The 64612-nt window shown below is 45.3% G+C and overlaps 3 protein-coding genes across 3 annotated transcripts in view; all 3 read left to right on the top strand.

Annotated features, from left to right (window-relative positions):
• Window positions 1-6299, top strand: part of NEMP1 (nuclear envelope integral membrane protein 1) — a 21657-nt gene extending 15358 nt beyond the window's left edge. Inside the window, exons 4-9 of the mRNA XM_042782208.1 lie at window positions 353-425; window positions 2234-2327; window positions 2793-2907; window positions 3604-3829; window positions 5255-5428; window positions 6119-6299. Of these exons, the coding sequence (XP_042638142.1) occupies window positions 353-425; window positions 2234-2327; window positions 2793-2907; window positions 3604-3829; window positions 5255-5428; window positions 6119-6299 (863 nt within the window). The remainder of the gene's footprint in view (window positions 1-352; window positions 426-2233; window positions 2328-2792; window positions 2908-3603; window positions 3830-5254; window positions 5429-6118) is intronic.
• Window positions 6300-20848: 14549 nt separating this feature from the next.
• On the top strand, window positions 20849-41783 carry MYO1A (myosin IA). The gene is made up of 27 exons (XM_007950006.1): window positions 20849-20962; window positions 21100-21215; window positions 21672-21766; window positions 21983-22087; window positions 22289-22335; window positions 22470-22533; window positions 22740-22838; window positions 24862-24965; window positions 25085-25232; window positions 25717-25835; window positions 25917-26003; window positions 28909-28974; window positions 29330-29434; window positions 31701-31763; window positions 31946-32146; window positions 32316-32542; window positions 32902-33102; window positions 33376-33469; window positions 33919-34068; window positions 34205-34273; window positions 34619-34693; window positions 39261-39395; window positions 39813-39919; window positions 40607-40739; window positions 40924-41076; window positions 41246-41373; window positions 41660-41783. The coding sequence occupies exons 1-27, from the start codon at window positions 20849-20851 to the stop codon at window positions 41781-41783; spliced, it is 3129 nt and encodes a 1042-aa protein (XP_007948197.1).
• A 7958-nt stretch (window positions 41784-49741) lies between these two features.
• TAC3 (tachykinin precursor 3) lies at window positions 49742-53982 on the top strand. The gene is made up of 5 exons (XM_007950069.1): window positions 49742-49855; window positions 52686-52791; window positions 52986-53015; window positions 53464-53517; window positions 53909-53982. Exons 1-5 carry the CDS (start codon window positions 49742-49744, stop codon window positions 53980-53982), a joined length of 378 nt encoding a protein of 125 aa, XP_007948260.1.
• Window positions 53983-64612: the final 10630 nt, after the last annotated feature.

Genomic DNA, 64612 nt, shown 5'->3' with positions numbered 1-64612 from the left:
GACTGAAGGCTTGAAAGCCTGAGTGGTAGAGACCCCTTGTGGGTGACTGCATGAAGTGCTGATGGCACCATGCCTGACTCCCTCAAAGTGAGGCTTCATTTCTTTTAGCCTTAGCATAGGCAGCCAAAACCAAAATAAGATCTTCAGGAAAGTACAGGTTAGACACAGCCCTAATTGACACTTTCTCTCTGGAGGGCTGCCCAGGCTTTGAGTGGCATTTCCATTGCTCTTTAGGTATGCTGTTTGCATTTATCTTACTGTAGCTGACCAATAACACCAACATTGCCTTTTATTCTAATAGGGCCTTAACCTGGTTTTCCTATTAAACAGAAGTCTTTATTTTTTATTTTAGGATTTGACCCCAAACTTTTCTTTATTTTCCTCCTGGGACTTACGCTATTTTTTTGTGGAGACTTGCTGAGCAGGTAGGTTCTGAAGCTAGTGTGCAGTACGATGAGACCCTGTTAGGCTTTGATCGTATAAACGCTAAATGCTGACATTTCTTAGTCCAGTACCTTTATGACTAGGTCATTATCTGCTTTGAGATTTTTTTTTTTTTTTTAAATTTTAATTGTGATTTGGGTGAAAGTTTACAGAGCAAATTCATTTTCTGTATAGCAGTTCACATACACTTTGTCTCATGACGTTGACTGCAGTTTCCCACAATGCAACAGCTCTCTTCCCACTTCCTCCCCATAGTTACCTCTTCCCTGGGTCCTTCTCTCCCATGCACTCCTGCCCCCCAAACTGTCTCTCTGTGCATACACAGCCGTACTATTCTCCCATGATTGATCTCCCCAAGGAGTATATCTATCTAATGTAAATGTTCAGCTCCTATAAGTGCCTTTTGTTTGGCTGGAAGCTGCAGGAGTGAGTTCAATTCCAGACCTGAAGGACAGCAAGGGGCTGTAGTCTCAGGGGTTCCACCAGACTGTATCAGACCAGCAAACCTTGTCTTTTTTTTTTTTATGATTTTGAGTTTTGTTCCACATTGTTTTTGCTTGGAGATTTTTTTATTACTTTAATTAATGTGTTAGGATTTTTTATTTTCTCGTTATTAATAAGATGGGCTATCATGAAGTTTCCCCCATTAGATGAACCTATCATGTTATGGAATGTAGCCAATACTACAAAGTGGAGCATCATCACCCTTTCTACCACTGGAAATAAGTGTTAGCCCTAATTTACATAATAGGACCATATGTTGATGAGTTTCATGCTGTTCAGGGGTAAAGAGACTTTTAAGTAAGTGTTATGAGTTTTGCTGTTGCTTTTGATATCTTCCACTTATTCATTTCCTGCTTTTAGGGACCTATTAACTAGCGGTGAAACTGACATGTACAAATAGAAAGAAAACATACAGATAACTAAACAAACAGTGAGCAAAGGTAGAAGCAACATTAACACTGTACACAAATAAAAAGTATATTTGTAAAGTAATAAATGAGAGATTAGCAATTGGAGTTTGAAGTTTGGCTGGAGTGGGTTGTTGGAAGTTGTTCCTTATTTTGGGGATCCTAAGAGAAGCTCACAGTGAGGGGGTACTATCTGGTAGAAAGCCTGGAACGGTGGTTGAAGCCCTCTGTTGTAAGCCATGTGTTTGGTTTACCCTTCGGGGCAAGCAGTTCTTTTCTACTTTCCACTGTTCACTAGGGCAGTGTCCTTGCCCTTCCTTATGTCCACAGAAGTTGTGCTGTTCCTCAGAAGAAGATTCTTATGAAAAATTGGGTTGGAAGAACTGCTGGGTGGGGAAGTTGGGAAACTAAGCAGAGTTTTATTACTAGGGTATATTTATTTGAGAGGAATTTGTTGATACTAGAAAGCTCTAGTGGCATAGTGGTTAAAGGATTCAGCTGCTAACTAAAAGTTTGGTGGTTTGATCCCACCAGCTGCTCCATGGGAGAAAGATAAGGCAGTCTGCTTACATAAAGATTTACAGCCTTGGGAACCCTATGGGGCCGTGCTACTCTGCCCTGTAGGATCACTATGAGTCTGAATTGACTTGGTGGCAATGGGTTTGGCTTTTTGGTTTTGTTGATGCTAATCCTTGTAATCTGGCCTCAGCTCCATTGCCCCAGTCTCTATATTTCTATGACCTCAAGATTTTGGTAGATATCTGCTCTAATTTTAATTTTTTTTCCCCACTCTTTGGCTGGGATAGTTGATCTTGTTTTGAACAATGTCATGCATGAAGTACACACATATAGTCATGAACTAAATGTTATCTTTGCAGAAGTCAACTTTTCTACTATTCCACGGGAATGAGTGTGGGAATTGTGGCCTCTCTACTAATCATCATTTTTATACTGTCCAAGTTTATGCCCAAGGTAAGTGGCAGAATTGTTATATACAAGAGGGTGAGCTTGGATAGCTAAAGGACAGTTTGCCTGGATGTTGTTAGAAAAATGAAAATCTGCATGGTGGCTGACAAGCCAACGTGCCAGTCTTTCTTTGATTCAGAAAGATACTTTCCACCATGTAACTTGGAGCCTGATTACATGCAAACTCTTCTTTTATTATATCTATAAAGTGCTATGCTCAGTGTGGATTAAAGTCTCCTTCCTGTTTGCTAATTACATAGCCAGGCTTTTAAGTTATTTAGCATCTCATCTTCCCAGTGTTCTTTGCAGATAGTACCATTTTAAATATAAAGGGCATCTTTTTAAGAGATGTGTTTCTGTGCACTTTCAGTGGGCTGAATTTTTTTTTTTAAATCATTGTTCCATTTTGTTTCTCTAATGTGTGAAAAGCCTGTTATAACTTTTTGCTTTCACTTCTACCCTCTGTCCTAGAAAAGCCCTATTTACGTCATCCTGGTGGGAGGCTGGTCCTTTTCTCTGTACCTCATTCAACTAGTTTTTAGAAATTTACAAGAGATCTGGAGGTGTTATTGGCAGTATCTTTTAAGTAAGTGTTATCAGTTTTGCTGTTACTTTTCATCTGTTTATGGGCTATTTGAGTTCATTTGGTCGTGAAAAGACTGTTGTCTGCTTACAGGAATTAACTATCGTGTTATTTTATTAACTTTTAAAAATGAAAATTCTTCATGTATTTCTAACCTGTCTACAGTTGTTGCTTCTTAAATTAAAATGATGTGGCTAGGGGGATGACTTTAATTTGTTGATATTTATAAGTGTACCTCTCTTTACAACAGTAGACTTCTTTCTGAAAAGCTGTAAATTGATTTTACAAATGTAGTCATATTTTAAATACACTTGGGGACCTTAAGAAGTAAAGAACTCAGTGAATCTTATCTATAAAATGAGACTCCTTTGGTCATACAGATAGTAATCCTTGATTATATCCTTTGAGAGGTGATTAATCTCAATTTTCACTTATTGGTATTTTAAATAGACTATCCCAGAGTTGTTCAAGATATCTTTGTGTTACATTTGAACCAAATAAATTTGGGATGATAGAAAGGACAGAGACATAGAGATAGAAATATATCCCGATGACGAAAAAGGTGTGAATCATTAAGTAAAAATCTCGCCTGATTTCCTGGTTCCATAGATGCTACAGAGTGACTTTCCTGCTGCTCCCCTACACGAATCGCTTTTACCAGGTGGAGAGAAAAAGGAGTGTCTATGACTCTTTTTGCAGGTTATGTCTTCATAGTTGGATTCCTGAGTTTTGCAGTGTGTTATAAGTATGGGCCCTTGGAGAATGAACGAAGCATCAACCTCCTGACCTGGACCTTGCAGCTAATGGGCCTGTGTCTCATGTATTCTGGCATCCAGATACCACACATTGCCTTTGGCATTATCATCATTGCCCTGTGCACCAAGAACCTGGAGTATCCTGTTCAGTGGCTGTACATCACCTACAGGTGACTGAAAGGCAGTGTAGCTTTGTAATGGCATGTGTAACATGGGATGCGGTTGCAGCAAAAGGATACAGAGGTGTAAACCTGGGAGCCTCTTTGTTAATGAAAAGTTTTTGTATTGTCCTTCTGCTTTTGTTTTACCACTCTTCTCTAGACGTGTTTAGCCATTTTATATGAAATAAAAGCATTCAGTAAAATGTTATGTGTTCCTGTTACCACAAGGTGGTGCAAATTATAATACTTGATGCCATATGCCCCAGGTGACTTGGTTTCAGATTACTTCACATTGATGATCTGGTTGTCTGGGAGTCTTGTTTTAAGATGTAACTCAGGGCATGTTATCATGCATTGTGAAAATGGAATGGTTATAGGTTACAGGTTACCATTCTACTGGAGACAGTCAAGATGATGCCTTCAGGTTGAGGAATGGGGTTTACAGTCTTTTGTTTTTTAATATTGTAATTTGGGTGAACGTTTCAGAGCAAATTGATTGTCCATTCAACAACCTATACACATTCTGTTTGTGACTGCAGTTCCCACACTGTAACAGCATTCTTTCCACTTCCTCCCTGCATTCACAACTTCCCTTGTCCTTTCTTCCTACCCCCTCCCGCCTTCCTAGCTCTCTCCTTGGGCAAATGATCTTGTATGCTCATGCTCTGTTGTTCTTAATGAGTGTATCAACCAAACCTCACCGCTGTCGAGTGGGATCCGATTCATGGCGACCCCTCCTTGGGTTTCCGAGGCGATATCACTACAGGAGTAGATTGCCCCACCTTCCTTCTGAGGAGTGGCCAATGGGTTTGAACCTCCAGCCTTCTGATTAGCAGTCAAATGCCTTAGGCACTACAGCACCCAGAACTCCTAATGAGTGTTCACGTCATAGGTCTGTCTATCGTTTGGCTGCCAATTGAGTCACAGAGGTTAAGTTCATTTCCTAGCTTGAAGGGTGTCTAAGGGCCACATCCCACCAGTCTTCATCAGACCAGTGAGCCTGGTCTTTTTTATAATTTTGAGTTTTGTTCCACATTTTTCCCCATTCTACCTAGGACCTCTTACTGTGGTCCCTTTCAGAGCAGTCAGCAGTGGTAGCCAGGCACTGTCTAGTTCTTGTCTTAGTGGACCACAATCTTACACTATCATTTTCTGTTTTTTCCATTTATTGAAAACTAAATAAGTATTGTATAATTTGTTGGAAAATAAGTACATTTATTCACATTAATGAATAATACTGACTGTTGTGACTTGTTGTTCATGCTAACTTATCAAGAGTCTCTTGTAACTAAAGATGTTTTGGCAGAACGGTGAGGGTCTGATGACTGTGAAATGTTCAGCTGTCTGCTGTATGGTTGGCTCATTGAAGGGAGCTAGAGATAACCGGGTTAGGTTACTGATCGGTGATTCATGATGTTATTTTGATGAACACAGAAAGATGTATAAGGCAACAGAAAAGCCTGTCCCTCCTCGTCTTCTGACAGAAGAAGAGTATCGGCTACAAGGAGAGGTGGAGACACGAAAGGCTTTGCAGGAACTTCGAGAACACTGCAAAAGCCCAGATTGCTCTGCTTGGAAGACTATTACTCGAATTCAGTCTCCAAAAAGGTAAACTCTCGGCCAAGTATGCCAAGCATTTATCAGAGTAATTGACCTAGAGTTCTAACAGAGATTATACTTCTAGATAATAATTTTCTGTTTGGAGCTTTTGCTTTCCTGTTAACCTGGGAGTGGTCAAGAGAAAGGTAAATATATCATCATATGTTAGTAGTAGCTTGTTTCCTCCCATCTTGAGAGACCATCGACTCCAGCTTCGATTGTAGCGTTGAATGGGAAGACTCCAATACCAGATTAAGTTTCTCCTCTGATAATTTTCCTTGTTCTCTGAGTGGTGCCCCCCCCCCCGAATTGGGAGCGACTGTACAGTGAGTATGTGAAACTTCAATTTAGAATCCTGATGGCATAAACTTTATAGGGCTATAAACACTAATAAATGTGTAATGTCCCTTAATCTTCTCTTATCAGGATTACAGATGACTAATGGAACCATAGCACTTCCATGACTGAAAAGGATAGCCTAGTGCCTATTAAACAGAATGGAGTTATAGGGGATGTTGGCCTCTGACCACAGCTTCACTTTTGTCAATATTTCTTACTTTAGTCCTTGAGCAAGGACAGTAGTGTTAGCTGGACACAATATAATTTGAGCTATGAGCATATCAGAGGTATCAATTTGTTCTTATTTTGAAAGAAAGAAGAGAGAGCAGATTCCTAGTAAGTATTCTTTTTCTCTTCCAGATTTGCTGACTTTGTGGAAGGCTCCTACCACCTCACACCAAATGAGGTTTCTGTTCATGAACAAGAGTATGGATTAGGAAGCATATTTCAGCAGAATCAACTCTTTGAGGATACATCCTCTGAGGAGGAGAACTCAGATGCTGGGTACCCCACTATCACACAGAACAATGTCATGGCTTAGGTGGTGCTCAGTTATTTTCATGTGAACTGGCTTGATACCTGGGATGATGGTCCATGTTGTGTGTGTTATGCAATTGCCTCTCAACCCTTTGAAATAGAATGAGATAGTACAGGAATTTTCCCACTGAAATTAGAGGCTTGAGTAGGCCTCCCTTTGCAGCTGGGCTAGATGGTCTCTATGGGATTCCTGGGGACAGAAGGTGAGTAAAGTAATGAATGCTGCTGGCAGTTTGCTTCCCATTGGTTGAGCTCTCAGCCCACCTTTATGTTCCCAAAGAAATTGACGGCTAGAATGCCATGCACAGCTAGCATGGCATGCCAGTGCCTCTTTGAAAGGCAGTTCAGTTATGGCATTTCTGCCTGTATTTCCCCAACAGAGTAAGTTAAATATTTGTGGCAGCTTTTGACTGTGGCTGACCATTAGGAGTGAGAACACTGGTCAGTGTAGTAATGTTTTCGGGCTACGGACTGCACCTTCCATAGAGGATCCACAAATCTGAGCCTCTTTTACTTCTCTTATTTCAGTGACTGTAGAATAATCTTTAAGACTTTTTAGAGGAAGATGAATTTTTGTCTGTTTTGTTTTTTAAATAAATATATATTTTAAAATGTCACAACTCATTCCAGAACTAGCAAGTGCTCCAGAGAAGTGAAGCTCACAGTACCCCCAGGTCCCTACATACTTACTAACATGGGTTGTTCCTTAAAGCCCAGGTGCGGTTGTGGTTTGTTGAGTTTAGAATCAACTCTCAAACTTACCGTCTTCTGAGTTCTGCTTGCCTTTAGGGGGAACATGTCTCTGTAGGCTCTTCTTGAGGCTGGCTTGTTGGTCTTTTTGTCACATTCAGCTGTTAATTCCATCTTCAAACCCCATTTGCCCTTTTCCCAGACCATTCCTCCTTAGTTGCCTCCCCTTGCTGCTTCCCTTCGCCCTTTCTGTGGTGACTCTTAACTCATCTGTGAGGGGTGGACACTTAAGTGTTTCATTTCTTATACCCTCTTTCTCTTGGTTTATAGCCTTATTCATGCCAGCGAGGAGAAGTGATCTTATTTTAAGGGTTTAAGTGCTTTTTACAGCTTCTCTATTTTTCCTGCCAGTGGGTCACATACCTTTTGGTTGCTGTGCAATAAAGAAACTGTCTCCTTTTGCTTTCCCTTTCTTCGTCTACTCATTCTCCCCATTCCTTTCAGCCTTTGCTCACCACCTGTACCACCCCCCAAAAAAAAAATCTGGCTAATTTGTAAGCCCTGAAACTATCTGGAAAGTTTTTATTTTATTTTATTTTTAATAAGGTTTCCAAGGCTGTAAATCTTTATGGAAGCAGACTCTCAATCTTTCTCTTCTGGAGCAGCTGGTGGGTTCAAACTGCTGACCTTTTGGTTGGCAGCTGAATGCTTTAACCTCTGTGCCACCAGAGAGCCTCTGGAAAGTTTCTTTGATACACAAGTTGTAGCTTTGCAGCTGCCACAGTTTGCATTGCCAGGAATTGACCTCCAGATTGTCTTCATGCCTCTGGATGTTCATGCAGCCCTCAGGATCCAGGATTGGACACATTCTCCCATGATTTTATTATACTTATTTGCAGTTTTATTTCTGACCAGAGCTTCGTGCTGCCTTTCATTACAGTAACATTAGTTTCACATTCCTTTGCTATTGGAACCCTTACAAGCCCGGCAATGTCATTTATGAGGGGGCAGATTCATACATATCAGTCCTTTGCTTGGTCCTCTCTTCACGATCCTTACCTTCATACCTTGAGAAAGCTGTAATTACTTTAGCCAGTAAGAGAGGACGCTCATGACAAGCACAGCTTCAGCCTCACTGGCTTACCATGACCACTGGGAGGCAGGTGATTTTTTAAAAAAGTTGTTCACAACTCCTCCAGGCCAGCCATTCAGCAGGTCATTTTCAAAGTCCCTGGGTTCCATTGCTGGTTTCCAAAATGTCACTAGTGGCTAGTTGATTTTGCCCACCATTGTTTCTCACAGCTTTAAACGATCCTAAAGTGACAACTACCTCAGTTGGCAGAAAATAGACACACAGTGGAAGGTGAAACATGAGCCATATTTGGGCAGATACGATGGGGTAAAGTTGTAGGGTAAAAGGATCTTTATACTGAGTAATTGGTGCCTTTTTTGAATTGTGTTTATGGTAAAATTTTATCCCTCTATGAAATACTGTTGGACCTCTGAGATGTACAATTTTTGCCTTATTTATAGAAATTGAGACCTAGCATATTTGAGCACACATTGTTTTGAAAGAATCAACTGTATGAGTGGTCTCAGGACTCCCTGGGGATTTTGGTGCCTTCCTCAAAGTCGCTGCTTAGGGAGAGTGGTAGCTTGCCTCTAGGGTGACTTTTCCTGCCTTATCTTTATTTCAGTGATACAAGATTGTGAAGGAGTGAAGAGTCTCCTCTTCCTTTACTAAACTCCTTGTGAAATATAGTTTCCACCTTAAGACCAGTTTTTTTCACTGTGTTTGAATTTGTGGTGAGTGAAAGAAACTCAGTTCATTATGCTGGTATTTGGAGATCTTGAGATGAGGGCAGTAGCGATGGCACTTGGTTCTGCAGCATTAGAGTGCTCTCAGCATTGAAGGACGGTGCTGCTCTGGTGTACCATGTGTCCTTGCCCAGCCTGCCTGTGTAGCTCTTCCCCGGATGCTTCAGAGCTGCCCTGTGCCCGGAGATTGCGTGACTCTACCAGCTCTCTTTAGAAGCTGCTCTCCTCTGTTGGCCACTTAGTCTGCTGGCTCAGTCACTACTTGAAGCCCCCATTTAATTTTCTCTGGCAGTTATAGCTCTTGCAATTTCAGCATAGTTTCGTCTCCTCCCAGACCAATCTCATCAAGAAGGAATGAAGGGATAACGATGGGATGAGCTGGCCGTTGGAGCCAGGTCCATTGCTATGTCAGTGTCTTGCTCATCAAGTATCAAGCTGTGTATCACCCTGGCCCTAGGGCTCAGGGTCTCATCATCATGGGAAATCTCTCGTCTCTAATAGGTCTGACCAAGTTGTGTAGAGCATGACTCTCATTAATGGGAATATAATAGACAAATGGCCCAAAACATTTCCCCTTCACTTTCCCACTCAGATTGCTTTCATGAGACCAAAGGAACACAGTGACCAAAAAACAAGGAAAATTTAGCAACTTTGATACATTCTAATACGAAATTCCTGTTAGCTGTTGTATCCCACTAATGATTTTATTTCTCCTCCTAAATTCTTGAGGAGCTCTGGTAGCATAGTGCCTAAGGCACTTGACTGCTAACCAGAAGGCTGGTGGTTCAAACCCACCAGCCACTCCTCAGAAGGAAGGTTGGGCAATCTACTTCCATAGTGATACTGCCTCGGAAACCCAAGGAGGGGTCACTATGAGTTGGGGCCGACTTGACGGCATACAACAACAACCTAAATTCTTGATTTTTGTCTAGTAAGAAGGGGATTTTTGCTGATGATAGCTCTTTGTTCCAATGTTCTATTTTGTGCTAATATATCCCATTCTAGAGCCCAACCTCTCTTCAGTGATTGTGTCCCTGTTACCTCAGTCCCCAGGTGGCATATAGGATAGAGGTTTGATGAATGTAAGAACTCAAATAGGCCAGATAGTCCTCCTAGTCCCTGATATTCTTAAAAGCCTTGGTAATGGATTACGCAATTGCCCTCAATCTTTTTGTTGTTCCAGAAAAAAGTGGTCTCAGAGGAATGCCCACGTAAAAATGGTTCCTAGCTGTGTGCTCATAACTTTTCTCTGAATTGAGTATTGAAAGTTGAAGTAGGAGGAAAGGAAATTAAATGCCCTTGTAGTACTCCTTTGGACTCAGGTCTGACATATGAGATAATAGCCAGTATTGAAACGCCAAGAATTTTATCTGAACCAAGAAGATGAGAGTCTGACAGATTTATTGTGCCTCCAAGTATATAAGCGCTGAACCCAAGTAATAAATGTGATATAACCGTTGCACAAAGCAAGTGTACACACACCTCTTGCTTCTCTTTCAGTGTGGCAGAAATTGATTATCCTTGTGTGTGTGTGTATGTGTGTGGGGGGAACCTGTGCAATTGAGGTGACCCAATGCTGTCTTTGCTTATAGATCCAGGTTACTATGGAGCTGATTTTTTACATGGTTACTACCTTGCTAAAGGATATTTGGTGCCTTAGGTGATGGGAGCCAGAGCTGCTGGATATAAACAACTTGTTGGTGATAACACTAACATCAACGCATGACTTTAGCAGGATGGGAATTGTTGCACAACCTTTTAATATGTGGGACTTTGGGCTCCCCCATTCTCCACCTCCCCAGCTCGTGTGTCTCGTCTTCCTCTTCACATGCTGGATAAGTTGAAAATGGTGAAATCACCTTTTCTGAACGTTCCTATTACCACGTTAACACAGAAGCTCATAATGTGAGTATTAGAATTGTTAACAGCCTGCAGTTGCCTCAGTCTCCCATGCTTCTGGAATTCATGGTGAAATAGCAGGGATAAAGAATTACTGGGTAGGTTTTAGCCTTACCTACACTAAGATGGTATCTTAGTGTTACTTTAAAAAAAAAAGAAAGGGTCATTGTCATTTATATTGAAAATAAATATTCATGAATGTTTGAGAGGAACACAATGATCAGGGACAGCTCTTTGCCGTGGGTCTCATTTTCACTTACTTTTCTGTAAGAAAAAAAAGATAATGATGTCTTATATATTTTTTCATTTTTATTGTGTAATTTGTAAGTACTCCCAATTTTAATAAAGTTTTATAGACCACATAGTGGTCTCTCTTGATGTCTGTGTACTTTTCTTGTTTGCATCTCTTGTTTTTGGGTAATTAGTAATAGCTCCTCACTTTCTGATGAGATGGTTTCACATGCTACCCATTTTTCTTCAAACCCTTCTGCCCCCCATCCCAGGTCTGTATTGGTTGATTTCTCTCTCTGGTCTGAGTGATTTCCCAGGTTATCTCTAAGGGGTATTCTCCCAGGGATAGCAGGTTATGCCACTGTGCCATCTCTTAGAAAAAAAGTACAAAGGATAGGTTCTTCCAGGAGCTACTTTGATTGTGCTTTAGTTTTGTTTTTTTAGGCATCAAGAGTCCCTGTTGTTGTTAGTTGTCACCGAGTTGACTCTGACTCACAGTGACCCTGTGTACAACAAAAGGAAACCCTGCCTGGTCCTGCGCCATCCTCAGGATCCTTGCTAGACTTGAGCCCATCATTGTAGCCACTGTGTCAATCCATCTCATTGAGAGCCTTCCCCTTTTTCACTGACCCTCCACTTTACCAAGCATGATATCCTTCTCCAGGGAATGGTCTCTTCAGACAACACGATTGAAGTAGGTGAGATGAATTTTGGCTATTCTCTCAGGAGCATTCTGGCTGCACTTCTTCCAGGACGTATTTGTTTGTTCTTCTGGCAGTCCGTGGTAATTTCAGTATTCTTTGCCAATACTACAACTCAAAAGCGTCAACTCTTGTTCAGGCTTCCTTATTCATTGTCCAGGTTTCACAGACATATGAGGCCATTGAACATACCATGGCTTGGGTTAAACCAAAAAAAAAAAACCAACTTACAGCCGTCGAGTTGGATCCTGCTCATAGCGACCCATCCTTGGGTTTCTGAGGCAGGATCACTATGGAAGTAGATTGCCCAACTTTGGGTTAGGTGCACTTTAGTCTTCAGAGAGACATATTTGCTCTTCAGCAGTTTAAAGAGGTCTTTTGCAGCAGACTTGCCCAGTGCAATATATCCTCTGATTTCTTGACTGCTGCTTCCATTGGTGTTGATTGTGGAACCAAGTAATATGAAATATTCGATCTTTTCTCCATTTATAATGAGATTGCTTAGTGGTGCAGTTGTGAGGAGTTTTGTTTTCTTTGTGTTGAGGTGTAATTCATACTGCAGACTGTAGTCTTTAATCTTCATCAGTAAGTGCTTCAAGTTATCTTCATTTTTAGCAAGGAAAGTTGAGTTGTCTGCATATGGCAGGTTGTTAATGAGTCTTCCTCCAATCCTGATGCCATGTTTTTCTGCATATAGTCCAATTTCTCTGATTATTTGCTCAGCATACAGATTGAATAAGTATGGTGAAAGGATACAACCTTGATGCACTCTCTTCCTGATTTTAAACCGTGAAGTATCCCCTTGTTTCATTTGAATGACAGCCTCCTGGTCTATATACAGGTTCCTCGTAAGCACTATTAAGTGTTCTGGAATTCCCATTCTTCTCTATGTTGTCCATAAATTGTTATGATCCACACAGTCAAAAACCTTTGCATAGTCAATAAAACACAAGTAAACATCTTTTTGGTCTTTGTTTTCAACCAAGATGCATCTGACATCAGCAATGATATCCCTCGTTCCATGTCCTCTTCTGAATCCAGCTTGCATTCCTGGAAGTTCCCTGTCAATATACTCCTGCAACCATTTCTGAATCATCTTTAGCAAAATTGTACTTGCATGTGATATTAATGATATGATTCTATAATTTCCACATGCTGTGGGATCACCTTTCTTTGGAATGTGTACCAATATGGAGCTCTTCCAGTCAGTTGGCCAGGTAGCTGTCTTCCAAATTTCTTGGCATAGACGAGTAAGTGCCTCCAGCATGGCATCTGTTTAAAATATCTCAAGGGGAATTCCCTCAATTCCTGGATCCATGTTTTTTTTTGCCAATTCCTTCAGTGCAGCTTTGACTTCTTCCTTCCATGCCATTGATTCTTGATCATGTACCACCTCCTAAAAATATGTGAACATTGACCAGTTCTTTTTGGTACAGTGACTCTGTATTCCTTCCATCTTCTTTTGATGCTTCCTGCATCATTCAATATTTTGCCCTTACAGTCTTTCAATATTGCAACTCAAGGCTTGAATTTTTCTTTAGTTCTTTCAGCTTGAGAAATGCTGAGTGTGTTCTTGCTTTTTGGTTTTCTAACTCCAGCTCTTTGTACATTTCCTTATAATAATTGACTTTGTCTTCTTGTGCTGCTCTTTGAAATCTTCAGTTCAGCTCTTTTATCTTGTCATTTCTTCCATTTGCTTTTGCTACTCTGCACTCAAGAGCAAGTTTCAGAATCTCTTCTAACATCCATTATAGTATTTTCTTCCTTTCCTTTTTTTTTTTTTAATTACTTTTGCTTTCTTCATGGATGATGTTCTTGATATCATCATCTCACAATTCATCTGGTTTTTGGTCACTGGTGTTCAGTGCATCAAATCTATTCTTCAGATGTTCTCTAAATTCAGGTGGGATATAATCATTTGATGGAAAATAACAACAACAACAACATAATAATAAAGGTCATATTTTGGCTCTGGTGGGCTTGTTTTAATTTTCTTCAGCTTCAGCTTGAACTTGCACATGGACAACTGATGGTCTGTTCCACAGTCAGTTCCTGGCCTTGTTTTGGCTGAAGATATTGAGCTTCTCCATCACCTCTTTCCACAGATGTAGTCGATTTGACTCCTGTGTACTCCACCTGGTGAGGTCCATGTGTATAGCCATCGTTTATGTTGTTCAAAAAAGGTATCTGCCATGAATAAGTTGTTGGTCTTATAAAATTCTATCACGTGCTCTCCAGCATAATTTCTGTCACCAAGACCATATTTTCCAACTACTGGTTATTCTTCTTTGTTTCCAACTTTCACATTCCAATCACCAGTAATAATCAATACATCTTGATTGAATGTTTGGTCAATTTCAGACTACAGAAGTTGGTAAAAATCTTCAATATCCTCATCTTTGGCTTTGGTCATTGGTGTGTAAATTTGAATAATAATTGTATTAACTGATCTTCTTTATAGGTGTATGGATATTATCCTATTACTGACAGTGTACTTCAGGATAGATTTTGAAATATTCTTTGTGATGATGAATGTCACACCATTCTTCTTCAATTTGTCATCACTGGCATAGTAGATCATATGGTTGTTAGATTCAAAATGGCCCAAACCAGTCCACTTTAGCTCATTAATGCCTAGGATATCAATCTTCATCCATTCCATTTCATTTTTTTTTTTTTTATTAGGATTTGGGTGAAGATTTACAGAGTAAATTCACTTTTCATACAGCAGTTCTCCATTTCATTTTTGACAACTTCCAGTTTTCCTAGATTCATACTTCATACATTGCATCTTTGATTGTTAATGTATATTTGCAGCTGTTTCTTCCCATTTTGAGACATGCCACATCAGCAAATGGGGGTCTGGAAAGCTTTACTCCACCCATGTCATTACCGTCAACTCTACTTTGAGGAGGCAGCTCTTCCCCAGTCGTATTTTGAGTGCCTTCCAACTTGAGGGGCTCATCTTCTGGCACTATATCATACAATGTTTCCAGATTATTCATAAAGTTGCCCAGTAATGTATCAAACAGTGCTTCTCTGCTATTCATAAGGTTTTCCTTGGCCAATGCTTTGAGAAGTGGATGGTACCTTCCTTCTTCTGAGTCTGTCTTAGTCTGGAAGCTCCGCTGAAACCTGTCCACCATGGGTGACCCTGCTGGTGTTTGAAATACCAGTGGCATAGCCTCCACCCTCACACCAACACACAAGCCACCACAGTACAACAAACTGATAGATGAGTGGTGGTCAAGAGTCCCTGGGTGGCGCAAACAGTTAGGTGCTCAACTACTAGCCAAAAGGTTGGCAGTTTGAACCTACCCAGAGGGACCTCTGAAGACAGGCCTGGAAACCTACCTCCGAAAGGTCATCCTTGAAAACCCTATGGAGCAATTCTGCTCTGGACACATGGGGTTGCCATGAGTCAAAATCAACTTAAAAGCAACTGAGAGCAACAACATCTCTTTTGTGTCTCGGTAGGCTTTAACCACCTCTCAATAAAGTTTGTGGACAGATGTGGGATGTCTGCCAAGAACTTTGTGTGGGGTACAAGAGGGAGAAGGGCTGCAGTGAGTAGTAGGAGCCACAGAATAAAAACCTCAATTATGTCTAGGCCTGGCTTCTGCAGTAGGAGTCTTGTACCTTCCACTTATTCATTGACTGTTTTCTTTGCTCTGGAAATCCTTTGTAGCATTTGCATTAATTATGTCCCTGTCTCCTCAGTTATTTGGAATACATGGAAATCCACTGTCCATTTTTTAAAAACAGAAAGTCAGAGAGAGGAAGAAAACAATGTAAACTGTATGTAAATTTATGTAGATTAATGCACACTAATGACATCTCTCCTTTCTATAACTATCACCAGGTATAGGAGAGACATAGGTGATCATTAATGGTTGAATTAATTTAAAAAAGCTGCTTCAGGGTTTTAGTGAGTATTTTAAAAGAAAAACAAAACAAAACAAAAAAACCCAAACTCACTGCCATCAAGTTGGATCCAACTCATAGCGACCCCTCCTTGGGTTTCCAAGGCGGTATCTCTATGGAAGTTGATTGCCAACCTTCCTTCAGAGGAGGGGCTGGTGGGTTTGAACCTCCAGCCTTCTGGTGAGCAGTCAAGTGCCTTAGGCACCATGGAGCATCAGGATCACTTGTTGACCTTGCGAAAATGCAGATTCTTACTTGGTAAGTCTGAGGTGGGACCCAAGGTTCTGCATTTTTAATAAGCTCCTCGGTGATTTGAATGTGCTGGTGTGTTGACCTCACTTTGAATAGCAAGGATGTAGGGCACTTAGCCCTTAGCATGATTCATAGTCAGCACCCGATAAATGTTAATTGACATGCAGATAATTTATGAAAGCCAAGGAGATCCTTTACCATCCAATGTCTCCCACATCATATCTGAAAACTCTATTTTTATTATGTAATGTTTTTTTAAAAGTGAATGTTCCTGGCCTCCCAGGGTGACAAGTGTGAATTAGTTTAATCAGATTACTGCCCCCCCCCCCCAATCCGGCTTCTGTTCCCAACCAGGGCACCTCTTGGGCAACCACGTACCCAATCCGCCAGTGGAGGGGGTCTGTCAGAGCGTGTTGCTGCGATGCTGACAGGTTTCATCAGCATGTCTAGATTCAAATGGACTAGGAATAAAGGCAGGGCAATCTACTTCCAAAAATCAGCCAGCGAAAACGCTATGGATGGGTGTGATCTGCACCCAATGATGGGGTGGTGTACGACCGGCCTGCATTTTGTTCTGTTGTGCGTGGGGTCACCATGAGTCGGGGGCTGACTCCGCAACAGCTGACTATAGCAAACCCCTGTCAGAAAGCAAGACTGAAGGATTTGGAATGGTCTATGTATTTATTTTCTGATCAGCTTTACAAAGTAAAATTTATACATAAAAAAATTCACAAAAATTAAGTGTACATTTTTGCTGAGTTTTAGCAAATGGATACAGTTGTGTTAACACCAGCACAGTCGTGATACAGAACATTTTCATCGCCCTCCAGATTTTCTCATGTCCATTACATGGGCTCGGGATTTCGAGGGAAGGAAACAAGGGAATTTAGGAGTCAGATGGAGTGGAGGAAGACCAGGAAGCTCCAGTTGTTTCAGTTCTGCTTGGGAAGCTGGTCACCGTCGTGCCTACTGGCCCCCCTCCCGTGTTGCCTCCCCATCCCTGGAGCGTTTTGACAGATCCTGAAGTCCCAGCTGACTTGGATATGTATTTTGTTCCCGTTAACTTAGGGTGAAGAAAATTTACTAGAACTTTTCCTAGTTTTATCCACCCTAGCCCCAGACAAACCAGGGCAGTTGGCCACCCTAACTGTGATGTTTATACCACTGTTTCTAAACCCAAAGTTGGCATCATTTTTTGCTTTTCTTTACATTTTCTTTATTTTGTTGCTGTTGAGAGTACACACAAGAAAATATACACCCATTTGACAGTTTCTTCATGTACAATTCAGTGATAGGGATTATATTCTTCAAGTTGTGCAATCGTTTTCACCCTCCTTTTCTGAGTTGTTCCTCCCCCATTAACACAAACTCCCTGCTCCCTAAGGTCCTATCTAGTCTTGTGAGTTGCTGTTGTCAGTTTGATCCCATATACAGATAGTTTTGAAAAGAGCATAACCCTCAAGGCAGACTTTCTTTCTAGTTAAGCTAAACTAAGACTTCAGGGGATATTTTTGGTTTAAGATGTAAAGATTATCTCAGGGTGCCATCTAATTTTTAGAGTCACTTCTCTCCTGCTAACCAGAAGTCTGGCGGTTCAAAGCCACCAGCCACTCCTTGGAAGGAAGGTTGGACAATCTACCTCCATAGTGATACCGCCTCGGAAACCCAAGGAGGGGTCGCTATGAATCAGACCCGACTCCATGGCAGTGTTTTTTTTTTTTTTTTTTCTCTCCTGTGAGCATGTAGTAGCTACACAGTAAGTATGTGAATGGATAGACACACAGATAAACCGCAAGTTGTAAATGGCTGTAGATCCCTAGCCTGGGGAGGGAACAGGTGATATGGGTTCTGGTCCCAGCTCTGTCAGGTTCACAACTGCTTTCTCACTTTGGGCCTGATTCCACTATAAAATAGGTGATCTCTGATCACTTTTGCCTCTAGCACACTGATACTGCTCCACCTGTACGTGGGATTATATTCTTACACCACTCGCACTCAGCTTTTTCTCTCTGTCTTTTCCTTGCTTTTTTTCCCCTTCAAATATATATAGTAGGACAATAAATTATGCAAGGGCAGATTGATAATGGAAATGCTGATGGCACAGGTTTGTGCAGAGTGCTTCTATGAGAGCTGTAGAGTTTGAACCTTGAACCAAGCAGCTGTGACTGAGAGTTGGAGAGTCAAGGCTCTACCTTCAGCTAAGTGCCTGTAATTACCTAATTTGCTCTTTGTGCATGCCTGGGAGAGAGACTGGGGGGCAGAGGGAGCCTTCTACTTAGGAATTTTCCTGGCTGGAAGAAGGGGTACCCTAGAAAGTAGGATTTTATAAACTTCTTATATATCAGAGACAGCTATTTTCAGCTGGGCTGGTGCCCAGGAAATGGCATCTCAAGGTCTTATTTATTGTTCTAACACTGACGAAAGATTAAAATGAGAAACAACTGAACTTGGGCTGGACCCCATGACAGATTTGGGTTAGGAAGCTTGCATTCTGTTCCTGGTTCTGCCTCCTACTGGCTGTGGAACCAGGGCCACACAAACAAGTATAACCTCTCTAAACCTCGGCGTTTGCCTCTGATTTTCCTTTTTAATGGAGTATCTGTACTCCCTGCCTCATGGAGTGATGGGATTCAGTGAGACAATACAGATGGAAATTCAATGAAACTGACCTGCTATACAAATGCAAGGTATTATTACTGACTTTAATCTTTGAGTCTCTATGATGGGGTCTGATTCATAGGGGAAGGGACTCAAAACTAAAAACTGGGAGCTCAGGTGGCATAGTGCCTAAGGCATTTAACTGCTAACCAGAAGGCTGGCGGTTCAAACCTACCAGCCACTCCTTGGAAGGAAGGTTGGGGTCTGATTCATAGGGGAAGGGAAGTGGAGAGGAATTTGGGGATTTTGTCCACTTTGCTCCCCATATAATCTCATTAACACTCCCTGACCTCTAATGAAATAGAAAGGGTACGTTTGAGGGAGGGACCATTTCTTTGCTAGGAAGACACCCTAGCTTTCTTGGCAAAATCTCTGACTTTGGAAAAGTTATCACTTGGCTATATATTCCATTTTTCTGCTCTCATTTTCAAATTTTGGGGACAATGGAGCAAGAACCCTCCTATAATTGAGCCCCTCAGCTAATGCCAGCCAGCCACTCCTTCCTGCCTACAGAGGCTATCTGAAGTCACTGAGCTGCTTCCTCTGGGGCATCAGGCCTGGAAAGGGTTAAGCGAGCCACACCCTCAGCAGGAACAGCCTCGGACTTTGTGCTGAGCAGCCGTCTCCAGCCTCTCCTGGCTTAACTGACACAGGGATCTCAGGCTGAAAGAGGCAGCACAAAGAAAGGTCGAAGAGTGGACACTGGCAAGAGGAGGTCGGCCTCTTTCCTGGCTTCCCGGACACCATGGACAGCTCCTACTAATCAAGGCACCTCTCCACCCTTGGGGCCTGGGATTGCTATGCCCCTTCCATCAAACTGGGGTTTCATCGCCATTCTCCAAGTGAGCACTGAAAGTACACTCTAGGTCCAGTTCTGGGTGAGTCCTGCCTTGTTCTATCATTGCTCCTCTTTCCACATCTGTGGTACCTGCTCTGAGATCTGCCTCCTCTCCTCTACCCCACCCACAACCATTCACATCCCCACTCCCCTCAAATCCAAAGGAGGTATCTTCTCCTAATCCTCCTTCTGCTTCTCGCCCTTCCCTGCCAAGTTACTTAAAAGACTTATTATTATTATTTTCATCTGGAAAACGGGAGAAAATGATACTGTCTACCTCATGGGGGGTACTGTAAGTATCAAATGAATCCAAAAGTATGTATAAAGTGGTGAGAACAATCCCTGGACCATGGTAAGTGCTCCATGATTGCACTTAAGACTGCTATTACTCATGTTATTGTGGCTTTCTCAGTCCTGTCCTTATAGGAAGTGACAAGTGCCCTCCTTTCCTGGGGCTTGGAGAAAGCAGAGTGAAGGGAGATGGAAGACTGTGCCTCCTTCTTATCCTGCCTTCTATTCCTGCTTCCTCCTCCTCCCAGGTTCAGAGATGACAAGAGAGTAGGAGGATGTGGTTCTTTATTCCTGTTGGGAGTGGCACTGACCATTGTATTAACTCTTCCCTGTAGTCAGCCACAGCCCACACAACAGGCCAAGGAGAGCTGGGCTTCCTCCTTAGAGGAACACCTGCTATGTCCCTAGTGCATGGGGCAGAGCAGTGCTCCCTGCAGGGCCAACTTTGCTCCTCTTTGTCCTCTTCCACCAGCTACTAAAAAGCTGGGTGTGTCCCTGGGGCAAAGTCTGCTCCAGAAAGGTGTAAAAACTAGACACAGAAAGACAGGGAGAGATGTGGCGGCACATTACAGATGCTGACAGCTACTTGTGTGTTGCTGAAACAAACCCCACCTTCATCTCCTCTGGGGTATTCTAATCTATGGAATAGCTCCTGGATCTGTCCTCTAACTCACTCCTCCTCCAGTTCCCACTTCAAAAACAAAGCTCACTGTAGCAGTAAGAGGGAAAGAGAGGGTATGGGCAGGCTGGGTGATTGAAGCAGGAGCTGTGAGAGCTCTTATTTATTATTCTAACAATTGTTGAGGAGAACTGGGGGCAAATAGTCAGGAGTCTGGACCCCGGTCAAGGGCCTCAGGGCACAGGGGAGAGTTTTCTGTGCATGGCTGGGGCGCAAAGCTTGTTTACCGTTTCCCCCCCAGCTGTGTTCCCCAGGTGCTGCCTACTGGGTGCCTGTCTTACCCTGGTGGTGACAGGCAGGTGGTCCTGTCCTTCCTTTGCCTTATCGCCACTGACTCCAATGCAGGGAATAGGAGAGTCCCTTGTCACCAAGCCAAGAGTTTCAGCATACATTTTAGGCATTTCCAGGCCTCTTCTAGATTGGGCACTCTCTTTAGAGACAGGGCTTGGGGGAGAGGAAGAATCTTTTGGGTCCTTCTGCCCTTCTTCCCACAAACAATTACTAGCACCTAAAGCTGAGCAGACAGCAGCAAACTGAGCCCCTTACTCCCAGGATCAGTAGTCCCTATGGATATGCCTTTTCTGGAAGATTCCGTGGGAGTGGAGGACCTCATCCTCCTGGAACCCCTGACACAGGAGTCTCTGCTCAAGAACCTCCAGCTTCGCTATGAAAAGAAAGAGATTTACGTGAGTGCAGTTGTGGGTGCTGCTGGCTGCAGATGTGGGGCCAGTGAGCTTACCTGCTCCTCCTCCCCAAGACCCAGCCCCCTAACCTTCCTCCCAGCTACCAGGTTCACTCATTTCAACTTCTTCCCTGGCTGCAGACCTACATTGGGAACGTGGTGGTCTCAGTGAATCCCTACCAACAGCTGTCCATCTATGGCCCCGAGTTCATTGCCAAATACCGGGACTATACCTTCTATGAGCAGAAGCCCCACATGTGAGTAGAGGGGCCAAGGGAAGGCTGGAAGGCCCAGCCAGCTTCCTGACTATGAACCAAAACAAACCAAATGCACTGCCATTGAGTTGATTCGACTCATAGCAATCTCTCCTTGGGTTTCTGAGGCAGTTATCTCTATGGAAGTAGATTGCCCAATCTTCCTTCTGAGGAGGGGCTGGTGGGTTTGAACTGTCAGCCTTCTGGTTAGCAGTCAAATGCCTTAGGCACTATGCCACCAGAGCTACAAGACATCATTCCTCTGTCCTTGCTCGAGGGAGGTTCTCCAGCTGCCCCTTCCTTCCCAGGCCCTCTGGCGGCCCTTTCATAGGCCTGCCATTTCTTGCCTCAGTCTGGTCTAAGTGGGGAAGATGGATGAGCCTGGGCACTGGGAAATGAGTGAAAGATGGTTTTCTGGACTGGTCCCATCTCAGTCATTGTCCATCTTTACCTCTCAAGTTATGCATTGGCCAATGTGGCATACCAGTCACTGAAGGACCAGGACCGAGACCAGTGTATCCTCATCACAGGCGAAAGTGGAGCTGGCAAGACTGGTGAGGAACCTCCTGGGAGAGACCATGGAGTCCCCTCTGAAAGTCCCCTTTTGTCTCTCCAAGCCAGGCCTACTCCTGTCCTGTCCTTCATTGAAATTCCTTCACAGCTTTTCTGACTCTGAGGGGTGTGAGGTGCTGGAATGAGGGGGATTAATGAGGGTGGTGGCGGAATGGTCAGCTCTGGAGGGGATCCACATGAGGGTTTCTTTTGGACAGAGGCTAGTAAGCTGGTGATGTCTTATGTGGCAGCTGTCTGTGGGAAAGGGGAGCAGGTGAATTCTGTGAAAGAGCAACTACTTCAGTCAAACCCAGTACTGGAGGGTAAGAATTCTGGTCTTTGCCCACATCCCCAGAGGCTCAGCCCTATATCCTCTCTTGCAACGTCCCTATAACCATTGTTCTGGTTCACAATGAAAAATCTGAGATTGGCATGGTGACTGGGAAACCTTTTTCCTCTTCCTTCTGTAGAACCCCATACCTCTCCTCAGCCCCACCTCACATCTTTTTTCCTCATCTCTGCAGCTTTTGGCAATGCCAAGACAATACGCAACAACAACTCCTCTCGATTTGTGAGTGAATGTCTCCCCTGACCCAGGAGGAGAGTGTGGGGACTTGAGAGGGTGGAATGTGGCACAAACCTCTCCTAGAGTGAACATGGAGAAAACAGGAGGAAACAAAGTGTCTCTCTGTTCTCTCTCTAAAGGGAAAATACATGGATATTGAGTTTGACTTCAAGGGATCTCCCCTTGGTGGCGTCATCACAAATTGTATGTGTCTCCTCCTGCCCATTCACGATCTCTCTCTTCCACCTGCTCTGTGGTGTCCCTTTCTGCTAATCTGCTGCTGTGAGAAGGAGAAACACAGACCCCTAGGGGATTCCCAACCACTGGGCAGACCAGGGATGAAGGCAGAATTAGGGAAAAGCTGTGTTCTTCCCAGGCCCTCAAGACATTATTTTTTGATTCTTTGATAGATCTGCTTGAGAAATCTCGAGTGGTGAAACAGCTTAAAGGAGAAAGGAACTTCCACATCTTCTATCAGCTGCTCGCTGGGGCAGACACACAGTTGCTAAGTAAGTACCCCCCCTGGACACATGACACAGCATCCCCAACTTCCACTTGATCCCCAGAACCTCTGGTCTCTGCTGGGCCCTCTTCCCATAAATCCCCCAGACTTTGCCTTGCCTAGATTCCCTACTCTGAACCTTGTTAGGAATCAATTCCTTGATTTCTGTGTTCTCTCCATTTCTGGGCTTTTATTGCCTAGGATAAGCCTGCTTTCCTTGTCACTGTTCTTACTCTTCTGTCCCTCCTGGATTCCTCTTTTCCCAAGATGGCTTCAAAAATGGAGCAGCCACTTCCATCTACATCCTTCCCTATTTTCAGTTTTAAGGGACTTTGTTTTCCTGTTTCATCAGGAAACAGGAAGGACGTTGCAAGTGCTCAAGAACTCTCAGTGAGCCTAATTGAGGTTGTCCTGAGTCTGCCTCACTCAGAACACTGTAGCTCATGTCTTCTTAGATTGCTCTATGGAAGTTCCATTAATACATTTATTAAACCTCTTGAATACCTACTATGATCAGACATTAAAGGAGATGATTAAGACATGGGCTCTGTCCTTGAGGATCTTACAATCTTCTAGGGATGGCAGATGTATGAACACACAGCTTGTGACACAGTGTGGTTGGTGCCAACAGGCCTGTGCAAGTGGCTATGGAAGCAGGAGGCATGGAGTACCTTGCCTTGACCCAAGGGTAGACACATCCCAGCCTGCCTGGCCTGAATACTGGACTGGCCTGAGGTGGCTCTGTGTGGGCATCACTTCAGGGCCTGGTGGGACTTCAGGCCTTGTCCCCTTTTTGCCTTCCAATCCCCCTCTAGTTGTGAACACCTGGGTGTCTGGCCCCTGTAGATCTATCCCTTGAGTTTCTGATTATTCTGGCTGGACTTGTGCTTGTCTCTTTTCCCCTTCCTAAAGCTCTCTTTGATTCAAGAACCCCCACAGTTCTTACCTCCTTCCTGGCTTAATAGTCTTCATTGTGTTCAATTTGTCTGAATCATAGGCACTAGGATCTTATTCTGGCTGACTCTGTCAGAGGAGGCCACGTCTCCTATTGATTTCGGCTGAGTTTGGGCTAGATTTCCCTGGTGTCATCATCTCAGGGCCCCTCTGACTCATTATCCTTCCAGATACCCCTCCCCTACCAAACTTGTGTCACAGGGAAGCTCCCATTAAACTCTAGTTTGAGGTATACTCCTTGATTCTGAGGTCATTTGCATAACATAATTGTCATCCTTCAAGCTCCAGGATTAACCCAGTCCTTTCCATATCAGAGGAATAGCTTTGACTGTTCCCTTGATTATTATTATTATTATTTTTTTAAAGTTTCTGAATGCCAGCCAGACGCCTGGAATATGGAGATGAGAGAAACGATCCCAACACTTGTAACATTTGTCTCTCATTTGTGGGAGGGGCAGACACAAACAAAACCTAACCTATGTGATATGTACTGGAATAGAGATTTACCATGGGAGGACACAAGTGAATCATTGGCTCAGCCCTACAGTGACAGAGAGAACCTTCCAGAACAGGTGTCAGGGTCAAGGGAGACTTTGTTGGTGCTTGGTAAAAAAAAAAAAAATAGTGAATGAACCAACCCAGGCCAAGAGTGAAGTGTTGAGACGAGGAGTGGAAGTATGTGCTTACCCTTCTCCTCTCCTTTTATCCTCCCAGAAGCACTGAATCTTGAGAGAATGAAGGGTTTGCATGTTTGTTTTTATTGTTTGGAACACTTTGTTTTATTGTTTATGGTTGAGAGAAGAAAAGAATGAGACTTTTCTTTCATAAAAGTTAAAAAAAAAAAAACAACAACCTCAACTATGAACACTCAAACCCTACATACCACTTAAAAATTTAGTCTATTGTTACAGGAATTAATGATCCAACAACAAAAGATGTAAGGGAAGAACCTAAAACAGAAACGGCTCCTGTGAATAAATGAATGAACAAACCTAGGCAAGGGCTGTTGGTGTCAAGGCTGGAAGGCTCCACAGAGCCCATGCACTAACCTCTTCCCCTCACACTGGCCCTTACAGAGGCCCTGAAGCTTGAGCGGGAAATAAGTCACTATTCTTATCTGAACCGGGATGTGTCCAGAGTGGATGGTATAGATGATGTCTCCGATTTTAAGGCTGTACAGGTGGGTGCCTAAGGTGGGGTAGGCTTGGGTGCTCAGGCCATCCTCTGAGCCCAACTCTGAGAAGCGGGGCATTGGATTGGCACCACCAGTCCAGCTTCCGATTCTGCTTCTCCCCTAAGAGTGCCATGACTGTGATTGGGTTCTCGGAGGAGGAGATTCGACAGGTGCTAGAGGTGACGGCCTTGGTGCTGAAACTGGGGAACGTGGAGCTGGCGGATGAGTTCCAGGCCAGTGGGATACCAGCAAGTGGGATCCGTGATAGGCAAGGTCAGCACCATCCTGCTGGAGCCCCTTCTCCTACTGCAGTTCCAATCTTCCAGCATCTTCAACTCACTTGACTTCATTCTGATTCAATCTTACTCAGCCCACTCCTGAGTTCTTCTCCAAACAGGCTCATTGAGAACTCCCAGTGAGGCATATTGGAAACAGGTTTTGGTAGACCTAGACTCTGGGACCTCTCTGGATCTCAGTTGATTCTTCTGCAAAATGCGAATAATCACACCTGTTTCAGGAGATCCTCATATTAAAGTAGATAAGGCCAGCAAAATGCCCAGAACTCCCTTCTTTTCCCCCACACAGACATTCCTCCAGAGCCATAAGTGTCTGCAATGATTTTCCACAATGAGACCCAGGGACACCAATCTCTCAGGCTGTTTCAATTATCAGCCCCACCTCCCTCTACAGGTAGGGGGGGTGGGTAGATGAGAGGAAGCCTTCTCTTGGGCTATGTAGCATTTTCTCATCACTCCAGGTATTCAGGAGATTGGGAAGATGGTGGGTTTAAATTTAGAGGACCTGGAGAGAGCTTTGTGTTCAAGGACTATGGAAACAGCCAAAGAAAAAGTGGTCACTGCACTAAGTGTCACCCAGGTAAGGGACCCTATAAGACGGTATTGGTTTTGAAAGTGTTTGGTGGCTGCCCACACTGATCAGCTTGGCCTGGCTCTGCAGGCTCAGTATGCTCGGGACGCTTTGGCCAAGAACATCTACAACCGCCTCTTCAACTGGATAGTGTATCGAATAAACGAGAGTATCAAGGTAAAGAGCCCTCCTCTCTCAACACTCTTCTGCTTCCCTCACTTTTCTTGTTCTGGTCTCCAGCCCCATACCTTGAGTTCTGAGATGAACCGTAAGAAAAGTGAGGGGTGGGGTACAGTTCTTTCCAATAGTATATGTTGTGGAAACATCACTGGTTTCTGAATTAGACGATCTGGATCCCCAACAGACCAGATATGTGGTCTTTGAATTTCACATAAATTCTGAGCTTCAGTTCTCTGATTTGGAAAATGGGACACTAATGCCCACCTACTTCGTAGGGTTTAATGAGGATCAGATAAAATTATATGCATGGTTACCATATGATCCAACAATTCTCCTCCTAATTGTATATACCCAAGAGAATTGAAAACACATGACCACATAAAAACTTGTAGATGAATGCTCATAGAAGCCTTGTTCATAATAGCCCAAAGGTGGAAACAATTCAAATGACCATCAAAGATGAATGGATAAACAAAATGTGTATATCCATACAATGGAATATTATTCAGCCAATAAAAGGATTGAAATACTGATATATGGTAGAACATGGATGAACCTTGAAAATACGCTAAATGAAAGAAGTCAGATACAAAAGGCCACTTATTATATGATTCCATTTATATGAAATGTCCAGAATAGGCAAATCTATACAGATAGGAAATTGATTAATGGTTGTGAGGGGCTGGGGGAGAGAAAATAAGAAGTGACTGCTAGTGGGTATGGGATCTCTTTTGAAAATGTTCTAGTATTAAGTAGTAGTGATGATCACACAACTCTGTGAGTATAGTAAAAGCCACTGAGTTGTATACTTTAAAAGAGTGAATTTTATGGTATGTGAATTATATCTCAATAAGCCTGTTTAAAAAAAGTTATGCACATGAAAGTGCCATCTGTTTAGTGTGTATTGCTGAAAGGCAGCAGGGTAGATGAGGTTTGAATCTAGGCTTGGACAAATACTTAGCCCTTCTGAGATTTGTTTTTCTTCTGTAAAATGGGATTACTCCATATACCTTATAGGGTTATGGTTGTTATTGTTATGTGCCGTTGAGTCGGATCCGACTCATAGCGACCCCTCCTTGGGTTTCCGAGGCAGTATCACTATGGAAGTAGATTGCCCCATCTTCCTTCGAAGAGTGGCTGGTGGGTTTGAACCACCAGGTGATGGTTAGGATTAATGAAATTCAGATATGAAATCACTTATAAAATGCCCTACAAATATAAGGATGGTTAATACCCTGAGAGGATTTTAGTGTCTTTCTACCTCATACCAAACCAAAAAGCCAAACCAGCTGCTGTCGAGTTGATTCTGAGTCATGGAGATCCCATGCATTCCACAGAGTAAAACTGTGCTGCATAGGGTTTTCAGTGGATTGTTTGAAAGCTGATTGTCAGACAAGTATTGATATGGGAGAAGGGAAAGGCAATATACCAAAAGTGAGTGATCAGCACAATAACACTAAGGAAAGGAAGACACAGAGAGGTGCACAAGAGGTACAGAAAACAACGATAAACCATTTTACATATACAATCTGCATTATCAGTAATAACAAACATTAATCTGCAGGTAAGTAGATGGGTAGACAGGCTGAATGATCAGGTATGTCTAGGCAGAAGGGAATATACCCATGACCATATATAAGGTTGGCAGACGATATTTCTACATACATACATATTTGTGTGTGCTGTTGTTGTTGTTGTTATATGCCATTGAGTTGGAACCGACTCATAGCGACCTCTCCTTGGGTTTCCAAGACGGTATCACTACGGAAGTAGATTGCCCAACCTTCCTTCCAAGGAGCGGCTGGTGGGTTTGAACCATCAGCCTTCTGGTTAGCAGTCAAGGGCCTTATGCACTACACTACCAGAGCTCCCTGTATGTGCTGTAGGAATATATATTAGAGCTAACAAGGAACAAAGTTATGATAACTTCTTAGATACAGCCAGCCACCCTGAGGGAGTGAGTAGTTGGATCTGTGGGCTCAGGACCGTGGTTGCAGGAGACGTCAAGTTCAACCGGCATAACATACTACACAAAATATTGTTCTACATCCTACTTTGATGAGTAGCGACCTGGGTCTTAAAAGCTTGCAAGTGGCCATCTAGAAGCAACAATGGGTCTCTCCTCATCTAGAACAAAGAAGAATGAAGAAAACCAAAGACACACAGAAACAGTTAGTCCAAGGGACTGGTGGACCATGCAAATCTCAGCCTATATGACGATGAGACCAGAAGAGCTAGATAGTTCCTGGCTACCATGCAGAAAAGGATCAGTGCAAGAGATCCTGGATAGAATGGGAGAACAATGTGGAACAAAACTCAAAATCATAAAAAAAAAAAAAAGACCAGCCTTACTGATTTGATAGAGCCTGGTGAGAAGCCTGACACTAAGGCCCCTAGTTGCCCTTCAAGTCTAGAATTGAAGTCACTCCCATAGCTTGCAACCAAACAATAGACAAGCACATAGGGTGAACATTTACATCAGGTAGGTACACTCCTTAGAATGATCAGTCATGGGAGAATGGAAGCACAGTATTTGCACAGGGAGATAGCTCAGGGGGAAGGAATGCATAGAAAAAAATAGATTGTCAGGCCTTTCTTCCACCTCTGGGTGGACTTGAACCACCAACCTTGTGGCTAGTAGCTGAGTGTTAACTGTTGTGCCACTCAGGGACCATTTCTACTTCATGCCAAGGAAGCACGATTCTGAAGTCTATTTGCATTTTCCCTTTCCTCTTTCCTCCCTCCTCACTTGCCCTCCAGTGTATGGAAGGAGAAGGTGAATAAAATCGCAACAATTCCTTTTTAGCTTGGTCAAGGTCACCCTAGTTCTGCTTGCCTCCTGTTCTAGTCACATCTGTCCAAGAAGGGCTTGTCCTCGTTTTTCTCTTTCCCTCCTCTTCAGGTGGGCACTGGAGAAAAGAAGAAGGTAATGGGGGTCCTGGATATCTACGGCTTTGAAATATTACAGGTAAGGCAGCTTCACCCAACCTCAGCACCCTACTTCCTAGGTTAGATAGAAGAGCACTGGTGGCACAATGGTTAAGCATTTAACTGCTAACCAAAAGGTCTGTGGTTCGAACCCACTAGCAGCTTTACAGGAGAAAAGATGTGGTGATTTGCTCCAGTAAAGATTATAGCCCAGGAAACCCTATGGGACAGTTCTCCTTCTGTAATATAGAGTTGCCATGAGTCAGAATTGACTTGACAGCACACAACAACAGAGGCGGACAGGTCAAAGGGGGAGATATGAGAGAGGGGAGGAAAGAGAAGGGTCTTGGAGTGAGCTGGTCTCTGGTCTCTCTTTAACCTGTACCCTCCCTCAGGATAATAGCTTTGAGCAATTTGTGATCAACTACTGCAACGAGAAGCTACAGCAGGTGTTCATAGAGTTAACCCTGAAAGAGGAGCAGGAGGAGTATAAGAGAGAGGTAAATGAAGTCTTTTCCCTGTTTCCTCTTTCTTAAATGACTACTACAAAATATGCGAGATCTTTCTGCTTGATCACAATTTACCCTAAGTTGTCCCCAGATGGGAACACAAAGGACAAAAAGTTCCCCTTGTGCAGCTGAACGTTTTAGCATTGCCAAGGAGCCCTAATTCTGTGCTTCCTATCACTTATCCCTACCCCCACCCCAGCCCCCAGCTCCAGAAAGGCCAGATTGATGGACATGTGTGTATGTGTGTGTGTGCAGTCTTGACAAGGGGGAAGTGACAGCTGTGCTTGGCCTATGGCAGACTGTGAACCCAATTTAGAAGGGACATTTCTCCTGGGCTTGGCACCCTACCACATCCCTTCATTTGTCCTTCTCTAACATCTCAGAATCCTTTGTCTCCTCTGGGGCCCTGGCAGCTGTGGCTGTGCCCTCTTGCAGTACCCTGATCCTCAATTTCCTCACCACAAGTGCCCATGGCTCAAAATTTCCACACTTCTTCCCAGATTCAGTAAAAACCCCTGTTTCAAGGCAAGGTGTTAGAAAAGCCCTCTGACTGAGCTAACCCACCCCAAAGTGAGAATGACAGAGAGTCTCACTCATCTAAACCCTCCCAGGAGTATTCCTCCGTGTACTGTCAGGAACCTCGGATGGCAGAATTTCAGGCAATGTGGTCACAATGTATGGGAAAGGGTTTTTGTTGTTTTAATCCTTTCATGACCAAATTATTTTATGCTTTGAATTTTTTGTTGATACTATGTGTTTTCAGTAATGGAAAGCATGCTGAAATTAAGGGAAAATATTTTTTGAGGTAATATGGATTTTGATACAATTATATGGATGCATAAGTCCCAAGTGGATTCGATTGGTGGGATAAGGCCTGTTTCTTCAGACTCATGAAGTTATAGAGGTCCCCATTAGACAGTAGCACATACTACAAGTAGGATACCAGTTTCCCAAGAAACCTGAGAGGCTGAAAATGTTGGTGGGTTGTATATGGCCCACAGGTCACAAAAGAGTTAATTAAAAAAATTAAAATTATTGAATAAATAATGTATTCCTATGCTTCAAAATTCAAAAAGCTTAAAAGGGTATATAGTGAGGCATCTCCCTCCCACCCCTGTCTCTGGCCTCTATGCCCCCTTCCTAACCAAGGTAGCTAAAGTTTTTCCTTCTGGAGGTGTTTTGTGTATATACAAGCAAATCTGTAAATATTTTTTTTTTTTCCTACAAATAGCAGTAAATACACTCTGTTCTGCACCTTACTTTTATAACTTATGAAGAGATCTTTTCTTATCAGTATATAAAGATCTTTAATTAATTAATCAATTATTTTTAGCGGCTACAAAGGATTGTAAGGAAAGTGGGAGGGCAATTTGACTTAATTCCACTCTATGAGGGAGGAGGGAAGAAAGGCTTGTGCTCTCCTACACACCTGGGAATGGCCTCAGCCTAGGAGGTCTGCCTGCAGAGCTAATGCCCAGCAAGTCCCTAAAGGAGGGAAAAATTGTCTCTGGGCATTCTGCTTCTGTGCCACTCCTGCTTTTTAATATCATTTCTTATTTATTTATTATGCAATCTCAAAGGTATTACGTAGATCAGTGGTTCTCGAAGTACAGTCCTGGAGCAGCAGCATCGCATCACCCGGGAATATGGTAGAAATGCACATTCCCGGGTCTCACCCTGGTCTACTGAGTCAGAAACTCTGGGGATGGGGTCCAGCAATCTGTTTCTAACAAGCCTGTTTTAACAAGTGATGATGATGCTTACTCCAGTTTGAGAATTACTCATGGTGATCTCTGAACTTGTGTCAAATTAGCTTTGTTGTGTGATGATAAAGTCTTGCTCATGGCCTCAAGTTTATAGTTCATTGCTAAAGTACTGGGGCTATTTGCTTTTCCACATGCACATGGATCCTTTCCAACTCCTCCAGTAGGGTCATCCCTATCCTAGCCCTCACCCAACATATTACACTCCTCTCTCTGCCTCACCTACAGGGCTCCCTGTATTGTCTCACTCTCCCTCACAGCTGCTCTAGGTTCTCCCATATGTCTGTCCAACCATCCCACAAATTCCCCACTGGGGTCAGAGGGATGGAAATGTAAACAGAAACCACATTGAAGGGCCCCTTCAAACTATGGGACTTTTTAATGGTCCCAATGGTCCCTTGTGGGGTGGTTGAAAGGGAAGGCTGATGCTAGTGAGGCTATGAAGATTTGTCTTGGACCCACTGCCTGTACTTTGTTGCATCTTCCCTTGCCAGGGAATACCATGGACAAAGGTGGACTACTTTGATAATGGTATCATCTGCAACCTTATTGAACATGTGAGTTATCTTTCTTTTACCTCTGAGATTCCCCCTTCCAAACAGCCTGATTGAATACCCTGCCCTGTCCTACCCCTTGGTAAAGAGAGAAAAGAACAAGAAAATTATGGGGAGCAGCAGTGAAAGCATGGATATCTTGGGAACCAGGTCTGGCTCGGGCTGATCTTGTTCCCCTGGCCCAGAGTCAGCGAGGTATCCTGGCCATGCTCGATGAGGAGTGCCTGCGGCCTGGAGTGGTCAGTGACTCTACCTTCCTAGCGAAGCTCAACCAACAATTCTCCAAGCATGATCACTATGAGAGCAAAGTCACTCAGAATGCCCAGCGCCAGTACGATCACACCATGGGCCTCAGCTGCTTCCGTATCTGCCACTATGCCGGCAAGGTGATATGGCAGCCTGATGGGCAAAGACTAGGGCTGGGGCGCAGACTGAAGGCAATGGGGGAGAAGTTAGGGGAGGTGGGAGCTGGGAATACTTTACTATGGGACTGGGTAGAGCCAAGTGCTGGGATCGGGCTGTGGGACCTCCGAAACAATAGTTCTCCCTCTACAGGTGACATACAATGTGACCAGCTTCATTGACAAAAATAACGACTTACTCTTCCGGGACCTGTCCCAGGCTATGTGGAAGGCCCAGCACCCCCTCCTTCGCTCCTTGTTCCCTGAGGGTGATCCCAAGCAGGCATCTCTCAAACGCCCTGCAACTGCTGGGGCTCAGTTCAAGAGTTCTGTGGTTACACTCATGAAGAACCTGTACTCCAAGAACCCCAACTACATCAGGTGACATGCTGAACACACAGGTGGATGTATTACATATATGATGGCACAGGAAGAGTCTGTGCATTACAGAATATGTCCACAGTGGGGCATATCTCTGGAATAAGGGTATCCAAGGCCTTTCCTTATGGAAAGCAGCCAGATGAGGAGTAAGCCTCCTGTAGGAGGGAGAGCATCAGATTTTGGTAACATCAGTAGTGAATGAAATAGTGAATGAAACTTGGAAGACAAGCATATCCCCTTCCTCTGAAATTTGTCGTCTAAGGGGAATATATGCAGATAGGGGTGCAGAGACCAGGATGGGTTACACTGGTAAAAGTATCAGCTCTTGAAGCCCATGCCTCGCTGTACCTCCCATCCAGGTGCATTAAGCCCAATGAGCATCAGCAGCATGGTCAGTTCTCCTTGGAGCTGGTGGCCACCCAAGTTCAGTACCTGGGGCTGCTGGAGAATGTGCGAGTGCGACGGGCAGGCTATGCCTATCGCCAGGGGTATGGGCCCTTCCTGGAAAGGTACAGACTACTGAGCCGGAGCACCTGGCCTCGCTGGAACGGAGGAGAGAGGTAAGATCCAGTGGAGAGGCTGGGGAGCAAGGAAGGCAATGGAGGGGACATCTCTGGGAAAGAGACCAGGAAGGGCTGATGTTGTGCACATCTTCTGAGGCTTGCTGCATGGATACTTGGGGAAATGAATTAAATCATCATTTTGGAGGCTCTGAGGTCTGTTTGAATCCTGAACCCTTCCCCTGGGGAAATAAGGGCTAGGGGGAAGGTGGAGAAGGAGCCACCCTCTCCTGGGAGATCCCTCTGCAGCTTTTTCCCATGTACTCATTGTAGGGAGGGGGTTGAGAAGGTCATGGGGGAGCTGATTGTGGCCTCAGAGGAGCTGGCTTTTGGGAAGACAAAGATCTTCATTAGGAATCCCAAGACTGTGAGTTGGAGAGTGCACTTGTGTTTGGTGGGGTGGAAGGTGGAGAAGTTAGAGACTGGAGGGGAGGGGAGCATCTATAATGTGGATGGTGGATGAGGCTGTCTCCTCACTGCAGGGGCTTTATCCCTGGGACCTGAATCCTTGGCTTCCCGCCCCTGCTTGAGCTTGGTGCTTGCTTGGCCCCTGAGTGCCTCTACCTGAAGTGGAACTCCTTGGGGGTAGGGGTTTTGTTCCACTTATGCCTAATTCCCCAGCACCTAGCCCAGTGCCTGCTACAGAGTTAGAGTTCAGTAGATACTTGTTAAATGAATTAATGAATGAATGAACAAACTAATAAGATGATAGAATGATCCAATAAAGCACAGACTGGAAGCCTCTGGTACTATGGGGTGTGGGGGAGAGCGAGTGTTTCTCCCCAGCCTCTCTGTGCCTTTTCCCCCTCTCCCCAGCTTTTCTACCTGGAAGAGCAGCGGCGCCTTAAACTCCAGCAGCTGGCCACACTCATCCAGAAGACATACCGAGGCTGGCGCTGCCGCACCCACTACCAGCTGATGCGCAAGAGTCAGATCCTCATCTCTTCCTGGTTTAGGGGCAACATGGTATCAGCCACACCCAAAGCCCTGTTGCCCAGACTGTAATGAGGAGAGTGAACAGTGGGAGAGGTGGTTCAGGAGGCAAGGTTTGGGTGGGCAGATCTTCCAAGGGGTTTTCTAATGGGCTCAATGTTTTCTGCAGCAAAAGAAACGCTATGGGAAGATTAAGGCATCTACACTATTGATCCAGGCATTTGTGAGAGGGTGGAAGGTAATGGGGTAGGGGGCCTCCTCCCCACATGGTCCCTTCCCCACAGGGCTCCTCCTGGATTATACCAGCTGCTGGGAGCAAGTCCTGGCTGATCCAGGGCATATCCCCATATGATGGCTTGTCTGTGTGTCTGCCAGTGTGCCTGTGTATTGGAGGATTTGCATCTATGTCTGGTGGGAGGGGCTCTGCCTTCTGTCTTCAGTGTCCTCTTCACTGCTGGGGTGTCTGACTTTATTCCCTCCAGCTCTCTCAGCTCTTTATCTTTCTCCACTCTGTGTGATTGAAAGATAGCAGAACCTCTTCCTCCAGATACTTTCTGTCATCACATTGGCTCCTTTCCTGTAGGCCCGCAAGGATTATCGAAAATATTTCCGGTCAGGGGCGGCCCTCACTTTGGCAGATTTCATCTACAAGAGCATAGTAAGTGGTGGGGACTGAAGGTGGGAGCTGGGGTGAGGAGAAAGGGACAGGTTTGGAAGAGGAAGATGTGGGGTTGGAGGCCACTCAGAGGTTTTCCCCAACCTGTTCCTCATCTGCATGTAATTAAGGCTTAGAGAGGAGGGAGCGGGTAGCAGCTTGCAAGGAGCAGCCTCGGGGGCCCAGGGGTAGAATCAGAGAGTATTTTGGCTTGAGTGGACATTCCAGGCAACCTTGGGGCAAGAAGGGGTCCCAGCACACTTAGCATCTGATCCTTGGGGAAATAGGCCCAAGAAGAGGTTGGGGCGGGATATTTAACAATGGTTGAAAGGGCCTCATTGACAAGCAGAACAAGGACATATGTAGGTTAAATAAACCAAACTCACTGCCATCGAGTTGATTTCGACTCACAGCGACCCCCTTTGGGTTTCCGAGGTGGTTTACGGAAGTAGATTGCCCAGTCTTCCTTTCCCTGAGGGGCTGGTGGTTTTGAACTGCCAACCTTCTGGTTAGGTAGGGTTAAATAGCCCAACATTAATAGACACATTTTAGGGTTGGGATAAGTGTGGAGGAGGCTATGGTGGTTCAGTGGTTGAATTCATGCCTTGCCTGTGGGAGACTTGGCTCTGATTCTTGGCCAATGCGTGTCATGCCCAGCCACCACCTACCTGTCTGTCAGTGGAGGCTTGTGTGTTGCCGTTATGCTGAATAGGTTTCAGCAGAGCTTCCAGACTAAGAAGGACTCGGAAGAAAGGCCTGGCCATCTACTGCCCTGAATCACCCAAAACCCTGTGAATCACAGCAGTCTGATCTGCAACTAGTCATGAGGACGGTACAGGACTGGGCAGTGTTTCATTCCATTGTGGGTCACCATAAGTCAGGTGCTGACTAACGAGGATGCAGGAATCATATCTAACTCTAGCCTCTGAAACGACAGCAGGAGAGTCAGAAGGTAAATCTCAGGAAGGGCCTATCTTAATTTGGGAAGACTTGGATCAGAGTGGGCGGGAAGAAGTCAAGGCCAGGCCTAGAGATATTCAAACTCTGAGCAGTTTCTAGTGGGAAGAAAGAGAGACAGAGAGGGGAATTTCTGGAGACTTCCACCAGACAGCAGCAGTGTTGGAAGGCAATCAGACATGGGAGAGTTCTAGCAGCATTTCCCTGAAACTCCTGCAAAGGCCAGAGCAGAGCAAGAGCAGGAGACCTTTGGCAGAGGGCTGGATTTGAACAGTAGCTAAGACCCTGATTAACTGTGCTCGTTCAAATACAAGACACATTTGTTTGGAGCCTCTTTTTGTTTTTAGAGAAGCTGGACCCATCAGCAGAGTTCTGAAGCTCCAGGCCGCTTCTCTGCCTCACTGAGCCTTTCCTACATTCTCCTCCTCCCGTCCTCAGGGGAGTTCCGTTTTCCCGGTCTTTTATGTTGCCTGGCCCCTCTCTTCCTGGCTCCAGCTTGTCTGCTTCCTTGGAGTATGTGCTCTCTTGCTACATACCTGAGACCTGTATATTATCAGGCAGTTGCTGAATGTCAACTCAGAAGCTCTTGGATTTAGACCAATACTTCAATAAATCACACCCCTAAGGAAGCATACAGGGGGCCTCTGGGCATGGATTCCCCCAGTGTTTCTGATTATAATTAATGATAGTATCTACCATCTTCTGAGCATTTTCTACCCACTAAGCCCTTTACACGCATTAACTCATGTTGTAATGCTTTCTACACCCCTGTGAGGTAGGCCCTACCCTTTCCCCCACTTTATAGGTAAAAAAAAAACTAAGGCTCAGAAAGGTTAAAAAAAAACAAAATATATATATATATATATATATATATATATATATATATAGTCAGGGATCTCACAGTTGTTAAGTAGTAGAGTTAGCGTACAATTGATCCTACTCCAGAGCTTTTAACCATTGTACAGTACTGCATTGGAAGAAAGGACTGGCTATCTACTTTGGAAAAATCACCCTTTGAAATCCTGTGGTGTGCAATTCTACTCTGAGACCCATGGGATTGCCATGGTGACTGGAACTGGAACTAGTGACCCCAACTAGTACTACTGGCAGGACCTGGAGGCAGGAGGGTTGCATAGGGAAGGTCAACATTTTCTGAACTCAGGGAAAAAAATAAAAAACAAAACAAAAAACCCTCTGAGATTTCACACTGATTGGAACCAAAGAGATTATGGGAAATGTTCAAGAATGTTGAACTAAATTAAAGCAGACAAAGACTGGGGAGTCCAGGGTAGATTGGAGGCCCCCCGAGGCCCAGATCCTGTGTACCTAGCCCCAAAATCTGGATAATTCCTGAGAGTTAGAGAGCAACATACTCTGTGCTCTGTCCTTTTCCATTTTGATTTTCTTAACCTAATGTCTTAGTAGGAGCTCTGATAGCACAGTACCTAAGGCATTTGACTGCTACCCAGAAGGCTGGAGGGTCAAGCCCATCAGCCGCTCCTCAGAAGGAAGATGGGGCAATATACTTCCGAAGTGATACTGCCTTGGAAACCCAAGGAGGGGTTGCTACGAGTTGGAATGTCTTAGTAAAAACTTTTCATGAATATTCCAATCATTTGGAAGTTCCCAAGATCAAATCATTTTCTAAACCTTCTATAATTCTATCTCATAGACAATGAGGATGCTAAGGTGCTCTCTGGAATTTGAAGACTCAAGAATTCTTGTTCTAGACGTGGGGAGACTAAATAGTTAGATGCAATGGGTAAAACCTGATTGGATCCTGAAGCATTAAAAACAAAAACAAAGCTATGAAGAACATGTTTAGAAATTTATAATGAATATGTGGAGAAATTTGATTGTGGATTGCTGTTGAATGAGGGTATCTCATTAATGCTGATTTCTCTAGGTGTGGTAATTGTGGTAATGGAATTATGATTATGTTGGGCAATGTCCTGGTTCTTGGGAAATGCATAATGAGGTTTAAGGGTGAAATGTCATGATAGTAAGGAAGTCTGGTAGCACAGTGCCTAAGGTATCTGACTGCTAACCTGAAGGTTGGTGGTTCAAACCAGGCACTCCATGGAAGCAAGACTGAGCAATCTATTTCTGTAAAGATTTACCACCTCAGAAACCCAATGGGGTTGCTAAGAGTCAGAATTGACTCAATGGCAGTTTTTGGTTTAGTCACGATGGTGTATGTGCATATATATGTGTGTATGTGTAGATTTATATGCATACATAGATATGTGCATTTTATTCACACATGTATGTATATACATGCATGTGCATGCACACCACACACATATTGAGAGCAAGCAAATAAGGCAAGATGTTAACATTATCAGTTGGTGAATTTAGATGAGGCATATGCAGCTGTTCATTGTACTCTTTTTTCAGCTTTTCTTTGAGCTTAAAAACTTTCAAAATAAAAAATAAATTATATCAAATTTAGAGGAAACTTAAGTCAGATTCTGTTACTCTTCTGCTCAAAGCCTTCTAATGGTGTTCTGTCTTCCTCAGAGTAAAAGTCTAACTCCTTACCACAGCCTACCCTGTCTGGCTCTCTAATAGTCTCTCCTCTTGCTTAGTTTGCTGCAGCCACACTGGCTTGCTTTCCATTCTTGGCACCTGCTACCACTCATTCCTGCCTCAAGCCTTTCCTTTTTCCATCAGAGCAGATACCATTAACGAACACTGTATCATATATTTATTCGCTTGTGTCTTTCTCTGACCTCACTCCTCAGGAGAGTGTAAGCTCAATGAGAATAAAGGCTTTGCTCCATTCACTGCTCTGTCCTCATACCTAGAACAGTGTCAGGTACAGAGCAGACAATCAATGCTATTTTGAATGGTACCAAAAGTACTTAAGACCTGGGATGCTGCCTTCCAAGGACTCACTGTCTAGAAGAGGGCAAAGATCTCCAAATGAACAGCTGTAGTACAAAGACAGAGGCATAGACCAGTGCTCTGGGGGCTCTGCTCTTGGTCCAGGGAATCACAAGGCTTCAAGCTGAATCTCAAAGGATGGGTGGAATGTGGGGTGGCAGCGTTGAGCTGAGAGGACAGCATGAGCTAAGACACAGTGATGACGCATCAGCTGGGTAGAAAGCGTGACATGTCTGGTTGGGGTTCCAGGAGAAAGCAGGGGATCCTATGACATGAGATTAGGCTCAAAGTGAAGGAATTTGAAGGCCAGGCAGAGATGTTTGGACTTGACTGGTCAGAGAGGAGACTCATCCAATAGCCAGCATAGACTGTGGCTGACAATTGTAGACAATTGTGAGCTGACAATAGGGAAGGTACAGGAGCAAAATATTGAGACAGGCTTTCATATTGGTTCTGTCCACCTCTCTGTCCTGAGCAGTAGGTCTCTCTGATTACAACCAATCCTTCCTTCCCTCCCACCTCTCATTCATGCTGTTACCTCCTAGCCCCAAGTCTGTACTTCATGCTGAAAGAGATGCAGGAAGGTGACTTCCTTCTGTCTACCGAACTCCACTTGCTCCCTCTGTGGGTGGCTTTCTTCCTTTTAACTTGCAGGATCCGGATGTGAGTTTGCCCATCAGGGAGTGTCTCTCACCATTCCACCCTCACACCCCCTGCTCTCACCCAGGCACAGAAATTCCTACTGGGGCTGAAGAATAATCTGCCATCCACCAAAGTCTTGGACAACAAGTGGCCAACTGCTCCTTACAAGTGTTTCCACGCGGCTAATCAGGAGCTGCGGCAGCTCTTCTACCAATGGAAGGTGAAGGGCCCATGGCAGCATCTCCGGGTGGCTAGGCACCTCTCCTCTTATTTGTTCTTTTATTCAGAAAATACTTACTGAGCACCTGTCTGAGCCTAGGTCTTGTACTGTGTGATGGCCATGTAGCCCTCATAGGGCTTCTCTAACTGATTGATTCCGCTCACCTCGCCAGCATTCCCTCAATCTCGGCTTTTCTCCAGTGTTCCTCCAGCCCCTGCCCTCTCCCTGAAGTGACTAGCACCTGCCCTTTTCTCTCTCTCTTTGCCATGTCTCTTCTAGGGTCCTCTGATCCCTGTCCCTCTCCTTTCCTGTCTCTCAGCTCCTACTCCTTTCCTGACAGTGTCCTCCCCACCCCCTTCCCCTAGCCCTGCCCTTCTCCAGCCTTGACCTTAGCTCCTGCCCTCCTCCTCTCACCAGTGCAAGAAGTTCCGGGATCAGCTGTCCCCCGCGCAGGTAGAAGTCTTGAGGGAGAAGCTCTGTGCCAGTGAACTGTTCAAGGGCAAAAAGGCGTCATACCCCCAGAGGTGAGAGCCCCCAGACCCTGTGCAGCCAGTTTCTTCAAGTGCCAGGAGAAGATTTTGTAGATGGGCCTTTCCACCCCCATTTAGATTAAGCCACATTCTCAAACTTTAGTGTGCATCGAATCACCTGGAGGGCTTGTTGGCACCCACGTTGCTGGGTCCCCTCTTCAGAGTTTCTGATTTAGCAGGTTGGGGTTGGGGCCTAAGGATTTGCCTTTCTTTTCTTTTCTTTTAATTTTGGTGAAAATATACACAGCAGAACATACAGCCGTTCATCAATTCCCATGTGTACAATTCAATAACACAATTCCTCATACTGTGTCACCATTCTTGCTATCTATCTCTACTGGTATTGTTTTACTACCATTGACTTAGACTCTTTATCCCCTGAATTCTTCTTCAGTGCTTTAGATTACTGTTGATAATTAAATGAGTGCAAGGTGAACCTTCTATACTAATTTAGCTTAACTGTTGTTTTTAAGAGAATTTGCTTTTCAAGTAAGTTCATAGGTACTGCTGATGTTATTGGTCAGGGACCAAAATTTGAGAACCACTGAGACAGAGGCTCAGGTAGAAGACGAGGAGACATGTGGGAAGACTAAGACGGGAACTCTATGGGAAAAGCACAGGGCCTTGGGGGTCAGTAGTGAGGACCTTGTCTCTACTGTACACCCTCCTGTGTGTCTTCAGTGTCCCCATACAATTCCACGGTGACTACATTGGGCTGCAAGGGAATCCCAGACTACAGAAGCTGAAGGGCAGTGAGGAAGGGCCTATTCTAATGGCAGAGACTGTGAAGAAGGTCAATCGTGGCAATGGCAAGGTGAAGCCTTGACTCCTGAGCTCCTCCTGAAGCCTGATTCCCAACAGTGGGGAAGACACTTGGGAACCAGACCCAAAGGGCTGTGTGTATGCTTTGGGTTTTCTTTTGCTTAAGCCTCTGGCTCTGAGTGGAATGGGGTGGGATTAATCCCTGCTTTTCCTTACCTTTTCTTCTTCTGTCCTAGACCTCCCCTCGGATTCTCCTCCTGACCAAGAGGCATGTGATTCTCACAGACACCAAGAAGTCCCAGGCCAATATTGTCATTGGGCTGGACAGTGTGGCTGAGGTGTCAGTGACAGGCTTTAGGGATGGACTCTTTACCTTGCATCTGAGTGAGGTATCAGGGTCGGGCTGGAGCAGGGCCTGTGACTGGAGAACGTGGTAGCATCCTGGGGATGGAGATGTCAGGGACCAGGCTCCATGCTGAGCTTGTTCCTTCATCTTCTGATGGTCCTTCCCTTTGAGGAAAGTGAATTCTTTCCCTGATATTTTTCCCTCTTCCTAAGATGTCATCAGTGGGCTCCAAGGGAGACTTCCTGCTGATCAGTGACCATGTGATTGAACTGCTGACCAAGATGTACCGGGCTGTGCTCAATGCCACACAGAGGCAGTTGCCAGTCACTGTGACTGAGAAGTAAGGCCGTGAGCTGGGGGTGAGGGAGGGCCTAGGGCAGATGACCAAGCTGTTGGTCATTGTGACCAGGAGAGTTGATACAGTCAGACTGTGAGGCATAGCATGTCAGGGCAGAGCTGGGAGGTGTTTTTTTAATGCCCCCCAATTTGTCTGGGGGAGATAATGGGGCATGGACTTGCCTCAGGGAAGGAAGTGGAGCCATGACAGAATTGTCTGGGGAGAGGGAGAGTAAGGGGCTTAGGGAGGCGGGGACTAGCTTTGTCTTTCTGTCTGTTCCCCTCTCCAGGTTCTCAGTGAAGTTCAAGGAGGGCAATGTGTCTGTCAAGGTCATCCAGGGTCCTGGGGGTGGTGGGGACGGCAAGCTAAGATGCAAGAAGAAGGGGAGTCGTGACCTGGAGGTGACTGTGTAGTGACTAGGAGGGGCTTAATGCCAAGACCACAGCATCTTCCTCCTGGACCATCACCCACCATCCCTCCACACACATTTTTGGAAGGGCCTCATGTCTAACACCTCTGATCTTGGGGCTGAGCTTGGAGATTGAAGAAAACTTGAAGAGGAGGCTCTTTCTTTTCCCCAACGTTTGCAGTCCTCTCCTCTAAACTCAGTGTCCCCTCACCCTCAGCCTCTTTGCCCACTAATAAATCAAATGACTTCTGAAAGGTTTGGTCAGCTGGTGAGGGTCCCATGTTCACCCATTTTCTCACCCAGTTGCACTTAGAGCCCCCCACCCCCCTTCCTCTCCCCAGGCTGCTTGGAGCAATCTAATACAGATAATAAGAATGGGGAAGAAGGGAAATTGTCTCTCGGCTCCTTGACCGGCTGAGCTCAGTTGAGGTTTGGAGAAGCTTGGGGGTGGGGCAGAGGGGAAGTCAAAGATGGGGCTCAGGTCGCAGGTGGTTACTGGGCTGATTCATTAAGTGTGTCCCTGGAGGGAAGAAGTGAGGATCACTGTCTTGGTGGAAACGGTAGATCCTTTGGTGATTTTGCCTGAAAAGGGACCCGGGGCTGGAAGACTCACATAAGCTGAGATGGGCTGGGGAGGGCAGGGTCCCCTGAACCCAGAAATGCCATTGCCCCCACCCCCAACTCAATACTAGGCTGCTCACACCTTCCTGCCTGGCACCCCCTGCCTTGCCAGACACCTGAGATGCCAAGCTACTGCTAACATTTATTGTTGTTATTTTTGAGAATATACATAGCAAAACATATGTCAATTCAAGTTTCTGCATGTATCATTTGGTGACGTTGATTACATTCTTTGAGTTATATAACCACTCTCACTCTCCTTATCTGAGTTGTTCCTCTCCCATTAACATTAACTCACCACCCCCTAAAGTTCCTATCTAATCTTTCCAGTTCATGTTGTCCATTTGATCCCATATAGATAGTTCTTGAAAGAACATGATGCTCGAGGCAGACCTTTTTTGACCGGTTAAGCCAACTGACTATTTGGCTTTAATAAGACTTCAGTAGATATTTTTGATTTAAGGTTTAGGTATTATCTAAGGGCAGTAGTTTCAGGGGTTCATCCAGGCTTTATGGCTCCAGAAAGTCTGGAGAATTTGAAATTCTGTTCTGCATTTTCCCCCTTTGCCAAGAGCTTTTTGGTAATCCCTGTCCCCCAGCTGGGGCTTGAGGCTGGTGGCATTTAGACAAGGGAAGGTGCCCCCTCCCAGGCTCTCCCATCTCTGTGACGTCACCTCTTCCCTCTGGTCTGTAAAATTTCCCTGTGTCATCATCATTATCTTTTTTGCTGTCTCCAGCTGTCTTGCACCTTCTCATTGTCCCTGCTTCTGTGGGCTCTGACTAATGTTGTTGTTGTTGTTATATGACGTGGAGTCGGCCTGACTCATAGCGACCCCTCCCTGGGTTTCCGAGGCAGTATCACTATGGAAGTAGATTGCCCAACCTTCCTTCCGAGGAGTGGTTGGTGGGTTTGAACTGCCAGCCTTCTGGTTAGCAGTCAAGTGCCTTAGGCACTATGCTACCAGAGCTCCCGGGCTCTGACTAATATCAGTACGTAATGTTTTGTATGATGCTTTAAGTATTTTTTCACTGCCATTTATATCTGTTTTCTCATACACTGTCTTATCCCAGCCTCTCACCCTCCCAGTCTCTTCCTCTGGGGAACAAGCAGCTCATGTTTTTGCAGTATTTAGATCTGTGCTCTGTAAGAGGTTACAAACCGCTGTCTTTGTTTCTGCCTCTGGATGTCTCTTCCTTCCTGATCTCTTCCTTCCCTGCCTTGCCCCTGCCTCCTCCTCCGTCTCCTCCTCTGATAAACTCCTTGTGCCTTGAGGCTGGGGTCTCTCCCTGCGCCTTGGCTCCCATCAGCAGGCAGCTCACGGCCCCAGGTAATCATGCTGGTGGGGGAGCCCTGATTAACTTCTCTCCCTGCCTGCAGATTAATCTTGCTCTCTGGTGCACAAGTCTCAAGTCTCTGGCATACCCTGCTCTGAGCTGAGACAGGAACCAGGGAGTCAGTTCTTCCCAGGGGGCTGAGGGGGCTCAAGCATATCTTGGGGAGCTGTGTCCAGCCTTCCCGTCAGCCCCCTATCCTTGACTTCTCAGAATCAGGCCGAAGAGATCCTGTCTGACGGAGCAGGGGGTGGGTGGCCCTGCGCCTGACCGCCCCCGCTCTCCGCCTCATCTCCTGCTCCCAGGGCCCAAATTGTCGTCACTTTCCCAGTGAAGTGTCTGGTCATTTTCAAAAGCAATTTCAGGAGAATATGCAGCTGATGCTCCCTACTCAGCTTTTCCTTTCACAGGGCTGAAGGCACTGTCAGCTCTCTGGGCTGGGCTGGCTGAGTAGATGGTGCTGGTCATGGTGACTGAAGCTGAAGTTCCAGGAAGGAGGGGGCTCCTCTCCCTCTCCTGGACTCTGGCCTCTCCTGCCTACACCCCTTTCCTGACTTTGTCTCTCTTCTTCTCATCTGGGGCCCAGGACCATCTCTTTTCATCCCCTGCAGTCTTCAGGGGCTCAGTCTCCCCACCTCTATTACAGACTTGAGTGGGCTTCCATCGCCTGTGGGAGAAGCTTGAGCTCTGCTGCCAGTCACCCCTATAGCCTTCCCCCTCCTCAGTCAAGTCCAGCATCCTCAAGGTCTAGGTTACTTCATCCCCTGAGGACTCTCCTAAACCCCTGTGGAGCCGTGCCAGCATCTCAGGTAAAGCAGCTCTAGCTCAGGCATCTAGTCTTGGCTCATCTCCTCCCCAAGTCTCTGAGGGGCTCTTCTAGTTCCTTGCTCTGTGGGTTGTCTCCTAGATATCTCCTGGCCACAGGACTTGGCAGGACACAGAAGCTTCTGTCCTTCCATGCTTCACTGGTGTATGCACCCAATGTCACATACAGGCTTGGTCCCTCCCTCCCCCAACCAGCAGGCTTCCAGTATGTTGAGGAAGTCCACATGTGTGCACCAAAGCTGTGCACTGGTGGTCAACACGTTCAGGTCATTTCATGTGTATAGGTACATGCTGAGTCTGCCTCTACCTCTGATCCCTAGGATATGGCCAGCTAGCCAGGCTCATCTGAACACACTGTGTATTCATTTCCCTAGCCTCATCTCGATCTGCCACAGCAACAAAGAGGAGAGTTGCAGGAGACAACCTTCTAGGGAATCCAAGTACCCAGCTCCTCTAGGCCAGTGACAGTTTCAGTATTTGAGACATTGTTCAAATAGAGTAGATGTTAAAAAATAAGTAAATAAAGTGCTCTGTAGCCACACACCTTCTTTACCTATCGTTTACATAAAATTTGTGGCAAAGTGAAACTGGGCCTGCTCACCACCTCTCTAATTTAGTTTAGCATCTGCTCTTTCAGTCTTTGCTAATCCCAGAGATCAAGAGGTGATCAATTCTCCCTGCCATCCCCTTGCTCCCCCCATGCTTGGCTCCAGCCATCCTCCATGAGACGCTGCATCATCAAAGGACATTATTCATGGTGGACCTTTGCTGAAGCCTTGCTTCCCTGGTGCTTGGGCTTGGGGGCAGGGATGCACAGGGTGGGGGCTGTTGATTGGAGGGATGGAACCCTGGAGGCTTTGGTCTTTAGCCCTCAGTCTAACAGCACCTCTGGCTGCCCTACTCCTGGCTCCAGCCTGCAACCTTGGGCTTCCTTCTCTGGATGGGGGCTGGGGAGGGGAGTTGAAAAGGTCTAGTTAGGAATAGCACCTGAGCTTTTTGAAGAACTGAACCAGCTATACCATTTGCATTGTAAACTCCCTCCACACTTCCGTCTTCCATCCCACCAAGTTCTCCCAACCCTGAGTCCTGGCCAACATTCTCTTCTCGTACAGACCTGGGTAATGGGGAGATTTTTAATGAAATTTTAGCTTCTCACATAATAAAGGGACCTTGAGACCCAGTTTGCTAATCTTGTTCTGAGGGGGACTTCTCTCAGTACATGGTCCACATCCTTGGGAGCGTGGGTGGGAAGACAAACACTTCAGGACCCACGAGTGCTTAAGAGGCTCCATAAAGGATACATTTTGGGATGAGATACAAGAAGCTTGGCGCTGCCTTCCTTTTTTGTTTTTAAATAAGTATTATTGAGTACCTTGCCTAACGCAATTGACTGCTAACCAGAAGGCTGGCGGTTCAAACCCACCAGCCATTCCTCGGAAGGAAGGTTGGGCAATCGCACTTCCGTAGTGATACTGCCTCGGAAACCCAAGGAGGGGTCGCCATGAGTCGGGTCCGACTCGATGGCACATAACAACAACAACAACACTGCGTACCTATTACATGACAAACCCTATGTTGTTGTTGTTGTTATGTGCCGTCGAGTCGGACCTGATTCATGGTGACCCCTCCTTGGGTTTCCGAGGCAGTATCACTATGGAAGTAGATTGCCCCATCTTCCTTGAGAGGAGTGGCTGGTGGGTTTGAACCACCAGCCTTCTGGTTAGCAGTCAAGTACCTTAGGCACTATGCTACCAGAGCTCCCACGGATACATTAGCAAAGAAAACAAACTGAAAACCTCGACTTCATGATGCTTACATTCTAGTGGGGGAGGAAAGACAATAAATAAGAGAAATAGCTGGCATATTATAGAATACATGTTATGAAGGACAAAAAGCAGGGGGGATATGGATATGGGTATTTAAAATGATTGTCATTTTAAATAGGATGACTGGGGAAGGCCTGTGAGCAGATGTCTTTGTGGTAAACTCACCACAGAGACAAGGCTTTCTTCCCCAAGCCCAGATCATTGAAGAGCAGATCTCAAATTTCCAAGTCTCTTGGAGAAGTGGGACACCTACTTCCCTCTACAAGTCAAAGTTCAAACTGGTGCAGTAAAAAGAACCAGAAATTTGGAGTGAGAAAAACTTGAATTTATGACTATGTTCCACTAATTGGCAGCTGTAGTGTCTAAGGCATTTGACTGCTAACCAGAAGGCTGGCAGTTCAAACTCACCAGCCACTCCTCAGAAGGAAGACTGGGCAATCTACTTCTGTAGAGATGCCGCCTTGGAAACCCAAGGAGGGGTCACTATGAGTCGGAACTGATTGGCTGACAGTGAGGTTTTTTTTTTTTTTTTAATGTCCCAGAGCAAGTGACTTTACCTTCTGAGCCTCAGTTTCCTCATCTGAAAAGTAAGACTATTTCCTACCGAAATGGTGGTGAAGGAGCTCTGGTGGCTCTGCAGTCAAAGCATTGGACTGCTAAGGAAAACATCGGTGGTTTGGACCCACCACCTACTCCTTGGGAGAAAGATGAGGCAGTCTGTTTCTATAAAGATTTACAGCATTCTGTGGCAGTTCTAAGGAGCTCTGGTGGTGTAGTGGTTAAGGTGTTTGGCTGCCAACCAAAAGGCTGGTGGTTTGAACCCACCAGCTGTTCTGCAGAAGAAAGATGGAGCAGTCTGCTTTTGTAAAGATTTATAGCCTTGGAAACCCTGTGGGTGTCGCTATGAGTCAGAATTGACTCGATGGCAGTGGGTTTGGTTTCTTTGGTTTTATATGGACATGGTGATGAAAATCCAATGGATTGCTCTGTGCTGCAGCACCTTGCAGATGTTTGAGCCCTGCATTGCCCTCTGTTGCAAATGACTGATGTCTTTCACTTTGCACCTTATCTACTTTTTCAGCCACTTGTCTCTCTCTGGGTGTTGTCTCTGATTCTGACTCTGACTCTTACCCTGAGGCTCTCTATTGTAGGTGTGAAATGAGCAGAATAAGCCCCCTCAACACCATGGGGCGAAAAGAGGCTTGAAAGTCCAGGGGAAAAGAGGCTAGAGCTGCAGGGTGACAGATTAGAGTGGAAAACAAGTAATGGAGGAAAGAGGGAAGCAGCAATTAAGAGATCAATCCTGGGGCAGGGGTGGAGGTAGGGGAACAGTTCAGCCATCATTCCTCTACTCAAGGATTACAGCAGGAAGGATAGAAGTTAGATTTCCCAAAGAATGGAACTAAGTCAGGATGATTCAGAGTCAAGCAAGAGTGGGATGGGGAGGTTGAGGAGAGGCGTTAACATAAACGCAGTGGAGAGAGGCAGACACTAGATTTCTGGATTCAGTAGCTGGGGGGAAGTGGTGACCTGCACTCAGTATAAGGACTAATGTGATGGGACAGACAGAAAGTGAGGACTAGAGGGGATGCTAGACTCACTGGCCAGCCCTTAAGTATTTGAGCCTGGTTGTCCAGGTGGTGGGAAGCACAGCGAGGTCCCTACCTGAAATTGTTCTAGGCTGGCAGTCAGTTTGTTGGCTACCAGGCATGGGAGGAGAGAGAGGAAAAATTGTTCTCTAGTTAAGAGACTAGAGATGTTGATTTGGGTGAAGAGAAAGGCAATATAAAAAGTGTGTGACTAGCACAATACCACTAAGGAAAAGGAAGACACAGAGAGGTGCACAAGAGGCACAGATGATAAAGGTAAATACTATTATATACGCAATAGTGCATTATCAGTAAAAGCAGACATTAATCTATGGGTGGATACACCGACAAGCAAGAAGATCCGGCACGGGTAGATGAACGGGAGTATCCTCACGGCCATGCACAGGTTGGGCAGGTGATATTCCTGTGTGCATATTTGTACGTGCAATAAACATGCCCACATGCATTATAGAGCTAACAGGGGGCAAAATCAGGATTTTTTTCAGCCACAACTAAGCACCTTGAGGGAGTAAGTCACTGGGCCTACAGGCTGGGGACCATGGTCGTGGGGGACATCAAGTTCAATTGGCACAACATGGTACACAAAAACATTGTTCAAAAATAAAAAAAATAAAGGACAAGGAGCTAGTGTATGGACAAGGAGGGGAAAAGGACCCAGGGGTCCCTACTACTGAGCTAGACCCCATCCGGAAAATTTCTAAAAACCACACACAGCATTCCTTACAATGCGTAGCTCAGGTGCTGTTGAAAATTGGGCTGCAGGACAACTTGAGCTCCCTGCTGGGTTTATGGTTTACATGTGTGTGTGTGTGTGTGTGTGTGTGTGTGTTTGTGTGTCTGGGCTGCAGTCTCCATCTTCCTTTCCCCCTTCCCCCTCCCCTCCAGCCACCCTGGGATTGGTGACTCTCAGCCCCTCCTCTCAGCTCCCCCAGACCCTCCCAGAGCCTTTATTAGAGAGCTGGGAGCGAGTTCCAGCCACATTCCAAGATCCCCTTCACTCTGTTTCTCTCTTCAGGCGGCAACAGCAGCATCAGTGTAGGTGTGGGGAGTGGGCTGTGCTCTTAGCTCCCTGATCCTGTCAGATCATCTGGCCCAGGCTCAAAACTTCCCCACAGGTAGGCATGATTGAGTGAGGGAGAGGAAGTGGGAGAATGTTGGATGGATTGCGAGCTGGTGCCTAGGGAGTGGGGCCAGAGTCTGGAAGAAGCGAAGGAGGTTGACAGTCTCTGGCAGGCAACTGGGTAGTGGGATGGTGAGCAGACTGTGCCAGTGGTTAATGTTTGGAGCCTGTGGGTGCAGACTGATTCTTCTATGCTAGAAAGTTTTTGCTTAAGTCTTGGGGTTAACTAGTGCTGAAAAATAACATCCCGGGTCTCTCCTCAAGTCAACTAAGGAAATAATGCCTGTCCTAATGTGCATGTCCTGTAAGTCTGTCCTCTTCCTGAGTGCCTAGAGTCCCCTGACACCATTGTACCATTGCTCATTGCTAAGTACATGTCCTGGGGAGATGCCTGATGGGGAAAAGGGAAACTGAGCCCAAGGGATGTACTCCCTACTCAGAGATACTCTTCACCGCCTGTGACTCCCCATGTCAAGGGCTTGTGTGGGAGAGTCAGGGGCTGGAGGAGCAGGGTCAAGCCAGGCTTCTGGTCACGCACGTCTGCTATGTTTGCACCTGGGCTGAGGACCCTGCTTGCATTCTCCTTTCTTTCCCTTTCCCAGTCTGGCCCTTTGCCCTGCCTGGCACCATGCGGCTCTCCCTGCTGTTTGCAGCCAGCCTGGCCCTCAGCCTGATTCAGAGCTCTGAGGCTGTCTATGAAGAGACACTGGAGCAGGTGGTGCCCAGCGGGGGCCACAGCAAGGTAAGGCACCCTCTAGCTGTCACCACCCTGACCAAGAACTGGGAGACATTATGAGAACCTGGGGACAGCTGATGGGACAGGATGGGATGGGGAGGGGTTGTCCATCAAAGGGCATTTTGCCTTCCTTTGGATTTCTCTGCCTCCTTGATTATCTCATGTTCTCACTGTACATCTGCAAATGGCTCTGTGTGTCTTTGATGCCTTGTATGTAATAGGTGTTCTACAAACGTGTTTGTTTGGTTCACTGAGTGCTTAATTGGTGTTTGGGTGGTGCTGCCATGAGTGAACAAGGGTGGTCCAAGTTTCTTTGTGGTCCAGCTTTGCTCTGTCCCTTTGCAAAGTGGTACAGCCTTGAATGGTAAGAAACACAGTTGGGCTTTCTCTCCCAAATGGTTATTTATATGCTATTTTACCTATCAGTTGTACAGATTATTTTATTTTCAAACTGCAAATAAATTCCCATATCCTTTGTTCACCTGCCCCCAGTAACCTTAGATGTTCCTAAGATCCCAACCCCTTCTTTTCTTCTCTCCTTCTCTTGCCCACCTTTAGTCACTGCTTAGTTAGGAAACGGTGGGGAGCAGTGGGGCGAGGGAAAGCAGGTTGGGCGCCAATTTCTAAAGTTTTTCTAAGAAAAGGGCAGGGATTGTCAGGGTAGGGGTATAGAGAGAACAAGGAGGAAGTCTTTTCAAGATTTTGAAATGATAGCAATTACATTGGTACAAAGGCTTTTAAGATGATTATAGGTAGGACTTATTACAAATTCAGTGTGTGGAGTTTAACGGCTTCTGTAGCTCAGATCTGTATAGCATCTCATTATAGGAGGTGGCAGAGTGTTTGAACAATTTGGGGAAAACGGCTGTTTAGGAGCCCTGCGCTGGACAAAGAGAGTGATTTACCAGCTTTCATTCAACTGGAGAAGTGTCCAGGGCACAATAGGCTGGCAGCCTGTCATTTGCCTCCATCCAAAAGACCACAACCAGTTCAAAAAGCACCAGGCAGTGCCAAATATGAGCTGCATTGTGCTAACCTGGAATAGTCAGAATATCTGGGTTCTTCTGAGACAGACTTGCTTCAAGTCCTTGGACAAGGTGATGTCTTCTCTGCTCCTCTTGGTAATGAGGCAGGGCTCTTGCCTTCCTACCCCTCTTTCCCATGAGTCTTGGAGAAATAAAAGAGACTGGGTTGTGAAGCAGGTAGGATATGTAGATATGTGTGCCTATCCAACTGACTGGTGTGGATATGGGTATGTCTTGTATAACTGTGCTTCTGTGTATGCACAACAGCTCAAAGACACCTGGGCTTGGAGAGACAGGGCTTGGAGACCTCTGAGCTTCAAGGTGAAAATCTCCCAACATGATCATTTGTGTTGCCTCTCTGCAGCTGCAAGTAACTAGGCATATGGTGTGTGCTCACCATCCTGCTGTGGCCTAAGTTGCTAAAAAAAAAAAAAAAATCACGAGGACAATTAAGAGCCCTTGCTTGGTGACAAATCCAGGAACGGGGGTTTAGTTGTAGTGGTGGGAGAGAAGAGGAGATGCCATTCTGAGCATGCCCCCTACCTAAAATTCTAGATCCAGGGCAGAAATGGGGAGAGAGGGAACCAGAGGCAAAGACCCATGAAAGGAAGAGAGAGCGAGTGAAAGACAACAGGGAGGGGAAGCATCCATGGACTTTAGTGAAGAGTGGAGGACATTCAGGGTTGCAGGTGTGCCCTGGCTGTCCACTCAACCCTTCCCCAGGACTCAAGCCCGTCTTTGACTCAGTCATGGAGTACAGAACAGGGGACACACACTTGGTGTGATGGGCCTTTCTTGGGAGTGGGGGAACTCAAGGCTCATTCAACTAGTGGGGTAGCCACATCCTTGAGCGAACTGGTTCCTCATGTGCCAGGGAGAAAAAGAACTTGGTGTCCTCCCCACCCGGTGTTTGAGAAGAGGCAGGAGCCAGGAGAGGGCCCCAGGGGAAGTCCTCCTTGGAGTTCTGGAGATGGAGTGACCAACCATCTTGGTTTGCCTGGGACTGGCTGGGCTTTAAAATGAAAATCTTACAATCCCAGGAAGCCTCTCAGTCCTGAGCAAAGAGGATAATCAGGCAGCCTCCCAGGGAGAAGCTCTCCCACCAGCTCTGATGGAGCTGCATCTAAACTGAAAGACTCCCACACCCACCCACCATACCCTGGATCAGAGTCTGGGGAGGGTGCCACACCTGCTGATATGGGTGTCAGGTCAGACATCCTCCTCTTTGTCCCTTGACACACACATTCTGGCCTGGGGCAGAGATGTGTAGGACGCTAGGGTGCTGTGTCCATATCCACCAGTGCTTTTCAAATCTTCATGTGAACCACCTGGGCATTTTGTTAAAAATTCAGATTCTGTCTCAGTAGGTCTATAGTGAAGGAGCTCTGGTGGTGCAGTGGTTAAGGCACTTGATTGCTAATGAAAAGGTTGGTGGTTTGAACATACCTGCTGCATTGTGGAAGAAAGAAGAGGCAGTTTGCTTCTGTAAAGATTTACAGCCTTGGAAACCCAGTGGGGGTTGCTATGAGTCGGAATTGACTCAATGGCAGTGAGTCTGGTTTTTGGAGGTCTATGGTGGGCTTGGAGAGAGAAGCACTGCTGAGATCATGCAACTCTTATAAGCTCCCAGTGATGCAGCTACTGGTGCAGAGACCAGACTTTGAAAGCCCACTTCTCTCCCAGTGTAAACCAGAGGAAATTCTAAAATCCAGAGGACATTGGATTCAGCTGGGATGAACCCAGGGCAAGACTGTTTCTTGTGCAGTGGAATGTGAGTCTCTGCCTCAGCCCTCTTTGCTTCTCTCCCCCAGGACCTGTATATCTACCAGCTGCCACCGTCATTGCTCCGGACACTCTTAGACAGCCACACAGTCTCTCTGGAGTCGTTGCTCAAAGCACTGGGCAAGGCCAGCGTGGGTAAGAAGCAACCCTGAGGAGAGAGTTTGTGAAGGGCAGGATCTGGAGGATGAAATCCGTGTGGGAAACCCTTTCAGGCAGAGGGTAACTGGAGGTAGCTTAGCGACTAGTTGAGGGTTGTGATCTGAACACCCTCTAACGATCACTTTCCAGATTCAAACCCCCAATTTATACACTTGTTCTTGGTTTCCCAGGTCCCAAGCAATCGTCACTTCCCAAGAAACGTGAGTAGCCCTTTCTCACTCCTTATCTCTGCTGACTACTGGCCCAGAGCTCCCTCCAAGACCATGGGCCCAGTGCCTGTCTTCTTTGGCACAATGTGCCAGCTGTACCTGCTCAGCCAGCCCTTCCCAAATTGAGAGGGAACTAGGAACTAGGAGGAAGCAGGTGTCCTGGGGCATGGAGACCCTCCCTCCATTGGCTGGTTATTGGGAACCAAGGGGGTCATGGCAGACAATTTCTGTCAAGATTCCAAGCCAAGGACTTGCTAGGGCAGAGAATTCTTGAAATACAGAAGAGGGAGAGATGAGATGGCCAGAGAGGATGGGCTCAGGAAACATGCCCATGAATGTCGCAAGATAAAGAAACAGAGACCAGAAATCCAGTCTCCAAAGTCCTGACACAGGTCTGTGGATATGCATCACTGTTGACGATGCCAACCCTTCTCTGCAGGTAACATGCAAGACTTCTTTGTGGGACTGATGGGGAAGAGGAACATCCAGCTAGGTAGAGGTGCGTCGAGGTACAGTGGGAGGGTTTGGGGTTCTGGACAGGACAGAGCAGACACCAGGTACCTCATATTTATCACCAGAGGGAAAGACAGACCTTTTCTTAGCTACAGTGAAGGTTCTGTTCCTGGGTCTCCTCTACCCAATCATCTTGGACCCACAGTCCAGCATCCTCCTGGGAGCAGAGTAGGGAGACCCTTATGAGACAGCTGTGTTGCAGCTGGGGTACGAGGGGCAGGGAGACTTTACTTCCTCCTCCTCTCCAACTGAGCATTCCTCTTCTTCCCACCTCTGTCTTATGCTGCCCCTCATAGCCAGTCCCTCACTGTTAGGTCAGGGTGAAGGTCACATTCAGAAAAATCCCTCCTGACCTCTTTCCCTCACCCCAGACACTCCTACTGATGTGAACCAAGAGAACGTCCCTGGCTTTGACAACCTCAAGTTTGCCCCTGATGCAGAGTGAGGTAAGGAGGGTTGGATGGGGAACTGAGAGGTGACTGCATGTGAGACAGGGGGAGCCTGCCTGTTGGGCATTTCCCTTGATGCCGTGCGCCATTAATGCTCTAAACTTGCCCTGAAATACAATGCCAGTGCCTAGCACACCTTTGGTCCAATACACAGACACTTAGAGATGCGTGCATGCACACACACAACCTCATTTTTGTCTTTTTCCCCTGTGTCATGGGCCCTGGCTGACGACTAGGCAGGAGTGAGTGGGGAGAAACGGGAGAGAGAGGCTTCCTCTGGGGTTTCTCTGATGGGCAACTTGAGTTGTTTGGACTCAGTTCTCTTATAACCTGAGTGATCATCATCTGATAGTTATAACTCACAAGCAAGCATTTTGCTCCCAGGCAGGCTGAACCTTTCAAATCATTCAGAATCCTGGGCTATGTGGTCCAGTGCCACCGTGTAGTCCCACACAGGGGTGATTAGGAAGAAATAGAAGGAACTCCGAGATCTAATGGGGAGTATCTGCAAACCATATCTTAGTCCCTCTGTGTAGTATAATGGATAAGAGCATGGCTTGAGTTTGAATCCTCCATCTGCCATTCATGAGCTGTGTGACCTTGGCCAAGTTGCATAACCCCTCTGTGCTTCAGTTTCCTCCTCTGAAAGATGAGGGTAATAGTAAGTAGCATCTCACACGGTTGTGGTTTTGAAGACTGGTTATAGGTAAAGTGCTCAAAAACAGTTATGTGCCTGGCACATAATGCTTTCTCATGATTGTTCTTGTCTGGGAGGCATGGGGGATGTCCTAGTGTTTCCCCTGACTGGCTTTGGTCTGCCTTCCTAGCTAGAGCTGTCTGGGCTGGACCCCGGGCCTGAGTGGGCAGACAGATCTCTCACTTGGTATTTGAGTGTGAGAGTCCCCCAGGGAAGCGTCTAGTCAAAACATGGAGCCTTCCGCCTCGACACCATCTTCCCACACACAGTAATAGCAGCTCAACTGGTGGCTTTCTTTTCACGAGCTTCCAAAGAAAGATGTGGGGAGCGGAAAGGAGAGGGACTGGGAAGCCTCAATTATCATAGAGAGAGCCGTGTTCCTCTCCCTGTGTCCCTGCTACCCACATGCATTGGTCGCAATGTGGCCAGCCCAAGGCCCAAGGAGCTGAGTCTTGATGATACTGCCTGTGATGAGTCCCTGGGACCACAGGATGGGTCTGGTCCCCTATTCAGTGCTGGGTGAGAGGGCACAAAGAGCCATAATAACCGTAACTCGCTGATTACATGGTACTTACCGTATCATTTTGCTCTCATTAGAGGGTTATTTCAGTCCTGCTGACGGCCAGATAATTATACGGGCAACTATATCTGGATGACATACTCTCCCCCAGCGTTATGCACAGTCCATAAAGATAATTACAGTGCAATTTTGCCATAGTATTTCATACAAACGGCAGAAACAAGTACATTGTAGAAACCTACTTTTAATGCTTTCTGGTGAATCCAGGCTCTTTCAGAGGGATCAGATTCATAATTGCAGCCTTCATCATTTCGCCATCACCACCAATGGCACATTTGCAACCTGTTAGGTGCCAGGCAGAGCGGACATAAGGTCTCTGGGGGTTGACACTTTAAGATTATAGAGGAGATGGATCAACACAGATCATTGTGTTTCCATGTGGGCACTCCGGGGGGAAGTAGTCATCTTGTTTCATTCATGGGAAGCTGCTGAAAAAAGGAAGTGATCTCAGACCTGTCCTTCCTCTGGAAGGTTTCTGGAAAGAAGAGGAGGGAGTGGGGAAGTCTGGGGGTATTGGCACCTGAGCACAGTGGGCAGGGCTGTGTGTATACCTGCTTCAGGAGGTTGCTAGAATGATAGGAACTTTGTTACATGAAGAAGATGGGGCCCCATCACAGACAATGCATACACAAGTGTTTATGAGTGGCACAATTAATCCAGCAGCTGGAAAGGTTCAAGCTCCTGCTGTCCAGAGAGTTCACTCCTCTGTTTCAAAGGCTCTAAGGAGAGCTGAAAAAGGCCTAGGGGCATGATGGTTAAGCCCTCAGCTGCTAACTGAAAGGTTGGTGGTTCAAACCCACCAAGTGGGCTGTGGGAGAAAGATCTAATGATCTGGCTCCACAGAGATTTCAGTCGAGGAAATATTACGGGATCATTGTCCTCTGTCATTTGGGGTCACTATGAATCCAAATCGACTTGATGGCATCTGACAACCACAGGGAATGCTGAGGGTTAAGGCTTCCTTTCTCCCTCTGTCTCCCTTACAGATGTCCCCTGTCCCCTCAGTTTTTACAGACCATAACATGTAGCTTCGTTTTTCGGTCCTTAGCACTTTGCTTCTGGATTCCTGGGCTGCATAATGAAGACACCCTGGTGCCCTTCTCCTGATCCACAGCGTCCTCTCTTCCATTTCCGTTCTCCCCCATCATTGTAACATTCTCATGCTTCGACTCTTTTCCCATTCCTTCTACCTAACACTGGTGTAGAAACTGCGTAGTGAACATCCCTAATCACAACAGGCATGGACTATAGATTCCCCCAAGTTTCTGTAGTGTCTACATTAAAGACATAATGCCCCCCTACTCCTCAATAATAAAAGATTTTTGCATATGACCTAGAGTGATGTGTTTGTTTGGTGGGTTTTTCTTCTCCTAGAGTCCTTCAGCTATATCATACGTATATACAAATAATGTGTGTAAGTATATGTATGGAAGGATTATTTTAGAAGTCCTTGGGTAGCATCAACGGTTAAGCACTGGGCTGCTAAGATTGGTGATTCCAATCCACCCAGAGATGGGTCAGAGGAAAGGCCAGACAACTTGCTCCCAAAAGGGCACCTCCTTGAAAGCCCAGTGGAGCACAGCTCTCTGACACACATGGAGTGGTCACGGCTTGAATCAACTCAGCGGCAACTCGTTCTTTTAATCTCTGTTTTGCACACGTATTGATTTGCCCAACAGTGCCTGACAAAACTCAATTTATTTAGTGATTAAAAAAATGAATGATTTTTGAAGAAGGTTTCTAGCACTCAAAGGTATTCATGGATCAGTTTTGCACAAAAATAAAACAAAAAACAAAACAACTCAAATTATTCGGAATGGCTTGCCTGTATTTCTAGGATGGGCCTGGGAGACATCAGTCCCAGAATTTGACCCCATTTAGTTAAAATGGGAAGAAACTCTGGTCATGTAGTAGTTAAGGCATTTGACTGCTAACCAAAAGGTTGGTGGTTTGAACCCACCAGCCACTCTGTGGGAGAAAGAAAAGGCAATCTGCTTCTGTGAAGATTACAGCCTTAGAAAACCTGTGGTGTCACTGTAAGTCAGAATTGACTCAATGGCAGTGAGTTTCGTTTTTTTTTTTTTTTTTGGTTTAGTTAGACTGAGAGGTGAGGATCAAGGCTATGCAAAGACCCAGCCAAAGAAGAGGGCACATCTATAGCAACGTACCATTTTTCGGTGCCCAGTGCTGATCATGGATCCTGTGACAGGTCTTTGGCATGAGATGGTAACCCACATACAGTTGAAGTCGAGTGAGGCTGCAGACAAGCAAACAGAACTTGATCCAACAAGGATGGGGGGTGTACAGGGAAGTCACTACTGGGGCTTAGAAAGAGGGCAGCAACTAACTTCAGAGCAAAGTGGGGCGTTAACTGGCTCCCTTAGTGATTATAAAGGAAAAACACTTATTTCCAACTCCTTGATAATGTACCTGTTACCAGTCCCTGCAGCACTGGTCTAGACATTGCCAGTATGTGTAAGGCATTTAAATGTGGTGTGTGTGGGTGTGGGTATATTTTGTTAATCTGATGTGCCAATTCGCACAGCCCACTGATCCCAAGGGGGGTTCTGTACCCTAATGTAACTGTCTGGGAAATCCCTAGGCTCTGTGTCTTAGTCTGGTGTGGAAGGTGGTGCTTAGTCACATCCCTGAATCACCCTAATAAGAAGTCTACACTTCACTCTCCCAAGGCAGTGAAAGGACAGGGCCATGGAGCCAAGGCCAGTTCCTGCGGTTTTTCACTCGGTGAAAGTTCTCTCTTCCTAGAACCTGCCTGGGGCGCTGTACGGGTGAGGGTGGGGAAGGAAGCACAGGCCCACCTCAGCATCTCTGGTGTCAGGTTTATGGCTCCAGGTCAAAGAATGCTCCCACCCAGGTCTCTGAACCTATCTCCGAGGCAAGTCATCTTGCTGACATTTCAAAATTATCTATTGATAGGATTTGAAAGTGGGGAAATTTTTGCGGAATCTGGGTAATTTCATTGGGTCACAAAAGCTTTAACAGTTGGTTCTGCCCAGACCTGGTAGGAGCTGGGGATGAATGAGGAGATACAGAGGGCTTTGGCAAGTAGGAGCATAAATGCAGAAAGATTGCTCTCTGGTGGGACTTAGAAAAATTGCAGTCCTGAGATTCCAATAGTCCCAAAAAACTAAAACCAAACTCAGTGCTATAGTGTTGATTCCAACTCATAGCGACCCCCATTGGGTTTCTAAGGCTGTAAATCTTTGCAGAAGTAGATTGCCCCATCTTCCTTCTGCAGAGCAGCTGGTAGATTTGAACCACTGACCTTCTGGTTAGCAGCTAAATGCCTTATCCACTACGCCACCAGAGCTCCTTTGGATTGCAAGAGTAATGCAGACAAATTTTTGATCAGATTCTGGTTTCAGTACCTAGAGAATGTATGAAGGGTTTTGGTTCACTCCTTCTCATTGTCAATTTGTTGATGCCTAAGGAGACCTGGTCAAAAGACTTTGACTAGATTCAGGCCCTTTCTTCTCCATTTAGCTTTTTCTGTGTGTGTGTGATTATACTGTGCGGTGATTTACTTTTAAAAAACTTCAGTATAAACAGTATGGGTGGCACAAATAGTGAAGCACCTGGACTACTAATTGAAAAGTTGATGGTTCAAACCCACCCAGAGGCACATTGAAAGTAAGGCCTGACAATCTGCTTCCAAAAGGGCACAGCCTTGAAAACTCTGTAGAGTGAGGTTCTACTCTGCACATGTGGGGTTGCCCTGAGTGGGAGCTGACTCAATGACAACCATCACTACCACCAATAAACAGAATGAATTTTAATCTGTACCCTTTGAGTGGTTAGTTAGCATGTAAAATGCATTTGCCTGGGGTCACCACCCTAGAGATGGTATTACATATCTGGCAGCATTTGATATGAATTCTTGCTTTCAGTATAATCTACCACTAGTTAGTGAGGTTGTGGGATAGGGGAAGCATAATCTCCTGAATTCACTAAAAGAACTCACAATTGTTAAACAGCCAAACTGGCTTAGATCAGTTGGCAATATCATATGTGCCCCTTCTCCCAACCAAGGAATTACTGAACCCCACCAAGGTTGCTAGAAATCCTGGTAGTACAGTGGTTAAGTACTTGGCTGCTAACCAAAAGGTTTGAACCCACCAACCACTCTGTGGAAGAAAGATGTGGCAGTCTGCTTCCTTAAAGATTTACAGCTTTGGAAACCCTGTGGGGCAGTTCTACTCTGCCCTACAGGGTTGCTGTGAGTCAGAATTGACTCTATAGTAGTAGGTTTGGTCTTTATGGTTACCAAGGATCCTGGGTGGTGCAAGTGATTTGTGATCAGCTATGGTAAAGGTTGGCAGTTTGAATCCACACGGTGGTGCTATGGAAGAAAGGCTTGGTGACCTGCTTTTGCAAAGAATACAGCAAAGAAAGCCCTATGGAGCAGTTCTAACTGTAACTGTTTAACACATGGGGCCACTGAGTCAGAACTGACTAGATAGCAATGGGTTGGTTTTTTGGTTTATCCCGGACTTGCCCTGTGGGGTTTGCCCTTGGCTGCTGTAGTGGGTAAGATGGGAGGGGGAACAAAACCCCTGGAGCCTAAGGGGTTCCTCTGGATGGAGGAGAGAGTGGGGGGAGTATGACTTCTTATGTGTTTAGTGGTAAGGGTGGTACAGGCAGGGTAGGTAGTTTGGCTTTGGTGGCAATGCTTGAGCAGGAATTTTTGAGAGGCTTTGGGGATAACCTATGCTGGAGAAAGGTGGAGGGCAGCAGAGTGATGGAACTCTAGAAATAGCTGAGAAGGCCAGGCTATAGGGAACAGGTCTGGGCTTCCAACGTGCAGTGGGACTCTGAATTTTCCATCTGGTCATCTAGATGGAAAGAGGGGCAGGAGGTTTTTTTTTTTTTTTAATTGTGGTGAAAACATACATAATGATACATTCACCAACATAACAACTTCCCCATTTACAGCTCAGGGACATTCATGACATTTTTTATGTTGTACTACCATTATTACTAAAAAAAAAAAAAAAAAAAAAAAAAACCAACCCAAACTTACTGCCTTCAAGTAAATTCCAACTCACCATGACTCCCTTTGGTTTCTGAGGCAATAAATCTTTATGGAAGTAGATTGCCCAGTGTTTCTTCCGTGGAGTGGCTGGTGGGGTTTGAACTTCCAGCCTTTCCCAACCCTGGTAACCATTAATAATCTTTGAGGAATATATATATATATATATATACAATTTTTTTTTTCTATCTAGCAATTTAGTCTCCCCTGCCCTCCCATCCCTGATAAACAAATAAACAACAAAGAAAGTTTCCTTCAATGTATAAACTTTTCCTAGACTTTTTACAAGGGAGCTCTGGTGGTGTAATGCCTAAGGCATTTGACTGCTAACTGGAAGGCTGGCAGTTCAAACCCACCAGCCACCCCTTGGAAGAAAGAGTGGGCAATCTACTGCCTCAGAAACCCAATCACTAGGAGTCAAATTAAATTGACAGCAGTGAGTTTGTTTTTTTAGAGTTTTAGACTTTTTACAATAGTGGACTAATACAGTATTTGTCCTGTGATTGTCTTATTTCACTCAGCATAATGTCCTTCAAGTTCATCCATGTTAAGCAGTGTTTTGCAGATTCTACATTATTCTTTAGGGTTGCATAGTATTCCATTGTGTGTATGTTCCATAGTTTGCTTATCTGTTTCTCGATTGATGGGCACTTAGATTGCTTCCATCTATTTGCTATTGTGACTAGTGCTGTGATGAACATGGGTGTGCATATATCTGTTTGTGTCCTGCTTCTCATTCCTTTAGGATATATACCTAGTAATGGAAATGCTGGATCAAATGGTATTTCTATTTCCAACTTTTTAAGCAATCACCATATGATTTCCTCAGTGATTGTATTATTTTACAGTTCCACCAGCAGTGTATAAGAGTCCTGATCTCTCCACATCCTCACCAGTGTTTGCTATTTTCTGTCTTACTGAACTTTGCTATTAATGCTAGGGCGAGATGGTATCTCATGATTGTTTTGATTTGTATCTCTCTTAATAGCTGATGATCACAAACATTTTTTCATGTGTTTGTTGGCTGCCTGAATATCTTCTTTGGTGAAGCGTCTGTTCATGTCTTCTGCCCATTCCTGTCCCCCCTTTATTTATTTATTTATTGTGATTTGGGTGAAAGCTTACAGATCAAATTCACTTTCCATATAGCAGTTCACACATACTTTGTCTCATAACATTGACTACAATTTACCACAATGCAACAGCTCCCCACCCACTTCCTCCCCATAGTTACCACTTTCCTGTGTCCATCCCTCCATGCACTCCTGCCCCCTGAGCTGTCTCCCTGTGCATAAGCAGCCCTTCTTTCTCCCATGACTGTTCTCTCCAAGGAGTGTATATACCTAGTGTAAATGTTCACCTCATATTTGTGTCTTTTATTTGGCTGGAAGTCACAGGTGTGGGTTCTGTTCTAGACCTGAAGGGCAGCTAGGGGCCATAGTCTCAGTGGTTCCATCAGGTTCTATCAGACCAGCAAACCTGGTTCCCCCGCCACCACCGCTTTGTTTTTTTCCCAAATGCTTTTGAGTTTTGTTCCACATTGTTCTCCCTCTCTATCCAGGATCTCCTACATAGATCCCCTCCAAGTGGTTGACAGTGGTAGCCAGGCACCATCTAGTTCTTGTGGTCTCATAGTCATATAGGCTGTGGATTGCATGGGGTACCAGTCATTTGGATTGTTTCCATGAATCTATGGTGTTCTTCATTCTTCTTTGCTCTGGATGAGGAGAGACCCATGTTGCATCTAGATGGCTGCTTTGCAAGCTTTTAAGATCCCAGTTGCTACTTGCCAAAGTAGGAGGTGGAACAATGTTTTGTGTAGTGTGTTATGCCAATTAAGCTTGATGTGTCCTGCGACTATGGTCCTGAGCCCACAGGTTCAACTACTCGCTCCCTCTGGGTAGCTGGCTGTGACCAAGAAGTTACCTTGTCCCTTGTCAGCTCTACTATACACCCGGGAATTCTTACAGAACATACAAATACACTTCTAGAACCATTGTCTGCCAACCCTATACATGGTCTTGGGTACACTCCCTGCTGCATAGACATACCTATTAGTTCAGCCTGTCCACCCATCTATCTACCCATATACCCATGTTTGCCTTCACTGACAACCTTCTGCCTATTTTTAAATTGGATTGTTAGTCTTTTTGATGTTGAGGTGTTGGAGTTTTCTATATATTTTAGAGATAAGTTCTTTGTCTGATATGTCATTGTCAAATTTTTTTTCCCATTCTGTAGGTTCTCTTTTTATTCTTTTGGATAAATTTTTTTTGCATAAAAAAAATCTAATTTTTACAAGGTTCCGACCAACCATCTTTGTGCATCTTGAGTTATGCTTGATATTCTATTTATGCCACAAATGAGGGCCCCTAAGTTTGCCCCTATTTTTTCTTTGATGAACTTTATAGTTTTAGTCTTCACATAGTTTTAGTCTTTGATTCATCTGGAGTTAGTTTTTGTGTATGGTGTGAGGTATGGATCTTGTTCAATTTTTCTGCATATGAATATCCAGTTTTGTCAGAACCATTTGTAAAAGAGATTATCTTTTCCTAATTTAATGGGTTCCAGCCCTTTGTCAAAATTCAGTTGACCATAGGTCGATGGATCGATTTCTGGGTTCTTAATTCTGCTCCATTGGTGTATGTGTCTGTTGTTGTACCAATATCAAGCTGTTTGGACAACTGTGGCTGTGCAGTAGGTTTTGAGATCTGGGATTGTGAGACCTCCTACATTGTTCTTCAATAATACTTTGCTTATCCTTGGTCTCTTTCCTTTCCATATAATATTAGTGATTGGTTCTTCCATGTCTTTAAAGAATGTTGATAGAATCCGGATTGGGATTGCATTGAATGTATAGATTGCTTTGGGTAGTATTGACATTTTCACAATGTTCAATCTTCATATCCACAAGCATGGTATGTTCTTCATTTAAGTAGATCTCTTATAGTTTCTAGAAGTAGTGTTTTACAATTTTCTTTGTACAGGTCTTTTGTGTTCCTGGTAAGATTTATTCCCAAGTATTTTATATCTAGGTGTTTATCTTTTTGGTAACTATTGTAAATGGTATTGATTTCCTTTTCAGAGACCTCTCTGCTGGTGTAGAGGAATCCAACTGATTTTTATGTTGATCTTGTATCCTGCCACTATGCTAAATCTTTCAATAAGTTCCAGTAGTTTTCTTGCTGAGTCTCTTGGGTTTTCTATATATGTTGTTGTTGTTATTTGCTGTTGAGTCGGACCCGACTCCTAGCGACCCCTCCTTGGGTTTCCGAGGCAGTATCACTACGGAAGTAGGATTGCCCAACCTTCCTTCCGAGGAGTGGCTGGTGGGTTTGAACCACCAGCCTTCTGGTTAGCAGTCAAGTGCCTTAGGCACTATGCTACCAGAGCTCCTCTCTATATAGGATTATATAATCTGCAAATAGGAGCTCTGGTAGCATAGTGCCTAAGGCACTTGACTGCTAACCAGAAGGCTGGCGGTTCAAACTCACCAGCCAATCCTCGGAAGGAAGATGGGACAATCCTACTTCCGTAGTGATACTGCCTCGGAAACCCAAGGAGGGGTCACTATGAGTCGGGTCCGACTCGACGGAACATAACAACAACAACAACAATCTGCAAATAAGGATAGTTTTACCAATTTGGGTGCCTTTTATTTTGGCAGGAGGGGTTCTTCAAGAATGTCCAGCTCTTAAGAGCTTAGTCATTCATTCAAGCAAGCCTTTATTAAGCACCTATCATAGGTTTCATGGGTCGTAGTTCAGTGATAGACTTCTCTTAGCACTCCATTCTGCCCAGTGTTCTTCATGCACAGCCACTGTTGTTGTTGTTATGTGCCATCAAGTCGGACCCGACTCATAGCAACCCTTCCTTGGGTTTCAAATACTTTAGGGACTACACTACCAGAGCTCCCTGCACAGCCACTACCCATCCCTTAATAGAGGCTTACTTCTTGTGATTCCACAGACACTAACAACATCTTATGTACCATGAAGTGTGGTAGGTACAGCTGGGATGTTGTAGTACACAAAGCACACAGATCCCTGCCTTGAAAAAACTCACAGCCTAAGTGGAACTAAAAAAACAAAACCCATTACCATGGAGTCTATTCCGATTCGTAGTGACCCTACAGGACAGAGTGTTGTTATGTGCTGACAAGTCGGACCCAACTCATAGTGACCCCTCCTTGGGTTTCCCAGACAGTATCACTAGGGAAGGAGCTCTGGTAGCGTAGTGCCTAAGGCACTTGACTGCTAACCAGAAGGCTGGTGGTTCAAACCCACCAGCCACTCCTCG

Source organism: Orycteropus afer, unplaced genomic scaffold (assembly GCF_000298275.1).
Source record: "Orycteropus afer afer isolate SDZICR_OR568_19922 unplaced genomic scaffold, OryAfe1.0 scaffold00261, whole genome shotgun sequence".
In the NCBI taxonomy this organism is placed as follows: domain Eukaryota; kingdom Metazoa; phylum Chordata; class Mammalia; order Tubulidentata; family Orycteropodidae; genus Orycteropus; species Orycteropus afer.
This window is presented reverse-complemented; position numbering and strand designations above follow the sequence as displayed.

Coding starts and splice junctions, on each gene's coding strand:
- MYO1A (XM_007950006.1), top strand. CDS start 20,849: ATGCCTTTTCTGGAAGATTCCGTGGGAGTGGAGGACCTCATCCTCCTG. Junction 22,839..24,861: donor GGCAGACACACAGTTGCTAA/GTAAGTACCCCC, acceptor TGGCCCTTACAG/AGGCCCTGAAGCTTGAGCGG. Junction 32,543..32,901: donor AAGAACCCCAACTACATCAG/GTGACATGCTGA, acceptor CCTCCCATCCAG/GTGCATTAAGCCCAATGAGC.
- TAC3 (XM_007950069.1), top strand. CDS start 49,742: ATGCGGCTCTCCCTGCTGTTTGCAGCCAGCCTGGCCCTCAGCCTGATT. Junction 52,792..52,985: donor ACTGGGCAAGGCCAGCGTGG/GTAAGAAGCAAC, acceptor TTGGTTTCCCAG/GTCCCAAGCAATCGTCACTT. Junction 53,016..53,463: donor ATCGTCACTTCCCAAGAAAC/GTGAGTAGCCCT, acceptor CCTTCTCTGCAG/GTAACATGCAAGACTTCTTT.